General features: G+C 41.6%; 1 protein-coding gene across 1 annotated transcript; it reads left to right on the plus strand.

The window, feature by feature from the left end:
* The first annotated feature begins 3005 nt into the window (after positions 1-3005).
* On the plus strand, positions 3006-45956 carry LOC126416521 (piggyBac transposable element-derived protein 4-like). Its single transcript, XM_050084266.1, has 4 exons — positions 3006-3017; positions 33249-33469; positions 44095-44237; positions 44341-45956. The coding sequence occupies exons 1-4, from the start codon at positions 3006-3008 to the stop codon at positions 45954-45956; spliced, it is 1992 nt and encodes a 663-aa protein (XP_049940223.1).
* The last annotated feature ends 26133 nt before the right edge of the window (positions 45957-72089 follow it).

Consider the following 72089-nt stretch of genomic DNA (forward strand, 5'->3'; position numbering starts at 1 on the left):
GCATAGTGCTCAGAGCCATTTGAACCTATTCCTGACGTGCTGTTGTTTGGAACAACAACTGACATGATCCAAAATATTACTTTCTTTTATTATAGCTTCACTTTTATTTTGTCTAATGATTACTAATTTCAGTATCAAATTCCATCATCAAGCCACTATATGATCAGAAAGCATAGTGTATCGTTAAAATATTGTTTAATAAACAGATTATCATTATATCATCATTCCTTAAAGTAATGTCCAAAGTGGAAGGACAGATGATTAATTTTGAGTATATACAAAAGTCAGAATACTGAACCGGATATGAAAGAAGGAAAACCAGAAGGGCAGTGAGAGACGGGTGCCTTCTATCACCTTACTTCCTTAATATGTTCATCAAGGAAGTAATAACAACAACAAAGAAAAGATGACAAGAATCAAAAGGTAATTTCTGGAATACTCCAAGGAAATGTGATAGGACCATTACATTTACAATGTATATAAATGATCCAGTAGAAAGTGTAAGAGGCTCCTGAATATTGTTCACAGGTACTACACTTGTCCATCAGAAAGTAGCAACAACAGAAGACAGTATCAATTTGCACAACGACCTGCAGGGGATTGGTGAATGATGCAGGCTCTGGCAGTTGACCCTACACATAAATAAATGTAACATATCACACACACATACACACACACACACACACACACACACACACACACACGCACACACACACACACACACACACACACACACACACACAGGAAAAGAAATCCAATACTGTACAACTACACTATTAATGACAAATTGCTGGAAACAGAATCTACCATAAAATATCTAGAAGTAACTATCCAGAGCAACCTTAAAGTGGAATGACCACATAAAACTGCAATAGAAATGCAGATGCCAGACTAAGATTCACAGGAAGAATCTTAAGTGAATGTAAATTACCCCTGTGTCCTTACCCAGTAAGACTGACAGAAGAGAGAAAGAAGATCCAACGAAGTGCAGAGTGTTTTGTCACAGGATCATTTAGTCACTGTGAGATCATTACAGAGATGCTCAGCAACTCCAGTGGTAGATGCCATAAGAGAGCAGTTGTGCATCATGGAAAGATTTACTACCCAAATTTTGAGAGAGTAGTTTTTGAGAAGAGTCTGACAACATAATAGTTTCTCTCATATACAATTCACGAAATGATCACGAGAAGGAAATTTGAGAAGTTAGAGATAATACAGAAGCATACTGACAGTCATTCTTCCCAAGCACTGTTCACAAATGGAACAAGGCAGAGGGGATCAGTTGGTGGCATGAGACGTATCCCCTGCCACACACAGTTAGGTGGTTTTTGGAGCATGATGTCGATATGGAAACTTAATTGCATGCATATACACTGCAGATTGGTGACATCACAATAGTAAATCAGAGTAGGAACTAAATAAAATATTTCAGGCCTTAAATCAAGAAATGGTAAAACTAAAGCTAAAAATGAATAAAAAGAAGACAAAAGTTATGGCTAGAGACAAGAAAGGAGGTGGAGGTAGAACTGACACAAGAACAGGCAATGAGCAACTCAATAAAGCAACTGAAATTCAATATCTCAGTAGCATTTTGCAAGAAAACAATCAATATTTCAAGGCATTCAAGAAAAGAATAGCACAGGTGAAGAGTTCCTTCCAAAATAAGAAGAAGCTGCAACTGAATAAACATATCAGCTTCCACATTAAGAAAATATTTGTAAGGGCCTTTGTGTGGAGTGTTCTGACACACAGATGCAAAATCTGTACATTAGAAAAGCCAAAGGAAGCTCGCCTCAAACCTGCTGAAATGTGGTTCTGGAGGAGAAGTACAAGAACTAGCTGCATTGACAGAAAAATTAAAGGAAATAGGAGAGAAGAAAGAACCACTGAAAGTTATAGGCCAGGGCAAAGCAAAATACACTGGACACTTAACTGGAGACGATAATCTTTTAAAAAAATTTCTGAAGGCAAGATCATAGGTAAGAAAACAAGGGGATGACTGAGAACATCCTACTTGAACAATATGATAAATGAATGGGATTTTCTTCACACATGGAAATGAAGACAACTGCTGGAGAGAGGAAGCTGTGGCTGCAGAGACAAGGTTTAACCTTTTGGAAGAGTAAGGACAAACTAATACAAAATATGATTCTGCATGGCAGCTACATATGGAATAAATGACAACTTCTTGTGTGCATTCATCAAGTCACTTACCCCAGTAGGTGTCTTATCTACTAAAAGTAAAGGTCACTGTTGTGCTTTCAATAGATGTGAACTGCACCCTGAAAATGGTATGTCTAGTTTGCAGTTGTACAGAAGCTTTTTATTTTGCAAAATGGTTCAAATGGCTCTAAGCACTATGGGACTTAACATCTGAGGTCATCAGTCCCCCAGACTTACAACTACTTAAACCTAACTAACCTAAGGACATCCCTGCCTGAGGCCGTAGCAGCAGCACAGTTCCGGACTGAAGTGCCTAGAACCGCTTGACCACAGTGGTCAGCTTTTATTTTGCAAAGAAATTTGTGATAATAAGATGAACTGATGCTGGTACTTGCTACTGAAACCAGTAGTACTTAGACACAACAAAAGTGTGACTATAGAATTAAGAATAATTTTTCAAAACAGCACCACAATAGAGGATACTTATTTTAAACTAAAGACACAAAAGAAAAAAAGAGAAACTGTAAAGATCTTGAGTTTCATAAGACTCTCTTGGGAGGAAAATATAAGATACCAATTACAAATTATTTGTTTCAGTTCCTTTAGAATAATTTCCTGTTTCACAGGTGCCCTGAAGAAAATAAAAGATCTTGAAAGTGTCTTAATGACAACCGATGGCCTCATATTGACAATAATTGGTAAACTTGCAAGGCATACTTTTTTATGTTGTATAAACTATGAAACTGTTAGCATCGTCAGCTAAAATTTACTTCTTCTGTCTCAATATACCTTCCTTCACTTACAGCTGCAGTGTGGAGACAGGGGTGAAGGTGGGAGTGGGGATGGGGGCGAGGGTGAGGGCGTACTGCTTTAAAATGGTGATTCTTGTATTGATATTCTTAACAACAGATTTATATCTTTTGCTTATGAAAGTCTGCATGCGATGACAGCTGCACTAGTAATACCTTCACAGGTTCGTATTCAAGTTGCAAGGCTAGATCTATGCCAGCCATGACACGCTCCCAGCCTTTCCTCCTCGTGATCAGGTTGTAGCGTTGGAGCTGCAGGGTGTTCTAAGTTGATGTTCAGACCGTCAAGCCCTGCCCTCTGCAAGGCAACCAGCTGTCTTGTCAACATGAGGCCATCGGTTGTCATTAAGACACTTTCGAGATCTTTTATTTTCTTCAAGGCACCTGTGAAACAGCAAATTATTCTAAAGAAACTGAAACAAATAATTTGTAACATTGCTGCTGCATATGAAACAAAACTCCAGTTGATAAATTGAAAATACAAATTCCTTAAAAGTTAACTGTACATATGCCCTAATACGTAGAGATAAGAAGGGTTAATAACCTGAATTGGAGAATGCAAGTTAAGATAGCAATGAAAAAATAATTAGAGGCATAAGATCACCTACTGCAACAGGAAAATGGGAATCAATATGAACCATTACCCAGCTACTGTCAACTGATTCCATGTCTCCATGCACACTGTATAAACCACTGGGGGTTTGTCCGACAAAGTACATTGTTGTACCACACATTATGGTTTTTCCCCATTCAATGCTCATGTGGAGTGTGGGAAGAATGATTCTTTAAATGGTTCTGTGCATGCTGTAATTAATCTTGCCTTCATGGTCCCTATAGGAGTGATACATATGTGGTTATTGTATAATCCCTAAATACCTCGCTTAATACAGGTTCCTGAAATTTCATAAGTTGGGTTTTGTCATATATTTGGCGTCTATCTTCACTTGTCTGGCATTTCCAATTTTTAGTAGCTTCTTGATGCTCTCCCAAGCATCAAATAAATCTATGATCAATCATGCTACACTATTTTGTATACATTCAATGTCTGCCATTAGCCTTATTTGTTATGGGTCATACTTAAGCAATATTCTAGAATGGGCCACACAAGTATTTTGTAAGCAATGTCCTCTATAGACTGATTGCATTTTCCAGTATCTTACCAATGAATTGAAGTCTGCATTCTGCTTTGCCTACAAGTGAGTCTATGTCACCATTTCATTTCATCCAGATATTTGTATGAGTTGACCAATTAAAACTGTGATTATTTGATAATGTAGTCATAAAATACTGTCTTTTTTTTGTTTTGTGATGCGCTCCAATTTACATTTCTGAAAACTTAAACTCAGTTGCCTATCTTTGGACCAAATTGAAATGTTATAATCTGACTCAAATTTGTGCAGATTTTTTTCAGGCAATAATTCATTATAGACAACTCTATCATCCAGGAAAAGTATGAGGTTCCTTATAATATCGTCTTCCAGAACATTAAGATACAACATTAATGTAATGGTATAAATTACTATAACTGTATAAATAAGTTTATAAGTGTGTAAAATACATTGAACTATTTGTTACAACAAAACATTGTACTGGTATACTCAGCAAGATGTTAAATCAGCAGATAGCTACATTTTATGTTCAACATTTTGTGTACAGCATATATGCTGGAAAGGATTTATACCCAAATTAAATAAATCTGAAGAAATGGTAGTGTGTGTCTGGAAAAAAATTCCATAAAAACTCATACAGTCCAATTTGCTATTATGTCACTGTTACTGAAATATAATACAAAGTAACTGAATTCGATGAACATTCTCAGAGTGCAATATGCCTCAGAGTGAAATGCACAGCAATGTCAACATTATTTTTCAAGGCTATGTTTGTGAAAATGGATGAAAGCAAACCACACATTTTGTTCTCAATCTGTGGAAGCATTATGCACTGTGAAACACTGTACTGCTGTTCTACATAAAAGCTGTCTCATTGCCAACATCTTTCCCCTGCTGGCTGTTCTACACTTCTCATCACTGATTCAACACATTGTAAGATATTTTATGCTGTATGACACCACAGTCCAGTCTGGTTAGGACAGCATAAAAATAATATATGAATTTCAGTATTGAAACTGGAACAGCAGAACAGCTCTCATCAAACTGGATATCAAATCGAGGTTGGATTACAGCTGTGGGTACATCATTTCATGCTACTCAACTGTATGTCATATGTCAGAGTTCTTCAACTGTAGTGGCTGGCGACTGGTGGCTGGCGACTGGTGGCATACCCATCTCTTGGCATCCTGTGAACAGACGTTCTCCACAGGTGACAGATTTGAAGAAAATGCTGGATACTGCAACAGTGGAACACTCTCTGTATCGAGGTAGCTCAGTACAGCTCAGGTGATGTGTAGTCTTGCATTATCCTGTTAAAAGATAACATCATGGAGCCCTTGAAAATAGGGCACAGCGATAGGCCTTAACAAAACACAAATGCAATGGCTGCTGTCCAAATTACTGGCTATGTGAACCAGAGGTTGTGACATGTATCCAGTTGCACCACATACCATCACATCACATGCTGGACCCGCATGTGAATGACAGGTACAATCTGGCCAGGTCTGTTGGCATCAGAGCCTCCACACACAAGTACATCAATTGTGATGATGTTGCAGAACCGAGACTCATCTGATACGATGACACAGTGCCATTCCTGATTCTGGCATTGTTGTCAGTTGCACCACTGTCAGTTCAACTCTCTCTAGAGCTGCATTAAGGGCTTGACAGTCTGTGCTGCTCCAGATGCCATCACATTGTCTGTGTGGATACTTGTCTCACTGTATACAAGCCCACTTCCTGACTAAATGTACACAACTTCACTGCAGGATCATGTACGCATGAGCGAACACTTGTCTGCCCTCTCAAGTGATAGTTGGGTGGCACTACTGAGGCCCTGCAAGGCATTTAGCATGGCCCTCCTGAACCTAAAAATTCTATGTTCGCACAAAATGAGATTCTGAGCAATGCAAGCAGCAATATAGTGAAACAATAAACCAGAGTCTCACCAGACCATGAGCCTGCCACTGCCAAATCTGGAATGCTGATAAACATTTCTCCTTCTTCCATTACGCTTAACACGGTCTTCGTGTAAACAACCAACACTGAAATAGAATTTCTGAATGAAAAACCTGTTTTCTTGCATACAGAATATGCATGGGAGTGCTGAAAAGTAATGCCTCTGAATTTTTTATTCTGTTCTCAATATCGGTCGAGGCATGACACATCACGCATATTACTTGGTCAACTTTCCCACTTCACTGACTCGTGGCACACCCCCTCCCGCAAACAGATGGAGTCGCAATAGGCAGCCCACTCTGACCAGAGATTGTGAATATGTTTACGGTGCACTTCGAGGAAGAGGCCCTGATGTCATCCAAATGGAAATCCATCTTCATCTTTTCTTCTTCTTCTTCTTCTGTTATGTGGATAACACACTTGTCATCTGGCCTCATGTAAGAGACAAACTTCTTGACTTCTTTGTACATCTGAACTCCACACACCACAAAATCAAATTCACTATGGAGACCAAAGAAGATGGAAGACTACCATTCCTGGACATCATAGTCAGGAGAATAACGGACAGCACCCTGTGCCATAGCGTGTATCTGACTCTAAAAAACACATAAACGCAGTTCTCCCTATGGCACTGTGAATAATTTCAATAACAAAAACTGAGATGAATGTTGCAGCGTACATTTAATTTCCACTTTGGCTTTGCATTCAAGACCAGGTTGGAAGTATCTGTGAATTTCAATACTCTGTAGAAGAGCTCAATCATTTGAAAATAACTTTCAGACCTTGTGGCTATTCTAACAGATATACATAGGGCACTACATTCTAAAATATTTGCATCTTTCAGTGAAAAACAAGCAACTAGAGGAAAAGTTCTCTTGCCACTTGTAAAAACAGTTGCAGATCACGACCTCCGAGTGCTATAAAGAAAAGGTATTGATGCAGTGCTTAAACCAAACTGAAGACGACAACTGCAGCCATACTCAAGCAAATTGCTATGCAGTAGTTTCAGTGAATTTGACAATGATGTGGCTGCTTTCATGGTGGCCCAGTCATATTGTGGGGTAGCGAATGCCAGAGACAGGGCTGGAATTGTAGGTGACAGATGGGTTTTTGGCAAAGCCTTGTATCAATACCTCCTTAATTATTGAGCTGAAAAACTGTAAAAAACATTCAAACAGTAAAATAACACAAAAAAAATCCTATTTCTGCAGGTATTGTGCCTTCTGTTTCTTTTTCATTACAAAAACATATTGATTCAAGTTTATAAAGTCACAACTATGTCACTGTCACTTGTGTAACACACATTCTGGAACATGTTCCAGGAATGTCATGAAACAGATAGCTTTAAATACTTACTCTAGCTCATCTTTCAAGACTTGCATGCCAAAAATAACACCATCTATCCAATCTGTTTTTATTTCACTTTCATGTAAAGATTTCTCCACAAAGGATATCATCTGCCATGTAGGCAGTGCAAGAGAAAATTCCACACTCACATTTGGGTAATCAAGTGGATTCTGTGTCTTGTCAGAACCAAGTACAATCAACCCAATTTCATCTTTACCACTGGTAAATATCTGGAAACATATTAAATGGTAAAAATATGTTTTGTTTATAACAAGTTGTATACCAATAAAAACATCACACACAGGTACTCTTTATAAAATTATTTAATTCGATAGATAAAAAATCTACTCACCAAGCAATGGCAGAACACACACATAAAAGACTGTTGTGATAGGCAAGCGTTTGGAGCCAGTGACTCCTTCTTCAGGCTGAAGTGTTGCAGGGGAAGCAAGAAGGGTGAAGGAAAAGGACTGGAGAGGTCTAAAAAAAGGGGTAGATTTTGGTAAAGTTACCCATAAACATGGGTCATGGGTGACTTACCTTACAGGATGAGAAGGAGAGACTAATTGTTGGGGACTGCATCGGGCAAGATTCGGAAACCTGAGAGCTTAAAGGTGGAAGACAGGGTAATATGCAAGACAGAGATTACTACTAAAACTGTACATGAGTTAATAAGAGTGAGAAGCTAAGTGTATTGTATGCAACAGCTGTGGGAGGGGGCAGTGAAAACAGACGGGAAAGACAATGAAAGATGTAGAAACCTAAAACGGAGTGAAGCAAAGAGTAATTACAGTGAAGAAAACCTGAGACAGGAGAAATTAACTTAAATTAAGGTGAGGTGGGTGGTGAGAACCAAGGACACATTTTAGTGCTAGTTCCCACCGGCGGAGTTCTGAGAAACTGGTGTCTGGCGGAAGAATACAGGTGGCATGTGTGGTGAAACAAGTGCCGAGGTCACGTATGCCATGTTGTAGAGCATGCTCTGCAACAGGATATTGCGAGTTCCCAGTATATACACTATGCCTATGCCCATTTATCCTAACTGATAATTTGGTGGTAGTCATGCAGATGTAGAAAGCTGAAAAGTGGTTACATAATTGCTGGTATATGACATGTGTCGTTTCTATTTCTCGCCTGATCCACAGTTCTGTGTGACTTTCCCAAAATCTACACCTTTTCCTGGAACTCTCCAGGCCTTTTCCTTTACCCTTCTTCCTTCCCCTTCAATGCTTCTGTCTGGAAGAACCACTGTCTTTTATGTGTATGTTCTGCTGCCGCTTGGTGAGTAGATTTTTTATCTATTCAATTAAATAATTTTATCAATAATTTATTGTTTTTGTTGTTATAGTTACTCTTTATAACCTACTTAAAATACATCACGTACCCTCCTCTCCACAATTCTTCGAACACATAGTTTTGCCTTTTGTAAAAAATCACTGCGTTTCTGTATAACATACTTGGAGTCAAAGTGTCCAACATCTATGGCAATTATAAACAGATGAAAGAAAGTCATTGTATTTATTGGCAGTATTATGCAATCAAATATTTTGAAAGAGTTCCAGTGGTATAAATTTACAATATCTTACAAATAAATATATACGTTTATTCTTTAAATCAATTCTTAGCAATAACATAATAGTATAAATTGCAGAATCAATATAGCCAATTTTAATGTAATGACTGCAATACCAATACAAAATAACAGCGGTAAGTTATTACAAATGAGAGGGAGAGAGAGAGAGAGAGAGAGAGAGAGAGAGAGAGAGAGAGAAGCATTTAGACAATGCTTCATTACAGTGTGAAACTTATTAGAATTAAAATGAAGCCATAGTGAATTATTACATTCCAAAAATAATAATTATTTTGTTCTTTCACCACAAAATAATACATTCATTAGGCAATATATACTTTTAATTTCAGAAATTTTTACAACAGCTCTGAACTTCACTGCTTCGATGAATTTATTACATGTGTCAATGAATGAGGGTTGATAACATTGCTTTAGTCATTCAATTGTTCATCATGTGATATTCGCAATGTTCTTAATAATTTCTTATGTAAAGTTCTATCATCAAAAAGATAATCTACGTAAGTTTTAAAAGTCGCGAATCTTTAAACAACAACTTGAAAAAGGGTATATCAGTATTTTGTATACATTCTAGCATTGCTAGATTTACTTTTAAATTTTAAAGTATATGAGCAGATTGAGCGACTTTCCATCCAGAAAATTTGCTGTTGGCAAGACCTCACTACAAAGAAAAATGGTCTCTCCGGAGTCAAATGCTAAAAAATTCATAAAGTAAGTTATACAAACAGGTATTAAGCAATGGGGATAAATATCGATCTGCTTGATGAGAAAAAAAGTAGGTAGATGAAAGAGTAAATTGGGTGCAAGGATTGAACATAAACTCACCCAAATTGCTAAGGTTTTTTAAAAAAAAAAAAAAAAAAAAAAAAAAACAGAGGGTCACTCTCCTCAAGAATTGAGAACTGCCCCCCCCCCCCCCCCCCCACCGTTTCATTTACAGGATTGCTTTCACTTTTCAGATGAGACCATGTCCACCATATGTGAAGGAAATAGCCAATATGTAAAGAGAATTACAGATAAAGAGTTTTCTAGAATGAGATTTTCACTCTGCAGCATAGTGTGCACTGATATGAAACTTCCTGGCAGATTAAAACTGTGTGCTGGACCAAGACTCAAACTTGGTGATCTTAACCCCAGACCTGTGTTGCCGTTTTGGGAGGTAGATCTCGTATCTGGAAAGAGGAGATGACAGTTAGGGTACTGTGGGTGCGCAACTGCCATCAATTTTTGATGGTTCAGAACCCACAATAGTGGAACTGCTGCCTAGTCCAAAGGCACCTGTTACCAGTCTTACCCCACAATAGGATATCGAATCCAGACGTAATGTCGAAGCTGATGAAAAGTCATATGAGAGATTCCTATAATCTAGGTGTGACTGCACCAATGCTGCATACAGCCATATCAAAGTAGAGTGGACCACACCGTGGTCGGTGTCGCTGAGGCACAGAAGAGCATTCAGGTGCGACCTACATGTCTGCTTTAGTTGACAAAGACGGGGAAGCCATGTCAACTAGGCATCAAAGACCAGTCCTAAAAAACACAATGACAGAAATGCATAACGTAGGTCATGGCAGCCAAAAAATGGATGCTGTGAGTGAAAGCCCAGGATTGTGCTTGGTGTATTGTTCCCTGCATTCTGCCTCCAGCAATAGCCGTCGTGGATGAACAGAGAAGATGGGGACACCATATGTCATGCAGCTGCCGCCAGATCATTGATAGTCACAAAAAGGAGAGTGACACTCAAAACAGAACCTTGTGCAAGCCCCTTCTCCTGCAGGGGGGGATGCTACAGGAGGCACCAACCTGTACCCAAAAAGTGTGACATGGAAAAAAGTTCTGGATAAAAATCAGGAGTGGGCCATGGAGGCCCCACTCCTTTAAGGTGGCAAGGACGTTATGGCACCATATGGTATCATAAGATATATACGCAGGTCAATGAAAACTGCAACAAGGAACTGATGCTGAGCAAAAGCTGTTCAGATAGCACACTTCAAGTGGACTAAATTATCTTCAGAAGAGCGCCCTTGGCGAAAAGCACCCTGGATCGAAGCCAACAGATCCGGGGATTCAAGGACACAATACAGCCTTCGACTAACCATATGTTCAAGTAACTTGCAGGACACTGAGTAAACAATCTGGACGACAGCTGTCCATTTGAAGAGGCAATTTATCTGATTTCAAAATTGGAATAACGGCATTTTCTCGCTACTGGGAAGAGGATTCTGCATTGCACCAGGGATGGTTAAAGAAAGGCCAGGTACACTGACGGAAAAATTTGCAACACCAAAAAATAATTAATGTAGAGTAATGAAATACCAGGAATATATTTGTTGAGACAACGTATGTAAAGTGATTAACGTTGCAGGATCAGAGATCAATGTGAGTGTGAGATAAGCCACTGCAAATTTAAATGTAAATGCTGGTACACTGTTGTACATGTGTCATGTGTGAGTTTGTGGGATGAAGTTCCATGCCTGTTGCACTTGGTTGACCAATTTAAGGACAGTTAATGATGTTTGTGGATGGGTTGAAGCTGTCATCAGATGATGTCCAATATGTGCTCGATTGGAGGTAGAGCTGGTTATCGAGCAAGCCAAGGCAATATGTTGACACACTATAGCATGTTGGCTTACAACAGCAGTATGTGAGCAAGTGTTATCCTGTAGGAAAACACCTCTTGGAATGCTGTTTGTGAATGGCAGCACAACAGGTCAAATAACCAGACGGACATACAAATTTGCAGTCAGCGTTCGTGGGATTCATACAGACAGTTTTGTCAGTGGAAAAGCGAAAGCCATTGTTGATGCTCCAGGAGTAAAGACAATCAAGACATTGCTGGTGATGCCACTAAGTGAGACAGTTTCATAGAGAACTGCAATAGAAGGCAAAATCGTCAAAAAAAAGGGAGCCGGAGATGCCCAGTGGGAGACAGGCCATTATAGGGTTAATGGCGATAGCAAAGAGAATGACACTCAGAATGGAACCCTGAGACACACCATTTTCCTGGATAAAGGTGTCTGACAAGGCAGACCCTTCATGCACCTTGAAAACTCGGTCTTTTAAAAATGTCTGAAGGAAACAGGGTAGGTGGCCACGGAAGCCCCACATGTGAAGAGTATGGAGGGTACTAGCTCTCTAGCAGGTGTCATAGGCCTTCTCCAAATCATAAAACACAGCGACAATCTGGGATTTCTGCAGAAAACCATTCATGACATGGGTGGGCAAAATAATGAGACGGTCCACTGCAGAATGCCGTGTTGAAAGCCACACTGTGCATTCATCAAAAATTGTGAGACTCGAGCCACCATATCATCCGGGCATGAATCATATGTCCCATCACCTTGTGAACACACTGGTAAGAGAGATGGAGTGGTAGCTAGAAGGAAGAGTGTGTGTGTGTGAGTGTTTTTGTGTGTGTGTGTGTGTGTGTGTGTGTGTGTGTGTGTGTGTGTGTGTCAGAGAGAGAGAGAGAGAGAGAGAGAGAGAGAGAGAGAGAGAGAGAGAGAGAGAAAGAGAGCTAATTTCGGCAAGAGCTGAATTTCCATCAAAAACTGAGTTGAAGTCTGCTGTTGTGGTCTTCATCCAACTACTGGTTTGGTGCATCTCACCAGCCTATTCCAGCCTTTCTAAGCCTCTTCAGCTCTGCATAGTATTTCAACCTAAATCCACTTAGAATGGTGAACCACCATTCAGAGAATAACTTTTTAACAACACAGTTTGACTTCTGTAAAGGCTTCTATACTGAGAATCCAACATAATATCTCACAAATTCAATTCCAGTAGAATTAAATAGTGGAAATTATCCCCTCTGTCATCTTGCCAAAGCCTTTGACTGTTTAGATTAAAAAATTCTGTGAGGGGAAGCTAAAATAGTATGGCATTAAAAGTCTTCCCCTTGCATGCATTGAGTTGTACTTTAACTACAGAAAATGGAAGGTCACATTAACAAATGATAAGACAGGAATAAGATTAAACTCAAAAAGGGAGAACATAAAATATGGTGTGGCACACAGTGTTTGCTGCCAAGTCCACAAAAATGATTTACTTGGGGCACTGGAGGTCTTTGGAAAAACTCTACTGTTTTGCAGTGTCACAAACTTATTGATGCAAGATCTAAACTCATCCATACCAGAAACATCCAGGAGAATAACAGAACAGGCGTGTACTGATCAACAGGTACCAGCTTATTGCCTAAAAACTTGTATTGTGCAGTTCTAAAGAAATAAAAGTGACCTACAGATAAGAACACCAAAAGTAGGGATAAATGGGCGATTAGGCTCCTGTGTTCTAAGTGCCTGGGTATGCAGATACCACTCACGTGTGAGACCAGCATGTGAGTCAGTTAACCGAGAAGCTCAGTTCTGCCCAATTTGTGCTTAGAAATCTCTTACTGAATTAAACTGGACAAAGGATTGCTAACACACTTTCACTCAGTTTACTCATATGGCATAATCTTCTGAGGTACTTCAGCTAAGCGGAAAAAAATATTTATTCTACATCTTGAAAAAGCTTCTTCAGGGACCCATGGATTCTCACACTTACATGCCTATAGAAGTTATATTCCCTAATGGTATTTGTGATTAATAACAAGATTTAGTTTAAGATGAACTCAGCAATTCAGAACTGCAATACTAGAAGCAAAAATAATTTCCATATTTAAAAACCTAAAATCAGGGTTGCTACAAGTTTCTCCAAGTGAAATTCCCTGATATTTCTCTGATTCCACAGACACATTTTAGAATTTTTCCCCAACAAATTTTGAGGTCTCAAGGGGAGGTAAAGACATAAGTCGACAAAAGAATGTAAGGGCTTTGTATTTCTCCCCCATTTTGTTTTAGGGCACAAAAACAACTAGGGTCATATGTGTCCATGCCAAAACTGTGAAACACAAAGATGAAGAGAGGAGTTAAAAATGATTACATGTCAACGTTTAATGACAGAAGAGAGGACAGCTACAATCAGGGATGTGGAGAAAGGTCTATGAAGTACGCAATAGGGAAATGGAGGCCCAGAACTAAAAGTTAAGTGGCCTTCACCATATTGCTACAACTGATAAAAAGTAAAATACGGTCGGCAGCCCACGCTTTGTTCACTAAAACGGCCAATATCTCAGATGGCAAACCCAAACGGGAACGTAAACGGTAAAAAAAAAGGGCATCCCCTCAGGAAAGAGCAGACAGTTAAAAGTTGGGTGCAATGTACACAAAGTAGTGGGGGAGCACCACTTAACAAATAGTGATGGCTAAAAAGGCAGTGCCCATTATGCAACCTAGTTAAAATGACCTCCTCACCGCAGGAGGACTGAGAGGATGTTGTCCAAGCCACTGGAAGGGGCTTAATAACCCAGAGCTTATTCCTATGAATGGAGGACCAGTGGCGATGCCAAAGTGACACCACCTCCTGACAGAAAGCAACAACAGATCATCAGAGGGAATGCAAGAATTATTGGGCTGAAGTATGAGGAATGCAGCTTTGGCAGCAGTGTCAGCAACCTCTTGGACTGATATGACCTGGAACCGACGTAATCATCACAGTGGCTCCATAAAAAGTGAGCAAGTGGAAGCTTTCCTGGAACCGGTGCACTAAGGGATGGACAGTCTACAGTGCACAGAGGCTTTGAAGGATGCCGAGAGAGTCTGAGCAGTGACACAGTTGAAAAGAGTATGTCACCAGATGTACTCCATGATCTGATACAGGGTGAAGAGCTCTGCTGTAAATACTGAGCAATGTGCAGGAAGTCAGTACCAAAAAATGTTGGTTGACGTTGAAGGCACACCCGACACCATGGTCAGTCCAAGAGCCATCAATGTACACAAAGATACTGTTGCGAAAATCCATGCATAGGTCGTGAAACCGAAGGCAATTGAGCGAGCCTGGTGCAGTGTCTTTAGAAAGTGAATGAAGGTCAAGGTGAAGATGGGCTGCCGCACGAAGCCAAGATGGTGAAGGGTTCACACCCATCAAAAAAGCTGCAGGTAGCATGAAGTGGGAGGACCAAGATAGTTTTGTATAAAGCAGGAGCCTCAAGAATTTTGTAGTTTCAATGAATGGAAGAGCAACAGGCCCAAGATGTAAAAATGGTGGAAGAAAACAGCTGTGCTGCCAGAAATTCATACAAATGTTTTTGTCAGTAGAAAAACGAAAGCCACTGTCGATGCTTCATGAGTAAAGATGATCGAGACATTGCTGAAGACACCACTCAATGAGACAGGTTCATGAAGAGCAGCAGTAGATAGCAAAATTGTCAACAAAAAGAGAGCCAGAGATGCCTGGCAGGAGACGGGCCATTGTAGGGTTAATGGCGACAGCAAAGACAACGACACTCAGGACAGAACCCTGAGGTACACCATTCTCCTGGATAAAGGTGTCCGAGGAGGCAGACCCCATACGTACTTCGAAAACTCATCTCTTAAAAATTCCTCAAGGAGATGGGGCAGTTGGCCCCATGTGTAGAGAGTACAAACGATACTAGTCCTCCAACAAATGTCATAGGCTTTCTCCAAATTGAAAAGCACAGCCAGTCTGGGATTTCCACAGAAAACCATTCATGACATGGGTAAACAAAGTGGGTGATAGCCAGAAGGAAGTTGTTTGTCCTTACCGGGCTTAGGTGTGGGTATGACAGTGGCTTCACGACAGTAGCTGGAAAACATGCCCTCTGCCCAGGTCCGGTTGTACGTATTAAGCAAAAAGTGCTTGCCCACAAGAGAAAGGTGCTGCAACATTTGAAAGTTAACAGTGTCTGGTCCAGGGTGGAGGATTGAGATGAAGTGAGAAAGTGATCTAGCTTCCTCATAGTAAAGGCAGCACAGTAACACTCACAATTCTGATAAGTGAAGGGTATTGAGCGAGTCTTCTGTGCTCATTTCCAATAGAGGTAGGCAGGATGATAGTGGGAGGAGCTCAAAATTCTGCAAAATGGCGACCCAAGGTGTTGTAGACAGCAATAGGGTACACGATGATATTGTCTGCTACTGTCAGGCTGAAAATTGGGGAATGGATCTTGCTTCCAGAGAACTGTCGGAGGTTGGTGCACATGACAGAAGAGGGGGGTGAAACTGTTAAAAGAACTAGTGAATCAAGTTCAGCTACCTTTTTGGTTATCCCGAAGAATGCGAATTGCATCGCAGCAGGCTTCAGTCCACCAAAGGACTGGGACACAGCATGTTAAAGAGAAAGTGTGAGGAATGGAATGTTCTGCGACGGTAAGGATAATGTTTGTAAGAAATTCCACCTGGTCATGACAACTGCGGAAATCGTGTTCGTTGAAGGTTGCCAGGGAGGAGTAAAGTCTCCAGTCAGCCTTAGTGAGCTGCCATTTCGATGTGCACAGAGGTGGGGTAGGAGTCAGCAAATGGATAGCACACAGGAAATGGTCGCTCAAGTAGGTGTCAGAAAGAACGGACCGTTCAAGATGATGTGCAGGACGGGCAGTGAAGAAGGAAAGGTCCAAATGGGAATAGGTGTGTGACGAGTCTGAAAGCAACATGGGTGCTTCTGTGTTAAAGAAGAAAAGGTTAAGTAGATTAAGAATGGCAGCGAAGAGGGCACCTCTCAGATAGGTTTTGGAAGAGCCCCAAATGGGATGGTGTGCATTAAAGTTCCCAAGCAGCAGAAATCGGCAAGGAAGCTGTCCAATAAGCTGGAGGAAGTCGAACCTGGTGACATTGAATGACGGAGGGATGTAAATGGTAGAAAGGGAAAAGTTCAGGTGAGGAAGGAAAAGACAAACTGCAACAGCTTGATGACATGTAGTCAGGGAGATGGATGGGCTGACTATGAATGCCATCCCATATGAGCAGCATGACTCCCCCATGAGACAGAATGCCAGCCTCGAGCGGAAGGTCAAAACAGACCAGGAAGAAATGCAAAAGCTCAAAGCAGTCATGAGGATGCAATTTTGTCTCCTGAAGGCAGAGTACAAGTAGAAGCTGCGATTCTAAAAGCAGTCATAAATCCTCTTTGTTGGATCAAAGTCTGCAAAAGTTCCATTGAAGGACAGTCACGATGAGGACAATAGGAAGGGGTGTCACCTCGGCAGCTGCCGAGTGCCAGTCTGCAAAAACTCGCTGCTACAGGGCACAGAGGCAAGAGGATCCTGCTCCATGAGGTCCTACAGAAGTGTCGGCTTTCTTCTGCTGTTGACATGAGGAATCCAGGGCATGTTGTCTGTAGTTCAACAATGCCTAGATGTTCCTTACTGCAGTTCAATTGCATCTGCATTATTACACTGTGCCAAGAAGGGCTCTCAGCAAGGGTAGTGTTCAGGCATCGTGGAGTGAAGTGTGGCAATGTTGTTCGGACATGGAGGCGATAGAGAGGGGCAGGAACTGTCAGTGACATACCTTGCTCAGGCCACCCGAGTGCTACTACTGCAGTGGGTGCCTGCTACCAATGGATTATGGCTCTGAGGAACCCTGACAGCAATGCCACTCTGTCGAATAATGCTTTTCGTGCAGCCACTGGACGTCACGTTACAACACAAACTGTGTGCAATAGGCTGCATTATGTGCAGTTTCACTCCACACATCCATGGTGAGGTCCATCTTTGTAACTGCAACACCGTGCAGCACAGTACAGATGAATCCAATAACAAGCTGAATTGGACTGCTCAGGATTGGCATCACGTTCTCTGCACCAATAAGTGTCACATATGCCTTCCGACGATTGTCAGAGATGTGTTTGGAGGCAACCCGGTCACGCTGAACTTTTAGACACACTGTCAAATGAGTGAAGCATGGTGGAGGTTCCCTGCTGTTTTGGGTGGGATTATGGGGGGCTGATGCACACTGTTGGTGGTCATGGTAGGCACCATGACAGCTGTGCTATAAGTGAATACCATCCTTATATTAGAACAAATAAGCCCGTGGTCACAAATATTAAGTCAAAATTGACCAGGTTTCGATGCTACTATGAGCGTCGTCTTCAGAATTAGACTAACTGTTCTAAAACATATTAGGTATATAATACATTAATAAAATTAAAGTTTGTACTGACTGGAAAAGATGCAGTACAAACTTTAATTTTATTAATGTATTATATACCTAATATGTTTTAGAACAGTTAGTCTAATTCTGAAGGCGACGCTCATAGTAGCGTCGAAACCTGGTCAATTTTGACTTAATATTTGTGACCGAGGGCTTATTTGTTCTAATATAATTCTGACACGGGCACTGAACCTTAGCAGCTATGTTCAAAGTTTTATGAATGCCATCCTCCGACCAATAGTGCAGTCGTATTGGCAACATATTGGCGAGGCATTTGTCTTCGTGGATGACATTTCGCATCCCCATTAGCACATCTTGTGAATGACTTCCTTCAAGATAATGACATCACTCGACTAGAGTGGCCAGCATGTTCTCCAGACATGAACCCTATTGAACATGCCTGGGATAGATTGAAAAGGGCTGTTTATGGGCAATGTGACTTGCCAACCACTCTGAGGGATCTACACCGAATCGCCATTGAGGAGTGGGACAATCTGGACTGACAGTGCCTTGATGAACTTGTGGATAGTATGGCACGACGAACACAGGCATGCATCAATCCAAGAGGACGTGCTACTGGGTATCAGAGGTACCCGTGTGTACAGCAGTCTGGACCAACACCTCTGAGAGTCTCGCTGTATGGTGGTACAATATGCACTGTGTGGTTTTCATGATCAATAGAAAGGGCGGAAACGATGTTGATCTCTATTGCAAATTTCTGCACAGGTTCAGGAACCGAGGTGATGCAAAACGTTTTTTGATGTGTGTATGTATGTATGTATGGGATGGGCATCAGTTGTTTGGTAAGTGGTGCTTAGGTGTGTGTGTGTGTGTGTGTGTGTGTGTGTGTGTGTGTGTGTGTGTGTGTGTGTGTGTGTGTGTGTGTGAGAGAGAGAGAGAGAGAGTGGAGGGGGGGAAACTGTGGTTGGTAAGACCTTTTTCCTTTTTGTAAGAGTGTAGTGGATCTGTTTACCGTTCATTGAGGTAATTTATGTTTGATTAATTTGGTATTATTTTTTGGGGGTATTTATTTGCCTATATCGGTGGGTTTTATGGAGTGTGGTCTGGTGTTGTTGATTTGTGGCAGTTGGTAGTATTGTGCACCTTGGTTGAGCTATATAGGTCAAGTGAAATTTGCAGTACCAGGTTTTTGTGTCTGGTTTCATGATATCTCTGGCTATGTTTGAGCCGTATAGACCAAGTGAAAGTTTCAGTGTATGTGTGGGTTTCTAGTATCACTGTCTTCATTGGAGCTGTTTAGTTCAGGCAAAATGTATGATACCAATAGCTGTTTTTCGCAGTTTTGGGGTGGGATGATTGTTGAGGATTTGTTGAGGATTTTGTGTGCATAATTTTTGGTTTGATATTTATTTTGGAATGGTGTCATGTGGTGATTGACACGGCCCAAAACCCCTACTTCGAGCGGTTCCCCCATTAGTTTCACTTTATTTCTGGTGTTAAATATTCCACTTGTTAGGGCCTGTTTATGTTTGTTCATGGGTGTAGCGATAGATGTCATGGTCTCCATATTGAAAACGCTTGAAATAGGAGTGTCACCATCTTGAAGATGCCACGGGTTAAAGCAAATAAGAGAACAAGAACTTTTGGTAATCCCCTGCTGCCTATGTCTGTAAAATATGCTAACAACAAATTATGGCTAGTGCTTCTCTGCTCGATCTGATAATTATGAAATTACTTGTAGATTAGTTATGTCAGTGGTAAAACAGCGATTTTGAAAATATCCACTGCTCGTCCTATACTATTTAGCTGCTATTTTTATATAATACTTCAAACAAAACATTCATGTAATGGGACTCAGACTACTGTCAGCTCTCTATATATGGGTAAAGTCAGGATCTATATAATAGTATTAGTATGCAGAGTTTATCTTCTGGAGCCCAGGTATTCTTATAAATTATGGACACCTTGTCTCATGGGGTATTTTTTTACTTCATTTTTAAGGATTTGGGGATTTTTGTTTGCCTGTCCGTCTCTTGTCATACTGTTACACTTTTGTAGCAGAATATAAAGCTGTAATCTGAACTGTACGGAGAGGTGCACAGTCTACATGGAAATATGCCATCGGTACTTGAGGGAACATAGATACATTAATGCTTAAATTCACATCATTGATTTTCCACAATAGTATTTGTTTTATAGTCTGTTATAAACCAGCTTTTGGCATTCTGTGTCATCCTCAGACAATTTCTGATGATGTCCTAAAAGGCCAAAATCTGATTCATAACGAACTGTAAAATAAATGACTTTGATCATGCTGAGCACCACAGCTGAGACCAATATTAATGATTATATGTGTTATTACATATTTATCATGTTGCAGTTGGTTTCACTGATTGAACATCTTCAAATTGCCCATTTGTGTCATGACTTTACACATGTAGGCCACCTGAATATGTTCAGTGAACAAATCTGGTCATAACACAATAAATGTGTAATAATACAGCTTAGATGGTTATTAATATGAAATAAATATTATCATGGCACATCAATCATGTGTATTTTCAGGGTTGCCACATGTTCTGGAAATCAGGGAATTTCAAATGTATCAGGAAAATTTGAAAAGAGCACTGGAAAAATCTTGTTTTTGTCTCAGTAGATGAAATGGTTTGGTTACTGAGATGTCACGTGTCATCACTGGCTGGGCACAGCTGAGTACGTGTGTAACTTCCCTACTCCCTTATTCTTACTGCTTCTCCCCTTTATACCACTCCCATCGAATTGCAGTCAGTACCGCCACCACTTCTTGCCACTAGCCTAGCAGCTATCGACGAGAGACAGGGAGGCAGGAGGAGTGGTTATTTGAATCTGATTCTCAGAGATTGTTGACGCAGCAGCCAGAGGTGGTGATCACGTATACATGAGTTTTGTCTAGGTGACTGTCTGAATATCTGTGTGCTCTTGTTTTCTGACCAAGGGTATGGCGGAAGTTTAGTTGTGAGAATGTTATTGTCCTTTTTACATGCTTGGATGTGGCCCAGCAATCATCTTTAGCGTGAGTTGCTACTATCCTCATTAGTGTTGATTCTCACAGTATTTGTGCAACTCACCAGCTACACAACCGGCAGGCACACTGGACTCGCATTCGGGAGGACGACGGTTCAATCCCGTCTCCAGCCATCCTGATTTAGGTTTTCCGTGATTTCCCTAAATCGTTTCAGGCAAATGCCGGGATGGTTCCTTTGAAAGGGCACGGCCGATTTCCTTCCCAATCCTTCCCTAACCCGAGCTTGCGCTCCGTCTCTAATGACCTCGTTGTCGACGGGACGTTAAACACTAACCACCACCACCACCACAACCGGCAGGCCGGAAAGGACAGAAGGAAGACTCCCTTGAAGACTTGCTACATCCCTCCAGCCAATCAACACATGAGTCTCCCTCTGCCACCTGGAAAGGCTCAAAAAAGTCCAACAAAGGCAAATGGTCTTCTCTTTCGCTGACCCAAAGATCCTCTTTGACGGTGTCGCCATCTGATACCTTCTCCTGGCTGGCCTCCATGTTGCCAGTGTGCCCCACCAACCTTTCTTGTGCCCTGGATTCCTCATGTCAACAGCAGAAGAAAGCCGACACTTCTGTAGGACCTCATGGAGCAGGATCCTCTTGCCTCTGTGCCCTGTAGCAGCGAGTTTTCGCAGACTGGCACTTGGCAGCTGCCGAGGTGACACCCCTTCCTATTGTCCTCATCGTGACTGTCCTCCAATGGAACTTTTGCAGACTTTGATCCAACAAAGAGGATTTATGACTGCTTTTAGAATCGCAGCTTCTACTTGTACTCTGCCCTCAGGAAACAAAATTGTATCCTCACGACTGCTTTGAGCTTTTGCATTTCTTCCTGGTCTGTTTTGACCTTCCGCTCGAGGTTGGCATTCTGTCTCATGAAGGAGTCTTGCTGCTCATATGGGATGACATTCATAGTAAACCCATCCATCTCCCTGACTACCTGTCATCAAGCTGTTGCAGTCTGTCTTTTCCTTCCTCACTTGAACTTTTCCCTTTCTACCATTTACATCCCTCCGTCATTCAATGTCACCAGGTTCGACTTCCTCCAGCTTATTGGACAGCTTCCTCGCCGATTTCTGCTGCTTGGGGACTTTAATGCACACCATCCCATTTGGGGCTCTTCCAGAACCTATCCGAGAGGTGCCCTCTTCGCTGCCATTCTTAATCAACTTAACCTTTTCATCTTTAACACAGAAGCACCCATGTTGCTTTCAGACTTGTCGCACTCCTATTCCCATTTGGACCTTTCCTTCTTCACTGCCCATCCTGCACATCATCTTGAACGGTCCATTCTTTCTGACACCTACTCGAGCGACCATTTCCTGTGTGCTATCCATTTGCTGACTCCTACCCCACATCCGTGCACATCGAAATGGCAGCTCACTAAGGCTGACTGGAGATTTCACCCCGCCCTGGCGACCTTCAACGAACACGATTTCCGCAGTTGTCATGACCAGGTGGAATTTCTTACAAACATTATCCTTACCATCGCAGAACATTCCATTCCTCACACTCCCTCTTTACCATGCTGTGTCCCAGTCCTTTGGTGGACTGAAGCCTGCTGCGATGCAATTCGCATTCTTCGGGATAACCAAAAAGTTAGCTGAACTTCATTCACTAGTTCTTTTAACAGTTTCACCCCCCTCTTCCATCGTGTGCACCAACCTCCGACGGTTCTCTGGGAGCAAGATTCATTCCCCAATTTTCGGCCTGACAGTAGCAGACAATATCATCGTGTACCATATTGCTATCTCCAACACCTTGGGTCGCCATTTTGCAGAATTTTGAGCTCCTCCCACTATCATCCTGCCTACCTCTATTGGAAATGAGCAGAGAAGACTCGGGCAATAACCTTCTCTTCTCAGAATCCTGTGTGTTACTGTGCTGCTTTTACTATGAGGAAGCTAGATCACGTTCTCACTTCATCACAATCCTCTGCCCTGGACCAGACACTGTTAACTTTCAAATGTTGCAGCACCTTTTCTCTTGTGGTCAAGCACTTTTTCCTTAATACATACAACCGGACCTGGGCAGAGGGCATGTTATCCAGCCACTGTTGTGAAGGCACTGTCATACCCACACCTAAGCTCGGTAAGGACAAACAACTTCCTTCTGGCTATCACCCACTTTGTTTACCCATGTCATGAATGGTTTTCTGTGGAAATCCCAGACTGGCTGTGTTTTTCAATTTGGGGAAAGCCTACGACATTTGTTGGAGGACTAGTATCGTTTGTACTCTCTACACATGGGGTCAACTGTCCCATCTCCTTGAGGAATTTTTAAAAGACGAGTTTTCGAAGTACGTATGGGGTCTGCCTCCTCGGACACCTTTATCCAGGAGAATGGTGTACCTCAGGGTTCTGTCCTGAGTGTCGTCATCTTTGCTGTCGCCATTAACCCTACAATGGCCCGTCTCCTGCCAGGCATCTCTGGCTCTCTTTTTGTTGACAATTTTGCTATCTACTGCTGCTCTTCATGAACCTGTCTCATTGAGTGGTGTCTTCAGCAATGTCTCGATCGTCTTTACTCATGGAGCATCGACAGTGGCTTTCGTTTTTCTACTGACAAAAACATTTGTATGAATTTCTGGCAGCACAGCTGGTTTCTCCCACCATTTTTACATCTTGGGCCTGTTGCTCTTCCATTCATTGAAACTACAAAATTCCTGAGGCTCCTGCTTTATACAAAACTATCTTGGTCCTCCCACTTCATGCTCCCTGCAACTTTTTCGATGGGTGTGAACCCTTCACCATCTTGGCTTTGTGCGGCAGCACATCTTCACCTTGACCTTCATTCACTTTCTAAAGACACTGCACCAGGCTTGCTCTATTGCCTTCAGTTTCACGACCTATGCATGGAATTTCGCAACAGTATCTTTGTCTACACTGATGGCTCTTGGACTGACCATGGTGTCAGGTGTGCCTTCAACGTCAACCAACATTTTTTGGTACTGACTTCCGACACATTGCTCAGTATTTACAGCAGAGCTCTTCACCCTGTATCAGATCATGGAGTACATCTGGTGACATACTCTTTTCAACTGTGTCACTGCTCAGACTCTCTCGGCACCCTTCAAAGCCTCTGTGCACTGTAGACTGTCCATCCCTTAGTGCACCGGTTCCAGGAAAGCTTCCACTTGCTCACTTTTTATGGAGCCACTGTGATGATTACGTCGGTTCCAGGTCATATCGGTCCAAGAGGTTGCTGACACTGCTGCCAAAGCTGCATTCCTCATACTTCAGCCCAATAATTCTTGCATTCCCTCTGATGATCTCTTGTTGCTTTCTGTCAGGATGTGGTGTCACTTTGGCATTGCAACTGGTCCTCCATTCATAGGAATAAGCTCTGGGTTATTAAGCCTCTTCCGGTGGCTTGGACAACCTCCACTTAGTCCTCCTGCGGCGATGAGGTCATTTTAACTAGGTTGCATATTGGGCAATGCCTTTTTAGCCATCACCATTTGTTAAGTGGTGCTCCCCCACTACTTTGTGCACATTGCACCCAACATTTAACTGTCTGCCGTTTCTTGAGGGGATGCCCTTTTTTTTAACGTTTACATTCCCGTTTGGGTTTGCCATCTGAGTTATTGGCCGTTTTAGTGAACAAAGCGTGGGCTGTCGACCTTGTTTTACTATTTATCAGTTGTAGCAATATGGTGAAGGCCATTTAATTTTTAGTTCTGGGCCTCCATTTCCCTATTGCATACTTCATAGACCTTTCTCTATGCCCCCTGTTTGTAGCTGTCCTCTCTTCTGTCATTAAATGTTGACATGTAATCATTTTTAACTCCTATCTTCATCTTTGTGTTTCACAGTTTTGGCATGGACACATATGACCCTAGTTGTTTTTGCGCCCTGAAACAAAATGGGGGAGAAATACAAAGCCCTTACATTCTTTTGTCGACTTATGTCTTTACCTCCCCTTGAGACCTCAAAATTTGTCGGGTAAAAATTCTAAAATGTGTCTGTGGAATCAGAGAAATATCAGGGAATTTCACTTGGAGAAACTTGTAGCAACCCTGATTTTAGATTTTTATATATGGAAATTATTTTTGCTTCTAGTATTGCAGTTCTGAATTGCTGAGTTCATCTTAAACTAACTCTTGTTATTAATCACAAATACCATTAGGGAATATAACTTCTATAGGCATGTAAGTCTGAGAATCCATGGGTCCCTGAAGAAGCTTTTTCAAGATGTAGAATAAATATTTTTTTCCGCTTAGTTGAAGTACCTCAGAAGATTATGCCTTATGAGTAAACTGAGTGAAAGTGTGTTAGCAATCCTTTGTCCAGTTTCATACAGTAAGAGATTTCTAAGCACAAAATGGGTGGAACTGAGCTTCTCGGTTAACTGACTCACATGCTGGTCTCACACGTGAGTGGTATCTGCATACCCAGGAACTTAGAACATGGGAGCCTAATTGCCCATTTATCCCGACTTTTGATATTCGTATCTGTAAGTCACTTTTATTTCTTTAGAACTGCACAGTACAAGTTTTTAGGCATTAAGCTGGTACCTGTGGATCAGTATACGCCTGTTCTGTTATTCTCCTGGATGTTTTTGGTATGGATGAGTTTAGATCTTGCATCAAGAAGTTTGTGACACTGCAAAACATTAGAGTTTTTCCAAAGCCCTCCAGTGCCCCAAGTAAATCATTTTTGTGGACTTGGCAGCAAACACTGTGTGCCACACCATATTTTATGTTCTCCCTTTTTGAGTTTAATCTTATTCCTGTCTTATCATTTGTTAATGTGACCTTCCATTTTCTGTAGTTAAAGTACAACTCAATCCATGCAAGGGGAAGACTCTTAATGCCATACTATTTTAGCTTCCCCTCACAGAATTTTTTAATCTAAACAGTCAAAGGCTTTGGCAAGATGACAGAGGGGATAATTTCCACTATTTAATTCTACTGGAATTGAATTTGTGAGATATTATGTTGGATTCTCAGTATAGAAGCCTTTACAGAAGTCAAACTGTGTTGTTAAAAAGTTATTCTCTGAATGGTGGTTCACCATTCTAAGTGGATTTAGGTTGAAATACTATGCAGAGATGAAGAGGCTTACAAAGGCTGGAATAGGCTGGTGAGATGCACCAAACCAGTAGTTGGATGAAGACCACAACAGCAGACTTCAACTCAGTTTTTGATGGAAATCCAGCTCTTGCCGAAATTAGCTCTATGTTTCTCTCTCTCTCTCTCTCTCTCAGACACACACACACACACACACACACACACACACACACACACACACACAAACACACGCACACACACACACACACACACACACACACACACAGACAAACACACACACACACTTCCTTCTAGCTACCACTCCATCTCTCTTACCAGTGTGTTCGCAAGGTGATGGGACATACGATTCACGCCCGGTTGATATGGTGGTTCGAGTCTCACAATTTTTGATGAATGCACAGTGTGGCTTTCAACACGGCATTCTGCAGTGGACCGTCTCATTATTTTGCCCACCCATGTCATGAATGGTTTTCTGCAGAAATCCCAGATTGTTGCTGTGTTTTTCGATTTGGAGAAGGCCTATGACACCTGCTAGAGAGCTAGTACCCTCCATGCTCTTCACATGTGGGGCTTCCGTGGCCACCTACCCTGTTTCCTTCAGACATTTTTAAAAGACCGAGTTTTCAAGGTGCATGAAGGGTCTGCCTTGTCAGACACCTTTATCCAGGAAAATGGTGTGTCTCAGGGTTCCATTCTGAGTGTCATTCTCTTTACTATCGCCATTAACCCTATAATGGCCTGTCTCCCACTGGGCATCTCCGGCTCCCTTTTTTTTGACGATTTTGCCTTCTATTGCAGTTCTCTATGAACCTGTCTCACTTAGTGGCATCTTCAGCAATGTCTTGGTTGTCTTTACTCCTGGAGCATCAACAATGGCTTTCGCTTTTCCACTGACAAAACTGTCTGTATGAATCCCATGAACGCTGACTGCAAATTTGTATGTCCGTCTGGTTATTTGACCTGTTGTGCTGCCATTCACAAACAGCATTCCAGGAGGTGTTTTCCTACAGGATAACACTTGCTCACATACTGCTGTTGTAAGCCAACATGCTATAGTGTGTCAACATATTGCCTTGGCTTGCTCGATAACCAGCTCTACCTCCAATCGGGCACATATTGGACATCACCTGATGACAGCTTCAACCCATCCACAAACATCATTAACTGTCCTTATATTGGCCAACCAAGTGCAACAGGCATGGAACTCCATCCCACAAACCGACACATGACAAGTGTACAACGGCGTACCAGCATTTACATTTACATTTGCAGTGGCTTATCTCACACTCACATTGATCTCTGATCCTGCAACGTTAATCACTTTACATACGTTGACTCAACAAATATATTCTGTTGTGTCTAGACAAGACAGCCTAGACACAATGAGAGGAAGCCGAAAGGCACGTGCTACGCTCATGCAGATGTGCGTGAGGTCTGAAACAGGATACATAATGAATGCTATAAAGAAAAGTACGTTGCTTCTGTAATACTAAACTTTAATCCATCCTTTTGGTACATCTAGAGAATGTGGCGATACAAGTGAGACTCTTTAGATACATGCAATGTTACTAATGGCGCCTTGCTAGGTCGTAGCCATTGACTTAGCTGAAGGCTATTCTAACTATCGGCTCGACAAAGGAGCGAGGCTTCGTCAGTATAGTCGCTAGCTACGTCGTCCGTACAACTGAGGCGAGTGCTAGTCCGTATCTCGAGACCTGCCTTGTGGTGGCGCTCGGTCTGCGATCCCTGACAGTGGCGACACACGGGTCCGACATGTACTAATGGACCGCGGCCGATTTAAAGCTACCACCTATCAAGTGTGGTGTCTGGCGGTGACACCACATTCCTTCTCTGCAAATCGGCGAACAGTCATGTTATAAGGCTTCCGCCTACTGTGGGGAGGACCCCATGTTGACGTATGCGATGAGGTGGGGAAAATAACAACAGGCAAAGCTGTGCCACCCGCACCCGGCCATTCGGTGCGAGGGGATCTAGGAAATGCCTGAAAACCTAGTCCAGGGTGCACGTCAACATGCGGTGTATGTGATCGTAAAGAGACAGGAGGGGCCGAAGGGTCGGCCTCCATTGCGTCGGGGTACCCGACGCGCGAAGACGCCATGTGGTCCGGAGCGGGCAAGAGTTCCATGGCGGAGGACAGCTGGTCACGGGAAGCGATCGGCGGCGCGTGACCCAGGGAGGCGCTTGGCGGCTGCAGCGAAGCGTCCACTGTGGGCGGCGCCGGCTGGAGAACAGGCGGCGGAGGCGGCAGCGGCGCGTCGCCATGGGGCAAAAGGGAAGGCATCGTCGGTAACACCTGGGGATGAGGCGAGCCAGTAGATGGGTCCCCAGGGCGCTGACCGGATGACACCGTCACTCAAAGCAGACGGGGAGCGGCAGAACCTGTGCGACGACAGAGGCGCAGCTGATTGAGATGCCGACGCACCTCACCAGAGGCCCCCAAACCAAATACATCGCGCGGCCGAGGCAGCGAAGAATGCGCCCTGCGAGCCAACGCCGTGAACCTCGATAGTTGCGATAAAATACAACGTCGCCTGGAGCAAAAGCAGAAGTCTGCCGCTGCACAGGAACCTGATGTGGCGGTTGCAGCAAAGACATCAAGGTTCAATGAGGACGACCGTGGAGCAACTCAGCCGGCGAGCGACCATCTCGGGGCTGAGAGTGATACGAAGACAAAAAGAGCAACAACGCGTCCTCCCGAGAATGCGACTCTTTCAACTTCAACATCTGTGACTTGAAAGTCCGGACCAATCGTTCAGCATCACCGTTTGACTGAGGCAAAAACGGCGCGGATGTCAGATGTTGAATACCATTGGCCTGACAGAATGACTGAAATTCTGCGGACATGAATTGTGGGCCATTGTCGGAAACAATAGTCTGCGGAAGACCTTCAATGCAAAAGATAGCAGACAACGCTTGGATGGTGGCAGATGACGTCGTGGAAGACATCCGGACAACAAAAGGAAAATTACTGAAGGCATCTACCAGAACAAACCACCGAGCATTCCAGAATGGACCAGCAAAATCGATGTGCAAGCGTTGCCAAGGGGAAGTGGCTTTTGGCCATGCAAAGATTTTCCGCGGCGGTGCTGATTGTTGTTCGGCACACGCCATGCAAGAAGGACACATATTCGTAATCGCAGCATCGATGCCGAACCAAGTACAGTGCTGACGAGCAAGTTGTTTCGTTCGCACTATACCCCAATGTCCTTGGTGAAGAAGCCATAAAACAGAGGACTGTAACGAACGTGGGACCACGACTCTGGACTGATGATTATCAGAACGCAACAACAAAACACCACGTCGAACAAAAAGTCTCTCCTTGTGAGCAAAAAATCGGCGAACCAACGGATCCTCGATCCGAGACTTTGACAAAGGCCATTGCGTAGCAACAAAACGCAAAACGGTAGCAAGGACTGGGTCAGCAGCTGTGGCTGTAGCTACACGACGAAAATCAATCGGAAACGATTTGACCACGTCATCGGTTTCCGAATCAATGAGCATACAAGCAAGTTCGGAAGAGTCGAATGCTCTATCCTCAGCAACAGGCAAATGGGACAACGCATCGGCGTTTCTGTGCTTAGCAGTGGACCGATACAAGATATCATAGCGGTACTGCGAGAGGAAAATAGACCAGCGAATGAATTTCTGCGCTGTACACGGAGGTACAGGCTGGTTCACTGATAGTACCTGATTTACTATAGACATGTTAAACAACTGAAATAAATCTAAACCAAACAAGTTCACTGCAGTAGAAGAACGAAGAACGTAAAATGACACAAGTTTTGTTTGTCCCTTGAATGTTGCAAGAAGGGTGCACTGTCCTAACACAGGGATATTCTGACCTGAATAACTATTTAACTTAACATTTGCGGCACGCAACGGAGGTTTGCCCAGTTGTTTGTACGTGTCATGATTGAGCAATGAAACTGCAGCTCCGGTATCGAGCTGGAATGGTATGACCTTGCCATTTAAGTCCAAATCTACTAAAAGTTTATTGTCCTGGTGACGACAAGAGCGACCGTCTCATGCAATTTGAACTGACACTGGTACAGAAGCACTTGCGACTTGACGCGAGTTCCGGCGACAACGACGCACAGTATTTGTGGGAAGAACACAGTCACTGTTAGATACAGTGGCACTGGACGAAGTGGAATTAACTACATGAATGTCCATGGGCGAAGGCGCACGAGCCTAAGTATTCTTGGTTCGATTCCGGCGCGAAGCAAAGGGCCTCGAATGATTAAGAGTGTCTGATCTGAGCTTTTTCTGGCAAACACTTTGAACATGTCCTTTCTTATTACAGTAAAAACAAATAGCTTGGCGTGACGGCCAATTTTCACGCGAATGTTTAGTAGCACACCGCAGGCATGATTTCACTGCAGTTGTATGCTGTCGTGGCACACCTGGTTTAGAGCGAGGCGGCAGCTGCGTGGACGCGTGCGAGGGCAGTTTACTGGGACGTGCAGCACGCCCGGCGGACTGGGTAAATACTTTTCGAAGTTGGACCTAGCAGATGCGTACTTGCAAATCTCAGTGGACGCCGAATACCAGCGCGTCTTGGTGGTTAACACGCATCTTGGTTTGTACTGATTCAAAAGACTGCCATTTGGGTGTGCATCCGCCCCTGCATTGTTTCAGCAATATTTACAAACTGTTTGTGCGTCGGTGATGATGGTAAAGTGACGACCATACAAGAAATCATGGAACTTAGTGACACCAAACACGAGAGCCAAAGCTTCTTAATGTGGTATCACCGCCGGACACCACACTTGCTTGTCGCTAGCTACGTCGTCCATACAACTGGGGCGAGTGCTAGTCAGTATCTCGAGACCTGCCTTGTGGTGGTGCTCGGTCTGCAATCCCTGACAGTGGCAACACGCGGGCCCGACATGTACTAATGGACCGCGGCCGAGTTAAAGCTACCACCTAGCAAGTGTGGTGTCTGGCGGTGACACAACATATTCCTGGTATTTCATTACTCTACATTAATTATTTTTTGGTGTTGCAAATTTTTCCACTAGTGTACCTGGCCTTTCTTTAACCATCACTGGTGCAATGCAGAATTCTCTTCCCAGTAGCGAGAAAATGCCGTTATTCCAATTTTGAAATCAGATAAATTGCATCTTCAAACGGACAGCTGTCGTCCAGATTGTTTAATCAGTGTCCTGCAAGTTACTTGAAAATATGGTTAGTCGAAGGCTGTATTGTGTCCTTGAATCTCCGGATCTTTTGGCTTCGATGCAGGGTGCTTTTCGCCAAGGGCGCTCTACTGAAGATAATTTAGTCCACTTGAAGTGTGCTATCTGAACAGCTTTTGCTCAGCATCAGTTCCTTCTTGCAGTTTTCATTGATCTGCGTATATATCTTATGATACAACATGGTGCCATAACATCCTTGCCACCTTAAAGGAGTGGGGCCTCCATGGCCCACTCCTGATTTTTATCCAGAACATTCTTCCATGTCACACTTTTTGGGTACAGGTTGGTGCCTCCTCTAGCATCCCCCCCTGCAGGAGAAGGGGCTTGCACAAGGTTCTGTTTTGAGTGTCACTCTCCTTTTTGTGGCTATCAATGATCTGGCAGCACCTGCATGACATATGGTGTCACCATCTTTTCTGTTCGACCGCGACGGCTATTGCTGGAGGCAGAATGCAGGGAGCAATACACCAAGCACAATCCTGGGCTTTCACTCATAGCATCCATTTTTTGGCTGCCATGACCTACGATATGCATTTCTGTCATTGTGTTTTTTAGGACCGGTCTTTGATGCCTAGTTGACATGGCTTCCCCGTCTTTGCCAACTAAAGCAGACATGTAGGTCGCACCTGAATGATTTAAAGAATAAACGTATATATTTAATTGTAAGATATTGTAAATTTATACCACTGGAACTCTTTCAAAATATTTGTTTGCGTAATACTGCCAATAAATACAATGACTTTCTTTCTTCTGTTTATAATTGTAATAGATGTTGGACACTTTGACTCCAAGTATGTTATACAGAAACGCAGTGATTTTTTACAAAAGGCAAAACTATGTGTTCGAAGAATTGTGGAGAGGAAGGTACGTGATGTATTTTAAGTAGGTTATAAAGAGTAACTATAACAACAAAAACAATAAATTATTGATAAAATTATTTAATTGAATAGATAAAAAATCTACTCACCAAGCGGCAGCAGAACATACACATAAAAGACAGTGGCTCTTCCAGACAGAAGCATTGAAGGGGAAGGAAGAAAGGTAAAGGAAAAGGCCTGGAGTGTTCCAGGGAAAGGTGTGGATTTTGGGAAAGTCACACAGAACTGGGGATCAGGTGAGAAATAGAAACGACACATGTCATATACCAGCTATTATGTAAACACTGTTCAGCTTTCTACATCTGCATGACTACCACCAAATTATCAGTTAGGATAAATGGGCATAGTCATAGTGTATATCCTGGAAACTCACAATATCCTGTTGCAGAGCATGCTCTACAACATGGCATACATGACCTCGGCACTTGTTTCACCACACATGCCACCTGGATTCTTCGCCAGACACCAGTTTCTCAGAACTCCGCAGGTGGGAACTAGCACTACAACTTGTCCTTGGTTCTCACCACCCACCTCGCCTCAATTTACGTTAATTTCTCCTGTCTCAGCTTTTCTTCACTGTAATTACTCTTTGCTTCACTCCGTTTTAGCTTTCTACATCTTTCATTGTCTTTCCCGCCTATTTTCACTGCCCCCTCTCACAGCTGTTGCATACAATACACTTAGGTTCTCACTCTTATTATCTCATGTACAGTTTTAGTAGTAATCTCTGTCTTGCATATTACCCTGTCTTCCACCTTTAAGCTCTCAGGTTTCCGAATCTTGCCCGATGCAGTCCCCAACAATTAGTCTCTCCTTCTCATCCTGTAAGGTAAGTCACCCATGAGCCATGGTTCTGGGTAACATTCCCAAAATCTACCCCTTTTCTTAGATCTCTCCAGTCCTTTTCCTTCACCCTTCTTGCTTCCCCTGCAACCATTCAGCCTGAAGAAAGAGTCACTGGATCCAAACACTTGCCTATCACAACAGTCTTTTATGTGTGTGTTCTGACACTGCTTGGTGAGTAGATTTTTTATCTATCCAATTAAATAATTTTATAAAGAGTATCTGTGTGTGATGTTTCAATTGGTATACAACTTGTTATAAACAAAACTCATTTTTACCATTTAATATGTTTCCAGATATTTACCAGTGGTAAAGATGAAATTGGGTTGATTGTACTTGGTTCTGACAAGACACAGAATCCACTTGATTACCCAAATGTGAGTGTGGAATTTCCTCTTGCACTGCCTACATGGCAGATGACATCCTTTGTCGAGAAATCTTTACATGAAAGTGAAATAAAAACAGATTGGATAGATGGTGTTGTTGTTGGCATGCAAGTCTTGAAAGATGAGCTAGAGTAAGTATTTAAAGCTGTCTGTTTCATGACATTCCTGGAACATGTTCCAGAATGTGTGTTACACATGTGACAGTGACATAGTTGTGACTTTATAAACTTGAATCAATATGTTTTTGTAATGAAAAAGAAACAGAAGGCACAATACCTGCAGAAATAGGAAATTTTTTTGTGTGATTTTACTGTATGAATGTTTTTTACAGTTTTTCAGCTCAATAATTAAGGAGGTATTGATACAAGGCTTTGCCAAAAATCCATCTGTCACCTACAAATCCAGACCAGTCACTGACATTCCCTACCCCACAATATGACTGGGCCACCATGAAAGCAGCCACATCATTGTCAAATTCACTGAAACTACTGCATAGCAATTTGCTTGAGTATGGCTGCTGTTGTGGTCTTCAGTTTGGTTTAAGCACTGCGTCAATACCTTCTCTTCATAGCACTCGGCGGTTGCCATATGCGACTGTTTTTGCAAATGGCAAGAGAACTTTTCCTCTAGTTGCTTGTTTTTCACTGAAAGATGCAAATATTTTAGAACGTAGTGCCCTATGTATATCTGTTAGAATAGCCACAAGGTCTGAAAGTTATTTTCAAATGATTGAGCTCTTCTACAGAGTATTGAAATTCACAGATTCTTCCAACCTGGTCCACCAATGTCTTACATACTCCTCTTCCTCCATGGATTGTTTCCAGTATTTGGAGATGAAACATTAGGCAGCAAAACGTGCCTTATAAACAAAATCTAATGAACATATAATTAAATTAACCAAAGATGTAATGTTGCACTCTCAGGTAAGACTGATCTTGAATGCAAAGCCAAAGTGGAAATTAAATGTACGCTGCAACATTCATCTCAGTTTTTGTTATTGAAATTATTCACAGTGCCATAGGGAGAACTGCGTTTATGTTTTTTTTAGAGTCAGATACATGCTATGGCACAGGGTGCTGTCCGTTATTCTCCTGACTATGATGTCCAGGAATGGTAGTCTTCCATCTTCTTTGGTCTCCATAGTGAATTTGATTTTGTGGCGTGTGGAGTTTGTCTCTTTCATGAGGCCAGATGACAAGTGTGTTAACCACATAACAGAAGAAGAAGAAGAAGAAAAGAAGAAGATGGATTTCCATTTGGATGACATCAGGGCCTCTTCCTCGAAGTGCACCGTAAACATATTCACAATCTCTGGTCAGAGTGGGCTGCCTATTGCGACTCCATCTGTTTGCGGGAGGGGGTGTGCCACGAGTCAGTGAAGTGGGAAAGTTGACCAAGTAATATGCGTGACGTGTCATGCCTCGACCGATATTGAGAACAGAATAAAAAATTCAGAGGCATTACTTTTCAGCACTCCCATGCATATTCTGTATGCAAGAAAGCAGGTTTTTCATTCAGAAATTCTATTTCAGTGTTGGTTGTTTACACGAAGACCGTGTTAAGCGTAATGGAAGAAGGAGAAATGTTTATCAGCATTCCAGTTTCACTATATTGCTGCTTGCATTGCTCAGAATCTCATTTTGTGCGAACATAGAATTGGTAGGTTCAGGAGGGCCATGCTAAATGCCTTGAGGGCCTCAGTAGTGCCACCCAACTAGCACCTGAGAGGGCAGACAAGTGTTCGCTCATGCGTACGTGATCCTGCAGTGAAGTTGTGTACATTTAATCAGGAAGTGGGCTTGTATACAGTGAGACAAGTATCCACACAGACAATGTGATGGTATCTGGAGCAGCACAGACTGTCAAGCCCTTAATGCAGCTCTAGAGAGAGTTGAACTGACAGCGGTGCAACTGACAACAATGCCAGACACAGGAATGGCACTATGTCATCGTATCAGATGAGTCTCGGTTCTGCAACATCGTCACAATTGATGTACTTGTGTGTGGAGGCTCTGATGCCAACAGACCTGGCCAGATTGTACCTGTCCTTCTCATGCGGGTCCAGCATGTGATGTGATGGCATGGGGTGCAACTGGATACATGTCACAACCTCTGGTTCACATAGCCAGTAATTTGGACAGCAGCCATTGCATTTGTGTTTTGTTAAGGCCTATCGCTGTGCCCTATTTTCAAGGGCTCCGTGATGCTATCTTTTAACAGGATAATGCAAGACTACACATCACCTGAGCTGTACTGAGCTACTTCGATACAGAGAGTGTTCCACTGTTGCCGTATCCAGCATTTTCTTCAAATCTGTCACCTGTGGAGAACGTCTGTTCACAGGATGCCAAGAGATGGGTATGCCACCAGTCGCCAGCCACCAGTCGCCAGCCACTACAGTTGAAGAACTCTGACATATGACATACAGTTGTGTAGCATGAAATGATGTACCCATGGCTGTAATCCAACCTCGATTTGATAGCCAGTGTGATGAGAGCTGTTCTGCTGTTCCAGTTTCAATACTGAAATTCATATATTATTTTTATGCTGTCCTAACCAGACTGGACTGTGGTGTCATACAGCATAAAATATCTTACAACGTGTTGAATCAGTGATGAGAAGTGTAGAACCGCCAGCAGGGGAAAGATGTTGGCAATGAGACAGCTTTTATGTAGAACAGCAGTACAGTGTTTCACAGTGCATAATGCTTCCGCAGATTGAGAACAAAATGTGTGGTTTGCTTTCATCCATTTTCACAAACATAGCCTTGAAAAATAATGTTGACATTGCTGTGCATTTCACTCTGAGGCATATTGCACTCTGAGAATGTTCATCGAATTCAGTTACTTTGTATTATATTTCAGTAACAGTGACATAATAACAAATTGGACTGTATGAGTTTTTATGGATTTTTTTTCCAGACACACACTACCATTTCTTCAGATTTATTTAATTTGGGTATAAATCCTTTCCAGCATATATGCTGTACACAAAATGTTGAACATAAAATGTAGCTATCTGCTGATTTAACATCTTGCTGAGTATACCAGTACAATGTTTTGTTGTAACAAATTGTTCAATGTATTTTACACACTTATAAACTTATTTATACAGTTATAGTAATTTATATCATTACATTAATGTTGTACCTTAATGTTCTGGAAGACGATATTATAAGGAACCTCATACTTTTCCTGGATGATAGAGTTGTCTATAATGAATTATTGCCTGAAAAAAATATGCACAAATTTGAGTCAGATTATAACATTTCAATTTGGTCCAAAGATAGGCAACTGAGTTTAAGTTTTCAGAAATGTAAATTGGAGCGCATCACAAAACAAAAAAAAGACAGTATTTTATGACTACATTATCAAATAATCACAGTTTTAATTGGTCAACTCATACAAATATCTGGATGAAATGAAATGGTGACATAGACTCACTTGTAGGCAAAGCAGAATGCAGACTTCAATTCATTGGTAAGATACTGGAAAATGCAATCAGTCTATAGAGGACATTGCTTACAAAATACTTGTGTGGCCCATTCTAGAATATTGCTTAAGTATGACCCATAACAAATAAGGCTAATGGCAGACATTGAATGTATACAAAATAGTGTAGCATGATTGATCATAGATTTATTTGATGCTTGGGAGAGCATCAAGAAGCTACTAAAAATTGGAAATGCCAGACAAGTGAAGATAGACGCCAAATATATGACAAAACCCAACTTATGAAATTTCAGGAACCTGTATTAAGCGAGGTATTTAGGGATTATACAATAACCACATATGTATCACTCCTATAGGGACCATGAAGGCAAGATTAATTACAGCATGCACAGAACCATTTAAAGAATCATTCTTCCCACACTCCACATGAGCATTGAATGGGGAAAAACCGTAATGTGTGGTACAACAATGTACTTTGTCGTACAACCCACAGTGGTTTATACAGTGTGCATGGAGACATGGAATCAGTTGACAGTAGCTGGGTAATGGTTCATATTGATTCCCATTTCCCTGTTGCAGTAGGTGATCTTATGCCTCTAATTATTTTTTCATTGCTATCTTAACTTGCATTCTTCAATTCAGTTTATTAACCCTTCATATCTCTTGGAATTATTGCAAATGTACAGTTAACTTTTAAGGAATTTGTATTTTCAATTTTTCAACTGGAGTTTTGTTTCATATGCAGCAGCAATGTTACAAATTATTTGTTTCAGTTTCATTAGAATAATTTGCTGTTTCACAGGTGCCTTGAAGAAAATAAAATATCTCGAAAGTGTCTTAATGACAACCGATGGCCTCATGTTGATAAGACAGCTGGTTGCCTTGCAGAGGGCAGGGCTTGACGGTCTGAACATCAGCTTAGACACCCTGCAGTCCCGACGCTACAACCAGATCACGAGGAGGAAAGGCTGGGAGCATGTCATGGCTGGCATAGTTCTAGCCTTGCAACTTGAATACGACCCTGTGAAGGTATTACTAGTGCAGCTGTCATCGCATGCAGACTTTCATAAGCAAAAGATATAAATCTGTTGTTAAGAATATCAATACAATAATCACCATTTTAAAGCAGTACGCCCTCACCCTCACCCCCATCCCCGCTCCCACCCTCACCCCTGTCTCCACACTGCAGCTGTAAGTGAAGGAAGGTATATTAAGACAGAGGAAGTAAATTTTAGTTGACGATGCTGTTTCGTAGTTTATACAACATAAAAAAGTATGCCTTGCAAGTTTACCAATTAAATATCTTATACTTTCCTCCCAAGAGAGTCTAATGAGACTCAAGATCTTTACAGTTTCTCTTTTTTTCTTTTGTGTCTTTAGTTTAAAATAAGTTTCCTCTATTGTGGTGTTGTTTTGAAAAAAAAACTCCATTGTTTGGAAAAATTATTCTTAATTCTGTAGTCACATTTTTGTTGTGTCTAAGTACTACTGGTTTCAGTAGCAAGTACCAGCATCAGTTCATCTTATTATCACAAATTTCTTTGCAAAATAAAAGCTGACCACTGTGTTCAAGCGGTTCTAGGCACTTCAGTCCGGAACCGTGCTGCTGCTACGGTCGCGGGTTTGAATCCTGCCTCAGGCAGGGATGTCCTTAGGTTAGTTAGGTTTAAGTAGTTGTAAGTCTGGGGGACTGATGACCTCAGATGTTAAGTCCCATAGTGCTTAGAGCCATTTGAACCATTTTGCAAAATAAAAAGCTTCTGTACAACTGCAAACCAGACATACCATTTTCAGGGTGCAGTTCACATCTATTGAAAGCACAACAGTGACATTTACTTTTAGTAGATAAGACACCTACTGGGGTAGGTGACTTGATGAATGCACACAAGAAGTTGTCATTTATTCCATATGTAGCTACCATGCAGACTCATATTTTGTATTAGTTTGTCCTTACTCTTCCAAAAGGTTAAACCTTGTCTCTGCAGCCACAGCTTCCTCTCTCCAGCAGTTGTCTTCATTTCCATGTGTGAAGAAAATCCCATTCATTTATCATATTGTTTAAGTAGGATGTTCTCAGTCATCCCCTTGTTTTCTTACCTACGATCTTGCCTTCAGAAATTTTTTTAAAAGATTATCGTCTCCAGTTAAGTGTCCAGTGTATTTTGCTTTGCCCTGGCCTATAACTTTCAGTGGTTCTTTCTTCTCTCCTATTTCCTTTAATTTTTCTGTCAATGCAGCTAGTTCTTGTACTTCTCCTCCAGAACCACATTTCAGCAGGTTTGAGGCGAGCTTCCTTTGGCTTTTCTAATGTACAGATTTTGCATCTGTGTGTCAGAACACTCCACACAAAGGTCTTTACAAATATTTTCTTAATGTGGAAGCTGATATGTTTATTCAGTTGCAGTTTCTTCTTATTTTGGAAGGAACTCTTCACCTGTGCTATTCTTTTCTTGAATGCCTTGAAATATTGATTGTTTTCTTGCAAAATGCTACTGAGATATTGAATTTCAGTTCCTTTCTTGAGTTGCTCATTGCCTGTTCTTGTGTCAGTTCTACCTCCACCTCCTTTCTTGTCCGTAGCCATAACTTTTGTCTTCTTTGTATTCATTTTTAGCTTTACTTTTACCACTTCTTGATTTAAGGCCTGAAATATTTTATTTAGTTCCTACTCTGATTTACTATTGCGATGACATCAATCTGCAGTGTATATGCATGCAATTAAGTTTCCATATCGACATCATGCTCCAAAAACCACCTAACTGTGTATGGCAGGGGGTACGTCTCATGCCACCAACTGATCCCCTCTGCCTTGTTCCATTTGTGAACAGTGCTTGGGAAGAATGACTGTCAGTATGCTTCTGTATTATCTCTAACTTCTCAAATTTTCTTCTCGTGATCATTTCGTGAATTGTATATGAGAGAAACTATTATGTTGTCAGACTCTTCTCGGAAATTACTATCTCAAAATTTGGGTAGTAAATCTTTCCGTGATGCACAACTGCTCTCTTATGGCATCTACCACTGGAGTTGCTGAGCATCTCTGTAATGATCTCACAGTGACTAAATGATCCTGTGACAAAACACTCCGCACTTCATTGGATCTTCTTTCTCTCTTCTGTCAGTCCTACTGGTTAAGGACACAGGGGTAATTTACATTCACTTAAGATTCTTCCTGTGAATCTTAGTCTGGCATCTGCTTTTCTATTGCTGTTTTATGTGGTCATTCCACTTTAAGGTTGCTCTGGATAGTTACTTCTAGATATTTTATGGTAGATTCTGTTTCCAGCAATTTGTCATTAATAGTGTAGTTGTACAGTATTGGATTTCTTTTCCTGTGTGTGTGTGTGTGTGTGTGTGTGATATGTTACATTTATTTATGTGCAGGGTCAACTGCCAGAGCCTGCATCATTCACCAATCTTCTGCAGGTCATTGTGCAAAGTGATGCTGCCTTCTGTTGTTGCTACTTTCTGATGGACAAGTGTAGTACCTGTGAACAATATTAAGGAGCCTCTGACACTTTCTACTGGATCATTTATATACATTGTAAATGTAATGGTCCTATCACATTTCCTTGGCATATTCCAGAAATTACCTGTTGTTGTTATTACTTCCTTGATGAACATATTAAGGAAGTAAGGTGATAGAAGGCACCCGTCTCTCACTGCCCTTCTGGTTTTCCCTCTTTCATATCCGGTACAGTACTCTGACTTTTGTATATACTCAAAATTAATCATCTGTCCTTCCACTTTGGACATTACTTTAAGGAATGATGATATAATGGTAATCTGTTTATTAAACAATATTTTAACGATACACTATGCTTTCTGATCATATAGTGGCTTGATGATGGAATTTGATACTGAAATTGGTAATCATTAGACAAAATAAAAGTGAAGCTATAATAAAAGAAAGTAATATTTTGGATCACATCAGTTGTTGTTCCAAACAACAGCACGTCAGGAATAGGTTCAAATGGCTCTGAGCACTATGCGACTTAACTTCTGAGGTCATCAGTCGCCTAGAACTTATAACTAATTAAACCTAACTAACCTAAGGACATCACACACATCCATGCCCGAGGCAGGATTCGAACCTGCGAACGTAGCGGTCACTCGGTTCCAGACTGTAGCGCCTAGAACCGCACGGCCACTCCGGCTGTCCAGGAATAGGTACTAAATTATTTGTCCGCTGATGACCTCACAGCTTAGAACACTAAAACACAAATGTTAATTGTTTGTTATGTGCCCTGGTAGAGTTTACAACTGTTTACAGTTCACGATTGGTTGTTGGAGATTGGGCATTACTCACATAGTGTATTTAGTGCACAGTGCAGAAAAAGGCAGTGTCCAGAAAAGTAAACAAGTGTAAAGGCAAAAGTTTCATGACAGGATGTTGTGTCACCATACTTGGAAGACAATTATAGCCAAAGACAGAAATTTAAAAGAAACTGGCTCATTTGAGCTGCGGAGACCTAGTCGAGGATTCTCAGTAGATAATTGTTAGCACAGTAGAATTTGTAAAGAGACAACGTCAGTTCATGTGAGGGAAGGTTGGTTGGTAAGTACCTATCAGCTTTCTCATAAAACTCACAATTTGAAGACTACACATCAAGGAAAAGGTAGAAGTCCAACAGTGTCAAATCTAGACAATAATATCGATCATCCAACAGTTTTGCAAAATCCCCAGTTGTACTTACTTTACTCACTTACTTACTTACTTACTTACTAACTTACTCAGATTTACTGTGTACCATACAAGGAACTGGTTTCCACTAGTTCACTCGATCAGCTGCCAAGTTCTCACCTTCCTCCAAGTTTGTGTCCATGCATTGAAGATTCATTGCAAAAGTTCCAGGTGTTAAAAGGTCTTCCTGTACATCTGTATCTGTCCATTGATTTCCACAACAGTGTTGATTTTGGGATTCTTCCACCTTACATGCGTAGAACATAACCTGCAATCTTCAGTCTTCTTTCAACAATAATTTTGTGCAGGCTGTGTAGACCTCGTATTCTCAGCACTTCATCGTTTGTAACTTGGTTGGGTTAACATCTTCATAATTCATCTCTAGCATTGTTGGTGAAAAATATGGAGACTGTGTGCTGATTTTACTGACATTTTCCAAGTCTCACACATAAAAACGATAAAGGTGTACAGTCAAAGCTTTGTTGACATATTACAGACCTAATTGACATATGGACCAATTTTCCAGTTCTGCTGGTGATTTCTGCATCTGTGACCTCATTATTACATATAAAGCTACCGAGATATGGCAATCTGTCAACATCTTGTAGTATCTTCTATTGCACTGTAATCGGGGAAGAGACGAGTAATTTCCACTTACTTTGCACATTCTGTTTGCCTTATCTCTATTAATTTTCAGCCCTACACAATAGGGCATTTAATGAGAAAGCAGATAAAAATTAACTTGATGCCTTCCAAGGAGATGGTCTCTGCTAAGTCTCTACTCCTTCAAGTCTGACTATGTAAGTGTAGACCAGAGTTGGTTTAAATTCAGAGAAATAGTATTGACATCAATTAAGAGATATATACCAAATAAACTGAAAGGATACCAAATAAATTAAAAGGGTGGTGCACAAAATATGTCAAAACTCAGCTGCAGAAGCAATGAAAAAAAGCATGTCAAAATTTAAAAGAATGCAAAATCTCCAAGATTAGCGATGTTTTACTGAAGCTAGAAACTTAGGGTGGGTTTCAGTGCAAGATGTGTTTAATAGTTTCCATAGTGAAACTTCGTTTTGAAATCTGGAAGAAAATCCAAAGAGGTTCAGGTTGAATGTGTAGTACACCAATGGCAAGACACAACCAATACCTTCACTGTGCAATAGCTGTGGTAATGTTACTGATGACAGTGCTACTAAAGCAGGGTTACTAAACACAGATTTCTGAAATTTCTTCACCAAAGACAACAAAGTAAATATTGCAGTATTCAAATCAAGAACAACTGCAACTGTGAGTAACTTAGTAGTAGCTCTCCTCAGTGTAATAAAGCAGTTATGTTTCTTTCAGAGAATACTGATACAATAGCTCCATTAGAAATCATATATAGCCGCTCATTTGATAAAGATCCATACCTAGGGACTGAAAAGTTGCTCAGGTCACACCAATGCTCAAGAAAGAAAAGAGGAGTAACCTGATAAATAACAGACTCATATCACCAATGTTGATTTGCATTAGGATTTTGGAACATATATAGTGTCTGAATATTATGAATTATCTCAAAGATAATGATTCATTGATAAATAGCCAAGATAGATTCAGAAATATCGACCTTTTAAAACACAGCTAGCTCTTTAGTCACACAAAGTAATAAGTGCTGTCGACTGGGGATCTCAAATTGATTCCATATTTGTAGATTTCCAGAAGACTTTTTGAAACAGTTCCTCACAAGCATTTTCTAATCATATTGTGTGCCTATGGCGTATTGTCTCAGTTGTGCAACTGGATGTGTGGTTTCCTGTCAGAAAGGTCACAGTTCATAGTAATTGATGGAAATTCATCAAGTAAAACAGAAGTGATATCTGACATTCCTCAAGGAAGTGTTGTAGACCACCTGCTGTTGCCGATCTACATTAACAATTTAAGAGAGAATCTGAGCAGTCCTCTTAGATGATGCTATCATTTACAGTCTTGCAAATCATTTACTGTCTTGTAAAGTGATCAGATGATCAAAATGAACTGCAAAATGATTTAGGCTACCTATCCATATGATGCAAAAAGTGGTAACTGACATTAAATAATAAAAATTGTTATGTCATCCGCATGCGTAGTAAAAGGCATCTACTAAATTTTGGTTACATGATAATTCACGCAGATCTAAAGGCTGTGAAGTCTACTGAATACTTAGGAATTACATTTACAAATAACTTAAATTGGAATGCTCACATAGATAATGCGGTGGGAAAGCAAACAAAAGACTGTGATTTAATAGTAAAACATTTAGAAGATTAGAATTACTAAAGAGACTATCTACAACTATACTAGTCAGTCCTCTTTTGGAGTATTCTGCATGGTGTGGGATCCTTACCAGATAGGACTGACAGGAGACATCATTTAACACTCTAAGCGCCAAGCCCGTAAAATTTACGGGCCTGGGATCGCGCGAAAATCACCAAGCCCGTAAAATTTACGGGCCGCTACATTTAATTTCATTCAAAACACTGCAACGTTATTTCTACGGGTTTGGCCAGCGCTATACGTTTTTCAGATGTTTATTAACAAAATGCGTCCATAGATGTCACGGCAGCGCTGTAATTCATGTTAAAACTTATCTTTGCGTTCTCAGTCTGTATATCATTCAGTTGTTTGTCATCATGTTTCGGCGCGGTTTATCAGACGCAGAAATTGCGGATTTGATCAATCATAGCGACACTCTGGATAATGTAGAGAGTGATTCAGACGATTCTGAATGCAATGGTGTGTTTGAAGGTACGTATTTCCGAATTTTCCACGTAATTGTGCAGTACGCACATATCTGTTGAACATGTGTAAACGATGTATGTAGTTACACATAATGTGATATTCTTTTTAGAAGACGAGATTGATGACAGTTTGTCTTCAGATGAAGACGAGAATGATGTTGAAGGTGTTGCTTCAAATCCAGCAGCTGTGCCGTATCCGAAAGACAGTGAGTGGACTGCAGTTGACACCTACCGACCTCTGCCTGTCAACACGACACCCAGGCAGATACTAGTGGATATTGATGAGTCGAGTTCTGTACTGGATTGCAGTAAAGTGTTCCTTACTGACAGTGACGTAAATGAACTCAAGAGACAGACAAATTTGTATGCATCACAGACAATACAGAAGAAAAGAAGAGGAAATAATCTGAAGCCCCATTCAGTTTTGAGTTCGTGGAAGCCAGTGACTATAAGTGAGATGAGGCGTTTCTTGGGTATTATTTTCCACATGTGTGTTTCGAAAAAGCCAAAAATTGCGGACCATTGGAGCACTAATCCTGTTCTTAGTTGTAACTTTTGTCCCCATGTCATGAGCCGTTTGCGTTTCACTCAGATACTGTCATGCTTGCATCTTGTTGACAATTCAAATCAGAAAAAACCAGGCGAAGATGGATTTCATCCACTTTACAAAGTTTTGCCATATTATAATAATTTGAAGGAGCGATGTATCCAGGCATATCGTCCCTCAGAAAAAGTGACAATTGATGAAGGAATTTGCCCATTTCGAGGTCGTGTGAGTTTCCGTGTTTACATGCAAAATAAGCCTCATAAGTATGGACTGAAAGTATATGCTGTTGCTGAAGCCAGTAGTGGCTATGTTGTAAATTTTGAAGTTTATGCTGGTAAGCATATTGTTGACAATTCTTCGTCTGCGGTTATTTTGCGATTGTTGTCTGACAGCAGCTTGCTGAACAAAGGCCACACTGTGTATTTAGATCGATTTTATTCCAGTCCAGAGCTATTTCAGCAACTGGCAGAGAAAGGCACTGGAGCTGTTGGTACTGTGAACAAATCCAGGAAAGGATTGCCTAAAGATTTAGTATCTGCTAAGCTGAAAAAGGGCGAAATGTCTTTTCGGCGTAAAGATAATGTATTGGCAATGAAGTGGAAAGATAAGAGAGATGTGTATACATTGTCTACAAGGCATCAAGCAACATTTGGTACGCATACTAAGAGAAATGGGTCTGTAGTATTGAAACCACTTCAGGTACTTGATTACAACCTCAATAAAATTGGAGTGGATATTGGAGACCAACGCCTGCAGTACAATCCGTTCCAGCACAGAACTGTGAAATGGTGGCGAAAATTATATTTCCATTTGCTGCTTATGGGAGTATCAAATGCATTTTGGCTGTACAATGCAGTGCACAGGAAGAAAATTACAATAACAGACTTTATAACAGTGCTTGCAGTTCAGCTTGTTGAAGACGACACACTTGAATTCATTCCAAGAAATGAAGGAACTGTAGGTCGGCTAACAAAGAGACATTTTTTGCAGCACATACCTGCAACTACTAAGAAGTATGCTGCTCGTGTGTGTCACGTGTGCAGTTCCAGGAGCAAGAAACAGAGTGGCAAGGCTTCTCGCAAAGAGACACGATACGAATGTGAACAGTGTGGCGTTGCACTCTGCCTGGAACCTTGCTTTAAAATTTTCCACACTAAAAAACAATATGATTCTGTGTGAAATTTATATGTAATACTGTATACTATCAGAAACATGTAATGTAGTGCCACAATTTTGGTTAAAAATAAATCACAATTGTATTCCCTTATTCGTATGACTTTTTCTAAATTCTTAAAACATCTAAGTGATTTCTATAACTGTACCTTAAAGCTGTGCATTGTAAAGTAGTTTCTTTCACTCAGAATTAAAGTAGAAATGTGCAGCTTCAAGATGGTACCAAATTTGCCACAATCCAAACAGTAGATTTGATGCAGTAATTTTTTTAATATTGGTAAAATTGCCCGGTTTCTAGGGACGGGTGCATAAAATAGGCCTGGTACAGAGAGTGTTAAAAGTTCAAAGAAGGGCAGCTCATTTTGTATTATTGGCAAACAGGAAAGTGCATGCCACAGATATCGCATGTGAATTGGGGTGGCAGTCATTAAAGCAAAAGCATTTTGATGGAGCAGGTTCTTAAAATTTCATTCATCAACTTTCTTTGTTTGGCACGGCACTTGGAGGGTGACGGTTCAGTCTTCACCCATCTGTCTCTTTTGTCCCATGTCCTGATTATTTTCTCCAGAACTGAGTTAAATAGAGTAGGTGATGGCCATCCTCATGCCTCACTCCTGTCTTTACTTAGAACGGTTCATAGATCTCTCCCATGAACTTCACTTTCGATATTGCATTTCTCATGTTTCTTGTCATATTAACATCAAAGATAATGATAATGTGCAAGAATAATGTAAGGCTAGCATCTTTTTAGTCACATGTTTCTGCTGATACAGCTTATATTGTACACCTGGAAATACAATGTCAATTTTGTTCTGATGACAACACATGTCACCTGGGAATAGTAGATGTACTGGCAATGGTTTCAGTGTCATCCGCCAACAGATAGTGTAATGGCATAGCTATCAGAATGCTATATGTGTCTACCCTTTAATAGGAAATGCTCACAGCCAGTGTGATGCAGACATGTGAAGCAAGCAGGCAACCATGCCAGGAAGGCACACTCGTGATTCTTATAGCCAACGAGTGAGTTTAAAAAGGGGTCAAATTGTGGGCTTCCGAGTGACAGGATGGTCCTTTCGGGGGAATTTCCACACAAGTTGAATGTGCTGCGTCAGTAATGCAATGTTGCTAGTATCAGTAGTCACGTGAACATTCTCACACACGTAGTCGAGGTTCTGGACATCCACACAGCACAGATGCTCACTAGGATTGTTGTACTGAAAGGGCAGCAGTTGCAGATTGTATGGCTACCACAGCACAGATAAAAGGTCTTGTGAGCCCCAGATGTGTCAACACAAACTGTTGCGAAGCAGTTATTGCCAATTGCGTTATGGACGTGCACACATCTATCCTGTCTTCCAATCGTGCCTCAGCACTGACATGCATGGCTCGAGTGGTGCCATCAGAGGATCTCTTTGAGGATGGCATGGCACGCCATGGTTGTAAGTGATGAAAGCAGATTCCGCTCGCACACAAGTGATGGTCGTATCAGCAAATGACATAAATCTGGTGAGCACTCTCTTGTAGAGTGCATTTGTCCAAGATACAGTGGCCCCACCCCAGGCCTTACGGTCTGGGGTGCGATAAACTACAACTCTCATTCATCTGTGGTGTTTCTGCACTTGGTACATGCAGAATGATGTTACACCCATTATTTTTGCATTCTTGCAACTGGAAGGTAATGTACTGTTCCAACAGTATAGTGCGGACCCACACGCTGCCCATGAAACTCAGTGTTCTCCGAAAGATGAGCAGTGACTTCCCGGTCCAGCATGTTCTACGAGTTTGTCTCCAACCGAGCACATGTGGGAACATGGGATGAGAAGTGACTCGTGCAACTTGTCAACCAACAACTCTTACATAACTATGTGAACAGATTGAGCATGTGTGACATAATTTATCTCAGGACAGTTCTTGTCATCTGTACTATCGACTGAATGCCATAGTCAGTGCCTGCATTGTCACCAGTGAGGGCTACACCACGTACTAATGTGTGTTTTGGCACAGGTCGATACATGCTAGCTGAGAAGCATTTGCAGTATTGATCTGTAAATGTGATCATTTCATGTACTCCATATGCACTGTTGCAACATTAAATCTAGAGTGAATTTTCTTCTGGCAGTGGGCACAACTTTGATACATTTTACTTTTTCTTTTCTTAGTCTTTATCCCCTGCTATCACAGTCTCAGCATGTTACTGTGGATTTGGCAGTATTAGTGGTAAATTGTGGCCAGATGCCCTTTCCATGCCACCTCCCCCCCCCCCCCCCCTTCCAACCCACACCAGGATGAAAGTTATGTACCCTGTATCTGTATGTATCTAATATTATCGTGTGTGAAAGTGTGAGAACGTTGTCAAAATGTTTGAGGATCATGTAACTGATGTGGGGTGTGCATACCAGTCTGCTATTCATCTAGTCGGATGTGGACAACAGCCTAAAAACCATGTCCACACTGGCTCTAGCTTCATGCTAACGTTGGCATGTACCCAGGAGTATTACAATTTCAATAGAGTACAGTAGAGTTTTAATGATTTATACAATATTTTTATGTCATGAATTTTAAAGAATTGATTGAAGATGTCTTTCTGTTGTTGTTTAATTTATGATATAGCAGCAACAGAAAATCCAACAGAATATGTTAATTATTCTGGTCTTGTTCATTTCCGTATTTGTTCTGTGTTAAAGTAATTGTTCAGATGCATACAACATAAAAGTAAAAGTAAGGTCTATGATGACAGGCAGTGACTGGGCAGTTGTCCTGACAGCAGGTAGGGTGCAGCCTTTGTTCACCGTGGCACTAGGAGGGAGAGGGTTATGGCCTATCACCTCAGCTTCCTTTTACCCGTGGGAAATATCCCCAGGAGTCACCTGATAGCAGGTTGGCGTCACCTGGGGCCATCCTGCAGTCACTGGAACAAGGAAAAATCCCAACCTTTTATGTTTTATGGGGAATCGAGCCCAGGACCTCCTGATTGGAGTCTAGTGCGCTACCCACTAGACCACCACAACCACCATGCTTATGGGCCTCAGTGCCTGACAGAGGATTTATCAAACCACTTTCATACTGTTTCTCTACCGTTCCACTCTTGAACAATGTATGGGGAAAAGTAACACTTAAATTGCTCTGTGTGATCTCTGATTTGTTGTGTTTTATTATAACGATCATTTTTCCCTATGAAGATGAGTGCTATGAAAATGAAAATGTTTTTGCATTTGGAGGATGAAGTTGGAGACTGGAATTTTGTGAAAAGTTCTTGCCACAGCAAAAAAGTATTTCTTTTTGTGATTACCATCTCAACTCGCATATCATGTCCGTGACTCTCTCTCTCCTAATATTTTACAATAATACAGGCTGAGCTGCCCTCATTTTGACTTTGATTTCCTCCATCATTCGTATCCCATGGTGTACTTGTGCATTGTCATCTTGAAACACAACCAATGATCATCCAAATGTCAACTATATGACACGACAGTAGGTTCGAGGATCCTATCATCATATTGCACAGCCCTCAAATAGCCTCATTAGAAATGAGATATGTCAGACATCTGTATACCATACTGGCCCAAAACATGACTGATCCATCTGCCTGCTAAACTTAAAAGACTGGACTGCAGGTCTGAAACTCATTTTTCCCTGGAGCGGACACAAATGAACAAGAATTCTCTGTGGCTCTGAACAGTAGCTGAGCACAAGCAGACACCATTCTGTTGCATTTGGTTAGCATTGACAGGTGTTCACTCATGTTCTGCCCATTATCAGTCTTTCGGTGAACTGTCAAACGAAGTCTCCATCATCTCTGCATTGGTGAGAACAGGAGAGAAAGAGCTAAATTCTGGTGTTTCATCAGTGAACTTTTGTCTTCAACTCAAGATCTTTGAGCAGCAGAATGGTCTGAAGAGAATGTAATGTTTCTGATAACAGAATAGATGCTCGTGAATTCCAAGATGTCCACAACATAAAGGCCAAATAAAAAGAAATACAATTGACAGAGGGTTCTGAGGTACTGCAAACATGAGAAAGATGATAATTACAATAGATACTTTCATCAGCCAGGAATGGAGGAATAAGCACGAGCTTCGTATTTGTTTTTATTAAAAAAGAACAGCACAACAAAGTTCCTTGAAAGTAAAGATGTACAAAAATATATCCATCATGCTGATTAAAATTACGTACATACCCCACATGAGCTTTGTATTTGTTTTTATTAAAATAGGTCAGCACAACAAAGTTCCTTGAAAGTAAACATGTACAAAAATGTATCTATCATGCTGATTAAAATTACGTACATAACCCACAAGCCACCTTAGTAATTTCTTGCCCTGTTCCACTGACAAATAGTGCTAGGATAAATGATAGTCTATATGCCTCTGTACAAGCCCTAATTTCTCTTGTCTTTGTGGCCTTTACATGAATTGTAAATTGGTCGCTGTAGGATCGACCTAAAGTCAGCTTCAAGTACGAGGTACCTAAATAGTTTAATGGTGTTTTGTGAAAAGAATATCATCTTCCCTCCAGGGGTTACTATTTGAGTTCATGAAGCATCTCTACAATACTTACGTGCTGGTCAAACTTACTGGTGACAAATCTCTGAATTGGTTCAATGTCTTCTTTAATCCAGTGTCATGCAGATCCCAAACACTCAAGCAATGCTAAAGAATGGGTCACACTTGTGTTGCGTCCTTTACAGATAAGCTACACTTTCCTAAAATTCTTGCAATAAACCAATTTGGCCATTTGCCTTCCCTACAACCAAATTTGCTTGTTTCATGACTTACTGCTTTGCAACATTATGCCTAGGTATTTAATTGACGTGACTGTCAAGCAGCATACTACTGATGCTGTATTCAAACATCATGGGATTTTTTTTCCTTCTCATCTGCATTAACCTACATTTTTTTAATATTTACAGTAAGCTTCCATTCATCTCATCAATCACAAATTTTGTCTAAGTCATCTTATATCCTCCTATAGTCACTCAACGGCGACATTTGCTCATACACAATAGCGTCATCAGCAAACAGCCTCATAGTGCTGGCCACGTTGGCTGTCAGATCCTTAATGTACACTTATTAGCCAAAACATTATGACCACTGCCCACTGCTAGTGGCATTGCGGGCATGTGATGCAGTAACAAAAATATGTAAATAGAGCAGACATAGATGGGGGCTCACTTTAGGGAAGATATGGGCTGCAAATGGGGAAATCAGTTGAGATAAGTGATTTTGATAAATGTCAGATTATTATTATGCTGAGCCTGTGACACACATCTCAAAAGTGGCAATGCTGGTCAAATGTTCATGTGCTATCTATCACTAGGTGCTAAATGGTTAGACATCCATGACTCTTCACAGTACTTGGGGTTTGGCGGCATGTCTGGCTGCAATGTAGGATAGATGGTGATTTGTAGCAACTCTGCTGAAAGAGCACAATGCTGGTGCACGCACAAGTGTTCCATAGCACACTGTTCATTGTAAATTCTGGAACACGGAGCTCCGCAACAGACCACTCCTACATGTTCACATGTCTACCCAACAACATCATCAGTTGTGATTGCAGTGGGCACAGGACCATTCATATTAAACCATCAATCAATGGAAATGTTGGCTCTTTGGGTGAATCCCATTTTTGCTACACTAGGTTGATAGGTGTCTCCACAAAAACCATCATTGAGGTGAATGGCAGCTCGAAGTGTGCAGCACACCACGGATGCTGGCTGGTGGGAGCAGCATTATGCTTGGGAGACATTCTCCTGCACTTGCATGTAGTAATCGAAGACATGCCGACAGCTGTGAATCACCTGTGTCCCTTCATGCTTGATGTCTTCCCCGACAGCGATGTCATTTTTCAGCAGTGTAAATGTCTGTATCTCAGAGCCAGAATCATGCTACAGAGGTTTGAAAAGCATTATAGTGACGTCACGTTGATGTCTTGGTGGCCAAATTTGCCTGATGTAAACCTAAAGAACCCATCTGGATCACTATCGAGCATCATTACCACGTATGCAAATCAGTGATATGTTATTTACGTGAATTACAAGACCTGTGTGTAGACATCTAATGCTTCATACCTCCTCAAACCTAACAACAAGCTGTCTGATCCCTGATATGCAGAATCAGTGATGTATTTTGTCCCAAAGATGGACAAACAAGCTATTAAGCAGGTCATAATGTTTTGGACCACCAGTCTATACAGGATGTTACAAAAAGGTACTGCCAAACTTTCAGGAAACATTTCTCACACACAAAGAAAGAAAATATGTTATGTGGACATGTGTCCGAAAACGCTTACTTTCCATGTTAAAGCTTATTTTATTACTTTTCTTCAAATCACATTAATCATGGAATGGAAACACACAGCAACAGAATGTACCAGCATGACTTCAAACACTTTGTTACAGGAAATGTTCAAAATGTCCTCCATTAGCGAGGATACATGCATCCACCCTCCGTCACATGGAATCCCTGATGCGCTGATGCAGCCCTGGAGAATGGCGTATTGTATCACAGCCATCCACAATATGAGCACGAAGAGTCTCTACATTTGGTACCGGGGTTGCATAGACAAGAGCATTCAAATGCCCCCATAAATGAAAGTCAAGAGGGTTGAGGTCGGGAGAGTGTGGAGGCCATGGAATTGGTCTGCCTCTACCAATCCATTGGTCACCGAATCTGTTGTTGAGAAGCATACGAACACTTCGACTGAAATGTGCAGGAGCTCCATTGTGCATGAACCACATGTTGTGTTGTACTTGTAAAGGCACATGTTCTAGCAGCACAGGTATGAAATCATGATAACATGCTCCATAGAGCGTAGGTGGAAGAACATGGGGCCCAATCAACACATCACCAACAATGCCTGCCCAAACGATCATAGAAAATATGTGTCGATGACGTGATTGCACAAATGCGTGCGGATTCTCGTCAGCCCACTCATGTTGACTGTGAAAATTTACAGTTTGATCATGTTGGAATGAAGCCTCATCTGTAAAGAGAACATTTGCATTGAAATGAGGATTGACACAATGTTGGAGAACCATTCGCAGAAGTGTGCCTGTGGAGGCCAATAAGCTGCTGATAGTGCCTGCACACGCTGTACATGGTATGGAAACAACTGGTTCTCCCGTAGCACTCTCCATACAGTGACGTGGTCAACGTTACCTTGTACAGCAGCAACTTCCCTGACGCTGATCTTAGGGTTATCGTCAACTGGACGAAGAATTGCCTCGTCCATTGCAGGTGTCCTCGTCGTTCTAGGTCTCCCCAGTTGCTTAGGCATAGGCTGGAATGTTCCGTGCTCCCTAAGACGCCGATCAATTTCTTCGAACATCTTCCTGTCGGGACACCTTCGTTATGGAAATTTGTCTCGATACAAACGTACCGCGCCATGGCTATTGCCCAGTGCTAATCCATACATCAAATTGGCATCTGCCAACTCTGCATTTGTAAACATTGCACTGACTGCAAAACCACGTTCCTGACGAACACTAACCTGTTGATGCTACGTATTGATGTGCTTGATGCTATTACTGTAGAGCAATGAGTCGCATGTCAACACAAGCACCGAAGTCAACATTACCTTCCTTCAATTGGGCCAACTGGCGGTTAATCGAGGAAGTACAGTACATACTGACGAAACTAAAATGAGCTCTAACATGGAAATTAAGCATTTCCGGACACATGTCCACGTAACGTATTTTCTTTATTTGTGTGTGAGGAATGTTTCCTGAAAGTTTGGCCGTACCTTTTTGTAACACCCTGTATAGAGAATGAGAGTGGTCCTATCATACTTCCCCGGGGCACTCCTGAGAATAACCCCAATACCCCTGCCTGTGATGAACACTCACCATCAAGGACGACATTCTGGCTTCTACTACACAAGAAGTCATCTCGAGCCATTCACATATCTTGAAACCTAATCTGTAATTTCAGACCTTCATCAACAGTCTGCAGTGGCGCACTGTGGCAAACACTTTCTGGAAATAGCAATGTGGAATCTGCCTGTTCCCTTCATCGCTGATTTGCAGGATATCTTGTGAGAAAGGGGCAAGTCGAGTTTCACACGAACGATGATTTCTAAATCTGTGCTGATTTGTGAACAGAAGCTTTTCTGTCTTGTGGAAATCAACATGAAAATACATTCAAGAATTCTGCAGCAAACCAATTTTAAGGATATTGGTTTGTAATGTTGTGGGTCCATTTTTTTACTCTTCTTATATACAAGAATTACCGTGCTTTTTTCCATTCGCTTAGGACTTTGCATTAAGCAGGAAATTACAATAAATGCATGCTAAGAACAGGACCTATGCCATAGTGCACTATTTGTCGAGAGACCCATTGCTGAAATTTTGACATTATGTTGGCTAGACAGTAGGTTGGAGGATTCAGTTCTGATACTGCACAGCTCTCAAATTATACTTACTAGTTATTAGAGGCATTTGATATCCATAGGTGACACCAGACCAAAACCAGACTGACTCAACTATGTGCTGAATCTGTGGGTCTTCACACTTGAGACATTCATTGGTACCTGGCCATTTCCGCACAAGGATCATCAGGTATCAAAGAAATGCTTCACTTATTATGAAAGGAATACAATATCACTGATCCAAGTTCTGCTGGAGGACACCCTGTATCACCACTAGTAATTTCCTTTCCTGTTGCACCACAAACAGAGTGAGGGCAAAATGACTTGTCTATATGCCTCTGAATGAGCCCTAATCTCTCTAAACTTGTCTTCATGGCCCTTACATGGAATGTACATTAGTCACAGTAGATTGTTCTGCAGTCAGTGTCAACAGCCATTTCTCTAAATTTTCTCACTAGTGCTCCTCAAAAAGAATGTCGCTTTCCATCCACCGGTTTCCATGTACACCACAATTCTTTGTGCACTACATTCCCCGGGGGTTTGTACTGTAGTACATAATGGACACCTAGAGACCCCACTGAATGTGTCGAGATGGTTGTGTACCGTGTGAGTCAACACAGCTCTCCCCATTATCTGCAAAGAAAGTCACAGTGCAGTTACAGTAAGTTCCTGAGGTACTACCTGTCAGCTATAATTTGAAGTTAGCAGTCGTCAGTTGTTGTTGGCTCTGAGCAATCTCTGTAGTGCCGATTTTTAACATTTTGTTACTGCAAAGGCTGTGGAATGTTCATATGACGTCGCTGTAGCGTTTGCCAATTGTGTGGTAACTTTCCATGCTGACAAACATTCTTACTGTAAAGTAACAATGCTTGGGCAGTCTTTAAGCATTAACGCTTTAATCCCTTTGCAAAGTCAAATTTTTTGATGTTATATTTGACATGTGATCAGTTTGTTTATTTATTTATTTTTGTAATTTTATTTTTGTGGTATAGGACAAAAACTGTAGTGGTAGTGTATTTCTCCTAGAGCCCTTTTGTGAGCTGCTATTTTCCACTGTGAAAATGAGGCAATTTTTTTTTTCCAACTACACAAATGACGATAGTAGTGATCTGACAACAAACAAAAACTGTTTGTTGTAGCAATTTTTATGCAACTGGTACAGTGTACTATCACAAGATACCAGGTACATCTACAGATGGTAATATATATTCCCAAAAGCTTTGTAAAATCACTAAGTGGTTGGCAAGTATGCTTCCCGAGATTCACAAAAGACATAATTGTGTAATACCGTATTTACTAAAATCTAAGTTGCACTTTTTTCCGGTTTTTGTAATCCAAAACACCGCCTGCAGCTTAGAATCAAGTGCAAAGTAAGCGGAAGTTCTGAAAAATGTTGGTAGGTGCCGCCACAACTAACTTCTGCCGTCGAATATATGTAGCACTACACAGGCATGCTTTGCAGGCACAAAGATAAATACTGGCACCAAAACCTCTGCGTCAGTAAACAAATTAAAAAAAATGGTGGAGGGTGGGATTGGGGGGGGGGGGGGGGGTGGAAGACGAGCTTTTTTCTCTGCCCCGAGTTTCGACCACTGCATTTTCATACTTTATCCAACAAAGTAAATACAAATTCCATATTCTTCATCCCTGAATGTTGCAGGCTTTCAATGTACTATGAAAATCCGACTAGAAGACTGTTTGGGATGTTTGTCAATATGGCCAAGTCTACGTTCTGAATTTTTGTCCTACCTGTGACAAGAGATGGTCGTTAATAGCAACTTTTATGAATTGTGAATCACATGCAGTATTCTCTTCACCATAAGAATAATACAAATGCAAACATTTTGCCATGTATTCCTACGTGTTTCCTACTATCTCATTTAAATCCTGTCTTCCTAATAAACTATGAAACTAGAGTGAGACAACAGCAAACGCGGAAGAATAAATATATCATGTCATGTTTATATTTGTATTATTCCTATGCTGAATAGTGATACAGTCAGAAATGAAGCACGGCAACTGACTAGATTTTTAACCCTAAGATGGCTCTAATTTCTGTGCAGAATGTAATGCACTAAAGAGGCGTCTGCAAAAATTTTCAAATGGAGAAACTTTATCGCTAAACTTTCGTTTGGAACATCTATAATATGCAGTCTATTATATGGTTCTTGTTGATCATTATCAAAGAAAGCGGCAGTGTAACTAACAACAAATAGTAGTCTCTTGCCATTGTTTCGCTGATGAGACGATTCCTCTCTCTCTTTTTTTTTTTAATTGTAAGCGGCGGTAGAGTGCGCAAAAGCAAGCCATCCCGCGAGCGGCGACAGGCCGTAAACACGCATAATCAGAATGCGACAAACAATGCATGGCACAGTACTATAATGCATTTTGAGCTTAGAGTGATGGAAACACCTATAACAAAGAGAACGGCACTTATCAGATCAAAGAAAAATAAGCAATCAATTCAAACCAGACGAAGCACGTGAAAAAGGCTCTCTAGTATAAATATGGATGGAGAACCTGATGCATAGCAATGACTACGTGGTAAAGCTTAACTGCTAAGTTTACCACACGCACCAAACTACTGTAGCTGTATCATCATTCATTCAACCTAAATTGTCTCATATTACAATGGACCAACTTTGTTTCGGTTTGGAGATGTGGTCTAAAACGTTTCTCCCCCTTGAATTTCGAGTCACAAATTTCAAGTGCTGCTTAGATTCGGGAAAATTTTTTTTCCTTGATTTCGAGTCTCATTTTTCAGCTGTGGCTTAGATTCGAGTGCGGCTTAGATTCGGGTAAATACAGTAAGTGTACTTCCCAAACCATTTTGAGAAACTATTTTGATGGAAAGCATATTTTCCAAGAGCCATTAAAACACTGTTATTTGGTGGGCTGTATACTTCTCACAGCCCTAAAAGCTATATTTCATAATAAAAAGAAAGTAAACTGGTGCAGCGGACTATCACTGGATACCAGGAGCATGCAGAAGTGGTTCAATGTATTCCCATAAATGCAGTGAAGAAACACAGCTACTGCTAAGTATATCTCTCATGACCAGTAAAAGCCTTAAGTGACTCTTTGCAGCAGGTCGACAGACTGTACGGCCCTCGTGTGTCACACTGTCCCATTAACGAATGGAGACACAGTGCACTCTGCTAAGGTAAATGAGAGTGCAGGTTCGCTTTCACCTACATTACACAGTCAGTTGTACTTAGTGATTTCTGGTAGACAAAAGAATATTGAGAAAGGAGAAATGAAGGAAGATAAGTGTTTAATGTCCCATAAACATTGAGGTCTTTAGTGTCTGAGCACAAACTCTGATTGTTTCAAGGATGGGAAGGCTATTTATTGTGCCCTTTCAGAGAAACCATCTCGGCATTTGCCTGTACTGATTTAGAGAAAGCTCAGGAAACCCAAGTCTGGGTGGACTAGATGGAGCTGTAGAGAGCAAAAACTGTAGAGGAAAACAGAGATTGGAATACATCCAGCAGATAATTGAGGCTGTAGGTTGAAAGGGCTACTCTGAGATGAACAGGTTGCCACAGGAGAGTAATGCATGGACTTTAACTGTTAGTCGCCCTGAATGTGAGTCCAGTGAGCTCACCACTGTGCCACCTCGCTCAATATATTGTGAGAGAAGTTCCTGATTTAACCATTTCACAGGATGTGGGAAGTGTACTTACCATCAACTGTATTTCTTTACTGTATTCCTGAGAACACATCATACGAGCTCTGTATGCACCTGGCACCTGATGTTAGTTTGCTGCACCAGCTGAACTTTCTGTCTGTTATGAAATGTAGCTTTTAATTGTCATTAAATGTCACTTGTTCCTTTCAGAAGCAGTTGCAAATATATGTGCCACCAAATGATGTTGTTTTGAAGGAAACTGGGAAGTATGCTTACTACCAAAGTAATTTTTCCATGATACAAGGGGAATATACTTACCACAAAATTAATTTCTTTTTTGGACTGCAGAAAAGATACTTACCACCAACTGACCATACTTACCACTAATTTAGTTGTTTTACTATGCTCTTGGGAAAATGTTATACCTCCTCTGGATGTGGTTGACCTTTTGTGATAATATGCTAAACTACTGGTGTCTGTTTGTCATGACATCAGTGCTGTTGTCACTTGTTACAACAGAACACATTGTTTCATTCTGCAATATATGCTATTGTGACTTGTCTCAGCTCGTTTCTTTAAGTAGTGTTAAATGAAGTTTCTAGGATTGTAAAATAGATAGTCAAATAAAAACAGAAAATTCCTTTTTTTCACATGTAGTAGTAACTCTTAACAGCTTACTAAAGACAGTGGGAAGTATACTTACTACTATAGTTTTTTGATCCTAAATCACAAAAATAAAATAATCAAAAATTAAATGTAGTTGAAACTTCTAAAATGATACCAAAACAATTAACTTTACAGGGCTGCTACAAAAAATGTGCCTAAAAATGGGTTAAAAACAAAGTATGCAAGCTTGGGGGCAGTGTGAAACTTTTTTAAGCACTGTATTTGAAAAATATTATTCATTTTGTTCCACTTCTAGAATGTTAGGTTTTGTGGATTTTTGCCTGTACATTAATGGGTGTGGATGCGTTCAGTGGAGGCAAGTGTGTCGTGAATGATTTTTCTCAGTAAATATGTCCTACTGACGTTGCAGTATATCTCCAATGTTCTGGATGCATCAAATGAAGTTTAAAAGACAGCTAACTGCTGCTGCTGGTATGCCTCTTCATGTAAATGTCAGAGATACTATTATTATTCAATACAGAAAGGAAGATTACCAGCTTAGCAATTTGCTGAAAATGAGTTCATTAAAGAGAATATTACAATTAACATCCTGTTAACGAGAAATTAATTAGAGATGGGAAGCAGCCCCAGCTTGGAGAAGGAAATTGGACGGATAGCTGACTCCATAAAAATTAATACATTTCATACTGTGCTCGAGCACAGGCAATAAAAAACAGAGAGCAAACATGATGTGTGTACTTGCTGCCTCATGGTCTCCTGCGAAACTGAGGTGCTTGAGTAAGCTACATCATACTGCTTCGTTGTGTGCTTGTTGTCAAGCCAGTTTATGAAGTACACATCCCTCTTCATTTTTATATAACTTTGTTTTTAATGCACTGTACAAGAATATTGAATACCTAGAAAATTATCGAGTTCAGCCATTCATTCACATGTAATATTCCAACAGCTCCATCACCGATGAGAGCCTTCAGGGGTGTAAAACGAGTAAGTGAGAAGTGCCACTGAACTACTAACAACAATTTTCATCTACTACTAATCTGCTCACATTAATCATTATTCAAGGGGATCAGTTCTACATCATTTTATTTTTATAAATATACAGAGAAGCAACTACTTAAAAAAAGCCAATGCTCTGCTACTTAAACTGCTCTGCCACTATTTTGATTTAATACTTCATGCTAAATGGGCATTTAATTTTACACAGGACACTGTCATCTAAACTTATTCTGATAAATTCATATACTTCCTTCCTGTGCAATGCCCTTTATGCTGTCAATGCCACGTTGGGACCGGTACAGTAGTTTCTGTTCCGTGGAGAACTAACACATAGGCTATTACTAAGATGGAATCACCACTTCAAAAGGCATTCCTGTCTGCTCCAAGAAAATATGTTGCATGGCTAAATATGGTTTTCTGTTAGAAAGTGTTTGTGCGTTGTGTATTTGAGGTGGGACAGGTAGGTAAATTCACATATCCAGGTAAATTATTGGTGGACTGGCTAATAAAACATTTTTTACTTTAATTTTGAATATTTGGGGATTTCCAGATTGCTCCTAATGTCAGCTGGCCGATGTTAAAAGGGTGTTGCACCTGAATATAAAACAGTTTTCTTAACCCTAAGCTTCAATGCATATTCTCTATGGAAATTATTTATATTGTGAATGTTATGGTTGCAAACTTTGCAATTAATGCTAAATTCTCTCTTGTCCATTTGAGCAGCTCAGAGGTCAGCATATCTTGCTGCTATGTGGAGGACCCAGGTCCAATTCGTGGTAATGCCTTTTTTTTTTAAAGGGTGAAGCTACTCCACACCCACACTGACATGGTGACCATCACCAAAGTTCTACCATCACCTCCATTTGCTTCGTTACAATTGAGAAGTGCACAGGATGTGGGGTCATGATGTTGTTCGCAGGATTACTGACTAATACAGGCACTTTGAGGCGATAGAAGTGGTCGAGAAGTGAGCAGAAGGTAGCAGTTTTAAGGGCAGCGGGAGAAAAGTGCCGAGGCAAGCACCAAAGGAAAAGAACTTCTGCAATAGTCTGGACAGATAGTAAGAGCAGTAACAGTTTCTTTCTGTCTGCAAGGGTGAGGTTGTTGTTCGTTTTGGGTATTGTGCGATGCTCGATACCATTGTCGAGGTTTAAAACACTCTTTACGAGTGTCAGTCCTATTGAGGAGGGGTACTCCTGGGCTGTGCACCTGAGTGTCTCCTGGGCCACCTGCAGCATCTGTACTTGTAACATGCCAAGGTCGTTATACGAGTGGTCAATTGGCCATAAAGTGGTTTGGTTGGATATGTTTATGTTTAGTGTGCAATACTGCTTTCCTGTATTGCCAGTTGGTCAGCTAGATATTTGCAGCTCGCAATGCCATTTAGTTTTGCTGTAATGCAGGGATTCATCAGTGTTTATTTTGTCTGTGAGCTTGTGCTGTCCACAGGTGATTAATTGTCCCTAGATAGAAGTGTTTTTCAGCAGTTGTGTTTTCACCCGTGGTTGTGGTCGTAGATTCCCAGGTTAAGAATGAAGTAATTGTCAGAGTGTCTCAAGTTCCTTTACAGTCGTGTGGTGAGTTTTTTGAATATCTGTGTGTGAGTCTCAAGGCAGTATTCTCTGTGAAGGTCGACAGTGTGTGTGGACTGTGGTGCACTTCGTTCTGTATCACCCGTAGGCGGCACAGGCGGTCAGAGCCACGTAACCCCAGACTGCAGCTGCATGTATCATCATGGATCTAATCAGTAGCTTGTACACGGACCTCGATACCCTCCTATTCAGTGTGCTTTACCTGTTGAGCTTAGAGTAACACTGTTTGAGCCTTGCATTTGCTCAGTTGGCCTGTCACTGAAGTATTTGACTTTCACACTGAAACGTACTGGGCGTGTGTGTAGTGTTATTTGTCTGCAGTCTTAATGTGGGGTCCTGCCCACTCATCTTGTATAGGGTGCCTAAAGGATGCTGCATTCTCAAAATGCTATACAACAATTCAAGCAAACAACATTAATAGTTTTTATTACAAATAAGAAGCTAGACAATGCTTAACCTGGAATTTACAATGGTGTCGCAAGCAATAGGCGACATGCAGTATAAATGCGAGTCCTTTGCTATATACAATGTTCGTGCAAGTTTGACACACAGTTTGTTGATCACTAATAACTGTTATTGTAGCATTCAGCGCTAGGCCTGTCCGTATACTGTCCTAATCCTGTCCAAATACTGAGTGGCTGAGGCTGGCAGGAGTGGCACTTATATTCTCTTTGTCTAGGGGCCTGCTCCCGTCGTGGTGTGCTCCTTGCCAGTGGGCTATTGGCTGACGGTGTGTTCACTGCCTTCTTAGCTCTTGCGATCTTAATTTTCATTCCAGAGCTTGTGGGTATGCCAGAACACTTAATGTTTGTGCAGTTGTTATGGTTTGTCAGTGAACAGAACTGCTTCACACTTGTCAGCATTTGCTTTAACACACTGTCATTCCAGCTAGGCAGTTTTGTTTGCAGTTGCGAATTATGCCTGATGGTTTCCAGTCTTGCACTAGGATGGTAGTGTCATCTGCGTAGATGGTTGCCATTGTGTTTTGTTCAGTTGGAAAGTCATTGACGTAGAGATTAAACAAGAGGGGCCCTTGGATGCTGCCTTGGGGTACTCCCACTTGTATACTGTGTTGTGTTGACTGTTTGCCCTGAACGTCAGTGTTGAAGCTTCTGTGGGTGAGATATGAGTGTGTAAGATGCATGAACTCGTCGGAGAGACTAGCAGTGCAGAGTTTGCGAATGAGACGATTGTGCCGTAGATGACTAAAGACCAAAAACAGCACTCCTGTAGCTTTGTTGGTGTTGGGGGTGTGTGTAATATGTTCTACTACACCGAGGAGTTGTTGTGTTGTGGAGTGGTGATTGCTGAATCCAAATTGCTCCAGTCTCAGCGAGTCATTGGTGTTGCAGTGCATAGTAAGATGTTTGAGAATCATCTTCTCAACAATCTTATTCAGGGAGCTCAGCAGGCTGATGGCTCCGTAATTTTGTGGTAGGGAGTGGTATTTCCCTGGCTTCCTGAACATCAGGACAGGGAAGTGTTGATGTTGTAGAATGGTATTCGTCATATGTGTGAGATGCTCTATAGCTTTATTCGTGAACTCCTGGGTGACACGGTTTTGAAAGTGATTGGGACCAGGAGCTTTTCTAGCTGTTTTGTGCTTAATAACCTGTGTAATTTCATGTGTAGCAGTATGTATTGTTACATTGCACTTGGTCTGGGTTACAAGCCGTGTAACCTCCTGGTTCATTTCAAGTGGCAGTGCTGGATTGGAAGGAGCCAGATTCAGTGTGAATGATGTTGCTATTGTTCTGGTCATCAGCTCATGCTTCTCCTCCATGGAGTATGCTGGTCTGTAAGGCGGTGGTAAGGGCTTTGACAGCTTCAACAAGTTTCCTGCTTTGTGTAATTTTGGGAATTTGTGGGATATGACTTTTCAAGCATTTCCTTGAACAATGTCCAATTCACATGCTTGTAGCTCAGTATCCTGTGAGATTCATCATACTGCTGTGTTTCTTCCAAGTAAAGTATTACAGGTGGTTGGTGAGGCCAAATCATGTATAATTTCAATGTTGATTGTGACTATAATGCCTATCACATCTAATGTCTATCACATTTAGTCTCTGTTCCCTGTTTTAAGAGTCACCTCAGCTGGCACTAGTGTAATGTAGTTTGGGCGCAGTGCATGTTCGGATAGTTTTTTTGCTATTGGTGTTTGATCTTTGTTAGTTCCAAGCAGAGTGTTTAGCATTAAGATCACCAGTGGCTATTAGTCACTATGCTATGTTGAGTATTGTGCTGATATCGCTTGTTATGATATTACCAGATCAATTGTATATCGATATCAATGTAGTGTTCACTCAGTTGACTTGACCCTAACAGCTGTGACTTCTAGTCTTTCAGGTTCAGAGATCTTAATATTTGTGTATTCTTTGTCTCAATATATGATGATTGCTGTTCCATCCACAGTTGTGCCTTCAGGTGGTCAGTACAGTAGATGTAATATCTTGGGAAGAGTAGTTAGATTGTGTGACTGGAGCTCAGCTTCGTTCATGAGAGCAATCCAGATTCCCTTCTCCTCCATAAATGCAGCTAGCTCTGCCCTTTTGTTGCCAATCCCATCTGCATTCCAGAATAGCATCTGGGTCAAAGTTCTGTTGTTTGTGTTTTGTGGTGTATTATCTATGGAAGTGTGTGGGCAGTGTGTTGATAGCAGTTTGTATAGCAGCCATGCAATGGCTGGGTGTAGCCGTCTTGAGTTTGTGCATGTGTTACGATGAAGAGCCTCAAGAGGATCTTAAGCCACATGAGTGGGGAATAGTGTCTCCACTATGCCTCTGATTGTGGTGAGAATGTTTGTTATGTCAGCCAAAGTGTTGGCGGTGGTGTTGGTGGCTGGTGGTCCTTATGTTGGTGTACTGGATGGGCTGGCTTGTGTGTTATTCAAGGGTCACCTGTGTTATTGCTGTGGTGAGGGGGGCAAGAGTGTGAGCTACAGTTACATTGTTCCTTTGAATGTGTTCCTATGTTTGTCTGGTCTGTTGTTGGTGTATTTGTTGTGGTGTGATAGTGTCCCCTCTTTTGTTTTTTGGGTACCTCCGTTTCATTTCGTGTGTTTGTGGTTGCCCTAGTTTGGGTGTGTCTTCTGTGATTTCGCGAGTGTCACAATCTGGCCTAGACAGAGTTGACTTGGTGTTGTCTGGGACCGGCAGTGTTGTCATCAGTACAGGGGCAGTTTCTAGCACTGCAGGTGTTGGTTGTGGTTCTGTTGTTGTGGGAGTGTGCCATGAGTTTGTGGAGCTCTGTGCATCCTCAGTTCATCCACTTCCACTGACAATGCCAGTAAAAGAGATTCCACACCTTACTGGTTGGGGTGTGGGGAGTGTCTTGGAGCTGTTCTGGTTACCACTTGTCTGTCTTTGGCACTTTTGCACCTTAGAGCTTCTTTGTATGCTGCACACCATCTGTAGTTTTCACATGGATCCCTCCACATTTGGTACAATTGATAGTTGTACCAAGTTTAAAGTGTCGTGCTACACGGTTACCAGTGCATTTGCGGCACTGTGTGCCAGATCACATCGGGTGCCGCACGGCCAAACTGCTGGCAGTGGTGGCACTGTTGGGGGACACACGGAGGTGTGTATATTTCTACTACGACCATGTGAAGCAGGAGCATCTGCGTCAGAAAGTTGCAGGAGTAAGCTGTGTCATCCAACTCCACTAAATAGTTTGGCTGCAATCTGTGTGTCACGAATCCAAGAATTCATCTCATGCTCTCACAGTCCCAGCTGAGAGCTGTGATTATACCATGAAGAATGTCATTGAGGGTTATGGTGTCAACTCCTTTCACGATGTACATTCGAGTTTTCCCCCCTTGGGTGCTATATTTATGATACTCAATTCCCCCAGCTTTGACGAATTTCAGGAGATTTGTGCAATCTGTTTTGTTGCATACATACAGTGATACATGGTCCCTTGTGAGTTTTGTGTTTGGTATATGGTGGGGAGTGACATTCTACAAATGTGTTGTTTAGCTTGCCGAGGCAAGTGTAATTGTGTATTATGACCAGTGGGAAGCCAGTCGGTGTAGTGTTCTGCGTAGCGGCTGGGGTAGTGTTGTGTAGTTGAGGTGCTGCAGAATTGTTTGTATGGTCCCTCATATTACCGATGCTCAGAACTGGTGTTGGTAAAAGCACGCTGCATTTGCCGTGTGAGTCAGTAGGCTCAGTTGTTCGTGTATGTTGCTGCTGATTGCATTTTGGACCTACCAGCTTCCAAGGTCCATCTTTGTTCCACGGAGCTCTCACTTCCAGCTCGAGGACTACTGCGGTGATATTGAGGGCCTCTCTAGTATATTCACTGGTGGTGTGACTGGTGTTGGTGTTGCTGTTGCTGTTGCGTTGCTTCCACCCGTCAGTTGGACAATGAGCTCATGCTGTCTCCGAGCCATTGCTTCTTGATTTGTGGCAGCAAAGTCCAGATTTAGCTGGTTCATCACTTACTGATAGGTGGCAAAGCAAAACAGAAACATTGAAGGGAACAGATGGCACTCCTGCCTCTTGTGCTGCAGTCTTGCTACGGGTCGTCGGGTGGGATCTGCTCGGTGGATCTGCCGTCTCCCAGACATAAGGATACTTTTAAGCATTGAATGTGGATATGAGACAATTTTACTTTTTCGTCTGAAAAGACAATTTTGCTTTTTTAGTGTACATACAGAAGAGGGGAGTCCTTATGACTCACTTGTGCAAGATGCAATGCTCAGTGCAAGAGAGCACGGGTGGAAGACAGCAGCCTGTACTGGACAGTGTTGTCCAATGTGAACGTGCCCCGGACACTGAAATACCCTATTAAAGAATGGGAGAGTCACACTGGGGAAGTTCCAACCACAGTTGCAGGAACTTTGAGCCAGAACTCTTGGCCACCTAGCACTGTCAAGTGTGTAGCAGCGTGTGCTTGTTAGTGACACTCCAAAGAGTGTCCTGTGGTATCTACGCCAGTTTTAGCGTATGTGTAACACAAATATCCTCCTGCAGCTACAGCAGGTACAGGGGGAAGGCAGCTGCTCAGCTGCGACTCACCCATAGTGGTTTTCCTTGGTGGGAGGACTGGAACGAGGTGCACCAAGCCTTGTGATGCCCATTGAGGAACTGTTGGACTGAGGCGTGGTGACTCTGAGGTCAAGAAAGCTGGCAGTGACCAGAACAGGGTGTGCTGACTCACCCCCCCCCCCCCCCCCCCCCGTCTCACAATACTGCTTTCAGTGATGCCATTGCAGAGGATTACACTGTGGTTGGTCATCTGGTTTTGATGTGGCCCAGAACATGCAGCTTTCCTTTGCTTTTTTTTGCTAAATTGACTCTTACTTCTGGACACAAACACCTATACAGAGCAAATGTGTTGGCATCCAGGGTTTGGTTATTTGCGGTGTGGGGGGAGGGGGGGGGGGAGTGATGGTTTGTTATTGTTTCCATCCCCCTCGCCCAGCTTCCCTCAAAAATGCAACTCGCTAGCAACCTCACTGTTAGTATACGACAGACATCTACAATTTTAATAACAATAATAAACACACAAAAATATATTAAATTATTCAATATAATAGCAACAATACAAATAGGTGGATCAAAGAAGGAAGGAAACATAGAACAAACAAAAGAACTTCAGAAAGTGTACAAACTGACATGGACACACAATAATAAAAGAAACATTTCAGTACAAGGCAAACACATGCGCTACAATACAGTTATAGTATCAGAAGCACTCTTCGCATCAGAAATGACCACAATCTGAGGACCAGGCACCACAAAGCAGAAAGAATACAATGCAAAATCCTCAGAAAATTTTTTGGAGCAGTGCACAGAGATGGTATATGGATGAAGAAATCAACCAGAGAATTATAAGAACACAGAGGCAGACTCAGTCACAATCAGAAAACACCGACTAACATTCTGTGGACACATACACACAATGAACAGCGACAGATTCACAAAGGGATTTAGGATGTAGTAAATGCCTTAATCAAAAAAACTAGTTGGTTTCAAGAAATAGAAGAAGGCTAAAACGAGCAGGAATCAGAATGGAAATGTTGAATGGAAGAGACAAATTCAGAAACAAAATTATGAACATAAAACTTGAAGTAAAGGGAAGGAAGAAAACAGAGAAAATATGTACATATCAAAGGAAACAAGAACACAGTCAAAGATTGAAAAGATTTTGGGAAGAGAAACGGGAGGAGGAAAGAAGGAAAAAGCTGAACAATCACGTAACAACCAAGTTGAACTCTGTCAAACTGTGTGCTCACCATCGTTCTTTCAATAAACATTATGACTGAACAGAGGTCTGCAAACACATGTGAATGAGGGGAATACTGTTTCTATCAGTGATTTCCAACTGTGTTCGGGAAGTCATTCTTTCTGTTGTTGTTGTATCGGATCTGTTGTTGACAGCTGGTATGTTAACCCAGTGGTGTGCAGCTTTACCCGGCTGGAATGTTGTCAATCAGACCAAAAGCATGTCCTTGAGGGCAGACCCTAGCACGAGCAACTGAAAAGTGTCCTTTATTACATGTAGCTTGTCATTGCTGGAAGAACTTGGCATTTTTGACACACTTCTGTTTCCACGCTACCTCCTTCTCCAAAAGTTATGCGTGCATTTGGAAATTGGTGAAGTAAGAAATATAAAGACATTGTGTCATTCTGCCACATCTGTCTGTAGTGTGCATTTTGTGGTGCGTGTACGATACAAGGCATTTAGGTATGGTGAGATTACTTAGCCATTAGTGTTCACAATGGCTGGCATAAAGGAAACATGACAAGTATTACATTAGAAAGCAACAGCGATAGCTTTCCGACCGCATAAATTCTACTAGGCAGAGTCAGAAGCAGACACAGTGGCCTGTGCAAGATACGAGGGTTGGAAGTGGCTGAAATGTGAGTCGTGGGACAGAGAGAAAGAGAGAGAGAGAGAGAACACACAGACAGCACCATAAAGCATTCCCCATCTCTTTCTGCACAGAATGCACCACACTGCTGCCTTCTTAAGGGCACCCCAGCATAATATGTTGTTTGGGAAGTGGGTGGTAGTTATCATCATTGCTATGACCTCCCCTTGTATCCACTCCTGCAAGATTGTGAAATCTACAGCCACTGAGCAGATTTATGTGAGATGTTCCTATCAACTTTGTGTAATATTCATATTGCACACTTCTGCAGACGAAACAGATTTTCGACCTTAGCTTAGGAAAGAAAAGAATCATCACAGATCATTAAGGTTCAAAGAACTTGTCTTGAACACTGTAAGGGATCCGTGATCCCACAAACATAGATGCTAGTATCTGACGCCCAGGTCGATAGCGGACAGGAGTCGATTGTCGAGCGCTGTAGTAGGCAGTGAGACTAGTGCTGAGTGCGCAGTAGTATGGTAGAGTGTCGAGTGAGAAGTAGAGCGGGAAAGACGGGCAAGAATGGTGGTCTAGTGAGTTGTAAACGGTAAAATTCACTGGAGTATGACGAGTGAGCACGTCCCCCTGATCCTCGTGGTGTTGACTCTCACTAATGCCGATTCGCGAGTGATATGAAACAGAAAGTGACAAGTGCCAAATTACGTGTTTCGTGTCAACCGCGTCAGCCAGCAACAACCATGGATTGCAGTGAGGATTGTTAAGAATGTTAACCATCAGCATTGCCTGTGACAAAGTACTGAAAATCAGCAATCAATAAAAAGAGATAACCGCAATTAGACGTGTAAGGCAAAGGTAGCAACTGCCTCAGAATTTGTTTGTTAGTAGGAAATATATATCAGTTGTACATCACAACCTTTGTGATACTTAATAATAGACAAACTTTCAATCATTAGCTATTCCGTCTCAGAACAGCCGCATTCGGTTGAAATACTCCCGAAACCACAGCAGAACAAAGCAGAACAACCAATAGCCTTTCATCCAGTAAGCACACGGTCATATATCATAATAATTAACTGTTTGGTGGCTTCGGTAAATTACCCAAAATCCAGTAAAGGAATTAATCAAGGGTGTTTCAACACGAATGCTTAAAAATTCTTTTGTAGTTAACCTATTTTCAGATTATGAAGTGTTCTTTGTTACAGCTTGTATTTTTGTTCCAGGTGGCACTGAACTTGATGGCTGTAGTGATGTCGTGAAGGCACAAAGTCGGAAGTTGTTAAACCTTCAGAAACAAGATTTTCAAAAGCACTTCTTCTCAGAAACCAATATTTCGCCCGTGTTTGTGTCGGATACACAGATGTTTCAGTTGTTGTCACATAATTTGAGTGTAGTGACTGAAGCTAGAAAACAGTTTCTTTTGCTTCCCCGTACCCCAAGCATTATGTGCAATGCAGGACTCCTAACAAGACAAACACACAGAGCACAGCCCTCTGTCTTCTCTTGCCGTTTCTGCAGTTTGGGAGCACAGTCCGGAAGTCTGACTCATGTTGACCGGACCGGCAGGGCGAAAATGGTCGACGTGGGTTCGAAGCTGGTGGCAGAACGGACTGCTACAGCATGAGCAAAGGTTTTTGTGGGACCCAAACTGATGAAACTCGTACGAGAAAATGGCCTGAAGAAAGGTGACGTACTTAGCGTTGCTTGCCTGGCGGGAATTGTGGGGGCCAAGCAGACGTCCAGCCTTATCCCTCTGTGTCATAACATATCTTTATCCTCTGTGGCTGTGGACATTGAACTGGACTCTGCTCTCAACTGTGTGATTATAACTGGCACGGCAAAGTGTAGAGGGCAGACGGGCGTGGAGATGGAAGCTCTCACTGCTGTATCGGTGTCTGCCTTAACAGTGTACGATATGTGCAAAGCTGTGAGTCATGACATTGTGATATCTGAAATAATGCTTCTGGCCAAAAGTGGGGGAACTAGAGGAGACTTCCACCGGACATGAGCATCTGTGTGGGTCAGTGAAATAAGTTAAGTATACCTGGTGTGATGTAGGCAAATTTCAAAGTCTGTTCATAGTTATCATAAATTATATACACATCGAATTGGACTGAATATAAGTTGCACCTTTAATTTCGAAAAAGAGAGAAACTTAATTAAAAATAATTTGTCAAGTTGCCCATTTACAAAAGCTTTTCAAAATGTGATTTACCCTTAACCACTTTTTTTGTAGTACACTGTAGATAAATTACGCACAAAAACAAAGCTTTCAGTTGCAGTTTTCATGTAAGACACTCTTAACTTCACTAACATTCATTGTTTTGTCACTGTCAGTATTTTTGTCACTCTCCTCCCAAAGTACAGTGCCGTCGCTACAATCCCGGGCATTGCATGTGCAGCATTTCTTTTTAAAAAGCACATCTGTTAGATGAATAACTGTGAGTTTGAAATTTGCAACGTAACTGTACCGAATTCCAAAATTTTCTCTCAATGTTGTGCTTCATTGGTGAAGAATAAATTATATTCTTTAGTTAGGGAAAAACTGTGCCTGTCCCATTGTCTAAAATAGTGAAACTGTGACAGTGGTAATACAGAGGGGTCCAGAAAAATGTAGACTCTCTTTGATAGTCAATATTGATGGAACAAAATGGCATAGTGTCAAAATTCTTGCATGGGAGGAAGATCATTTTGTGTGTTCAAAGTGACACCTGTTAGCAGCCAAGCAACATCAATGTTGCTGAATTGTTGACTGAAGTACAGCTGTCAGTGTTGCCAGTGTGGTAGCTGCACAGGATGTCTTGATGGTCTCTCATATCTCATTCAGTGTAGCTGGGTTCTGTTGGTAAACTTTGTTTGTCGAGGTCCCCCATTGGTAGAAGTCGAGAATTGTAAGGTCCCGTGACCTTGGTGGGCACTTGACAGCTCCTCTTCGACTTATCCGTCGTCCAGGTAGATTTTCATCTAAGTAGAATCTGATATCTCTGTGGTGGTGAGGCGGAGTACAGTCTTGTAGGTAAAAATCTTTTGTTTCCAAACACCTCTTGGATGGCTAATAAAATCAATGTTTGCAGCATATGATACACCTCACCAGTTATGTACCTTCAAAGAAGAATGCGTCAGAGAAACAATACTATGACGGACCACACCACACATTAACACCAAGTGAAGTAACATGTTTGTCCATGTGAACATGAGGATTTTCAGCAGCCCAATACACGCAGCTATGACAGTTTACATTACCATTCAGGTTGAATTGTGCCTCATTAGGCCAGATAACCTTCCCTGCAAACCATTCATCTTCGTGAAGCATGCCTTCAGACCACTCGTAGTGCGCCATCCTTCGATTCGGGTTGTCCTCATTCATAGTGTGAAACAATCTTGGAATGTACACTTTCCACTTTGCAGTCTTGTATGTATAATAATGTCAAAACGTTTGTGACACTACACACTAGGAGAAGATCAAGTTTCAGATACACGTTGATTGTGTTCTTGATGATGCTATCTATATGTTCATCCACACTCTGCAAACCACTATGAAGAGTATGACAGAGGGTACATCTCACTGTACCAGATATTAAAGCTTGTTCATGTTTCAAGACCATTTAAATCTTTCTCTGCATGCTGTAATTAATCTAATATTGTCCTCACGGTCCCTATGGGAGCAATAGTTACAAGGTTGTAACATATTCCTAGAGTCGTCTTTTGGTAAGCATACTTTCTTAGGATAGTGTACATCTTATCTTGAAGCGTCTGCCAATTCAGTTATTTCAGCATCTCTGTGACACTCTCCCTTGGGTCAAACAAACCTGTGACCATTTGATCTGCCCTTCTCTGCATGCGTTCAAATCACCCATTAATCCATTTTGATACGGGTCCCACACATTTGAGCAATATTCTAGGATGGATCATACAAACGATTTGTAGAATGACTGCATTTCTATGGTATTCTACCAAAAAAGAATCTAACTCTTTCGCCAGCCTTACCCCTGAGTGGGCCTATATGACTGTCCCATTTCATATCCCTACAAAGTGCTCCACCCAGGTAATTGTATGAATAGACTTAATCCAAGCAAGACACCCTGATA

This window comes from Schistocerca serialis, chromosome 8 (assembly GCF_023864345.2).
Source record: "Schistocerca serialis cubense isolate TAMUIC-IGC-003099 chromosome 8, iqSchSeri2.2, whole genome shotgun sequence".
Lineage (NCBI taxonomy): Eukaryota > Metazoa > Arthropoda > Insecta > Orthoptera > Acrididae > Schistocerca > Schistocerca serialis.

Bases quoted from the DNA above. Each gene is read 5' to 3' on its own strand.
- LOC126416521 (XM_050084266.1), top strand. The intron at 33,470-44,094 runs GTAAGTATTTAA...TTGCGTTCTCAG, and splicing joins GTCTTGAAAGATGAGCTAGA to TCTGTATATCATTCAGTTGT. The intron at 44,238-44,340 runs GTACGTATTTCC...TATTCTTTTTAG, and splicing joins ATGCAATGGTGTGTTTGAAG to AAGACGAGATTGATGACAGT.